A 72089-nucleotide genomic window follows, 5' to 3' on the forward strand; every position below is an offset into this window, starting at 1 on the left:
GATAGTAAATCTTAGGATTACAGACATTACATCTTAAATGCCACCTTTTTTTTTTTAAGATTTTATTTATTTATTTGAGAGAGAGAGAGAGAGACAGAGAGCATGAGGGGGGCCAATGTGGGGCTTGATCCTGGGACTCAAGAATCATGACCTTAGCCAAAGGCAGATGCTTAACCATTTGAGCCACCCAGGTGCCCTTTGAGTTCCACTTTTATGCAGGTTGCTCAAATCTCACTGTTAATGTGGCCACATATTCCAGGGCCCATAACTGAGGTTTGGCTTTCAACTATGAGGAAATGGACTCCTCTACATAGGCTGTGAATCTGATGCTTTCAAGAATTGTATACCCGGCCTCTTCCACGTTCTGAGGATTCAGTCACTTATTCCTCAGCAAGAAGGAGGATTCCAGAGTGCTTCACATCATGCAGTACAAACCACATCTGATTATGTGATACATCATGAATTTGACTCCCTGGGCAAATCAAGATTCCACATAGTATTACAATCATCTTTTTTTATGACTCATAGAAAATTTTCTTCCTTGTAAACTTAAATATAAGTAATTTTTAAAAATCCCTAAGTAAGTCTTGGTGGTCCCCTCCAGATCTTTTTGCTCATTTACTCTCCCATCACTTGTGTGGTTGATTAGGTTCTCCACCAAAGACCAAGAGCTCATTTTTGGAGTGAAGTCATTTTTCCAAATCACTTTATTTGGAAAATGATTTCACTCCAAAAATGATTTCTCTGGGTATCTCTGGTGAGCAACAGAATTTCCCCAGATTGGTATTTTATAATATTTATGATGATTGATAACAAATTATGAATGTGACAGTATCTCCATCTTCACCTGGCTTCAGTGAATTAAAAAAAAAAAAACCCACAACTGTTTGTTTAAATATTCTAGCACCTAACATCTGTATTAAATTGCTTTTGTTAATAGTTTAAGATTCTAACACACTTAGGAGGACCAAAAAGAAAGCCTCTTATAAAGATTTCATAACCATGAATATTGATGAGCTAGGCTTGGGAGAAACAGTTATAATAGTTTTTGAGAAACTACTCTTTAAAAAACATTATATTGGGGTGTTGGGTGGCTCAGTCATTGAGCGTCTGCCTTCAGCTCAGGTCATGGGTCCTGGGATCGAGCCCTGCATTGGGCTCCCTGCTCGGCAGGAAGCCCGTTTCTCCCTCTCCCACTCCCCTTGCTTGTGTTCCTTCTCTTGTTGTCTCTCTCTGTCAAATAAATAAATAAAATCTTTTAAAAAAACCTCATTATATTAAAAAATAAATAAAAATAAAAATAAAAAATTTTTATCTGAATTTTATCTGAAATAATTTTTAATCTTTTAAAATTTATTTTTATTTATTTTTAAGGATTTATTTATTTATTTGACAGAGAGAGAACGAGAGAACACAAGCAGGGGGAGCGACAGAGGGAGAGGGAGAAGCAGACTCCCTGCTAAGCAGGGAGCCCGGCGGGATCCCAGGACCCCGAGATCATGACCTGAGCCAAAGGCAGACCCTTAACTGACTGAGCCACCCAGGTGCCCCAATAATTTCAAATTTTAAAAAATAAAATAGAAATAGTAAAAGGAAACTGTTATCCTTTTACCCAGGTTCACTTCTTGTTATTGTCTTATCTCATTTACTTTATCATTTGTCATCTGCTCTCATTGAGTACCTACTTTTGCTGTGGTCTTTACCTGCTGGCTATTTCTAATCTTCACCCTAACCTTATGCAATATCATCCACATTTTAGATATAAGGGAACTAGGCTTTAAAAAATAAAGTGGACATGTTATTTTTTGCCTCTTTTCCTTAAAAGTATGTCCTAATTTTCCTTTGGATAACTCTTATTCTCCATCCATGTAGTTCAGATGGTTGGCTCCTTCCCTGGCTCTATGGGATTCCTGTTCCAGGCTTAGCTAATGAAGGCAGGGCATCCTTTTTGCTGCAGCACCTGGTTCAGAGATGGGCATATGACCCAACTCAGGGAAGTTATAACCAATTAGCATTAACCTCAGGACATTTTTCTGGAACACATGGGAAAGCAATTCTTTTCCCCCTTGGAGTTGTTAAGCTATAGAATGTGAATTTGGAGCTGTTAAGAATCTTTTTTTTCCTACCTCGAAGACAGATCTTGTGAGACTGAGAATAAAGCCAACAGAGAGGACAGGAGGACCAACAGAGGGAGCCGTAGATTTCTATAATCAATATTTATAGGATAACTCAGCCTTGGAAGCCAACAATTTCCCTTTTTGCTCAAACCAGGTTGATTTGGGATTGTATCATGTGCCACTCAAACCATTCTGACTAATCAAGAAGCTATGCCCTTCTCCAAGATTTTAAGACTATTAAGTGTCAGGAGCTGGGATTTGAACTAAGTCCTATCTTAGGTCAAACTCCTCCCTCTTTCAAGTGGAGAATATGCCTTTCAGTTGCACACATGCAACTTTTTAAGAAATATGATTTCAGTAAACCAGTTTGTTCTTCAAAATGTCTGGCACATATGTCCTTGCAGAATACCATGTTCACTTTAAAATTCACTGAAGAAAGAAGTAGAAATCAGAATAACTTCCTGTGTAATAGTTATAAATTAATGGGGGGAACATAAAAGTCATAAAAAGTAAAACAGGAGAAAAAGATAAATTGAGAAGTTCGATCATTTTAAAATGAATGAAAAATCATTGAAAATTTTCTGTCTGAAGTAAAAAGTTAAAGGCCATATCATAGGGGCGGCTGGGTGGCTCAGTTGGTTAAGTGTCTGCCTTCTGCTCAGGTCATGATCCCAGGGTCCTGGGATCGAGCCCCGCTTTGGGCTCCCTGCTCAGCAGGAAGCCTGCTTCTTCCTCTCCCTCTGCCTCTCCCCCTGCTTGTACTCTCTCTCTGTCAAATAAATAAATAAAATCTTAAAAAAAAAAAAAGACCATATCATACCCTCAAATCATTGCTCATTTCTGGTATTTTCCAACCCTGTCTGAAGAATGGCCTCAGATCCTTTAGGTACATTACACTAGAGTTATCTTAGCTCTCTCTTTCTTGCCTCCATTGAAATGTCCCTAAATAAGTCCCAATGATTCTGTTTCTAGAACATTATTTTGTCTTTAATATCTCCATGGGCCTGGGCATTTAAAATCAAGCCAGGACTGCTGCAATAATATATTTGCTATCCTTCTGCTTTCAGGCAGGGGGACTTTGTCACGTAAGAATGTACTAAGCTAGTGTTTTTTAAGCTATGGACCTCTATCCACAAGTACATCATAGAATTAATTTAGTAGGACATGGCCAGTATTTTTAAATGGAATGGAATATAACAGAATAAAAGAGAACAGAAGAGGAGTGTTGCAAGGATAGGTATAGCAGTTGAACAATTTCAACAGACAGGTATTGAATTAGAGCTAGGTAACAATGTGAATGTGTATACATGCATCCTGAGTTGTCATAGAGAATGTATTTTTCAGTGTGTTATGAATAGAGATGTTTGAAAGCCAATGAACTGGACAGAGAAGTAATCAATCAAATAAATCAAAGAGAATATATTAGCAAAGTTTGTAGCTTGTACAAATATTGCTATAGGAATTGTCATTACAAAATACAAATTTGCTTTTGCACAATTCTCACTAGGAAAATTACAGTTGAATACAAATTTCCATAAGTTCTAAGCACTTTCACATGTGCTTCAAGGTTGGCCACCAGATGATACTTTCTGTGAAATAATCTTTATCTGTCATTACTCTTGAAGCATTGCTCCTCTTCTCTTCTCTGCCAAGCAACACTACTTCCCTTCAGAATCTTGTTCAAAACATATCTTCTTTTTTTTTTAAGATTTTTTTTTAAATTTATTTATTTGAGAGAGAGAATGAGATAGAGATCTTGAGGGTCAGAGGGAGAAGCAGACTCCCCACTGAGCAGGGAGCCCGATGCGGGACTCGATCCCGGGACTCCAGGATCATGACCTGAGCCGAAGGCAGTTGCTTAACCGACTGAGCCACCCAGGTGCCCCAAAACATATCTTCTCCACAAAACAGTGGGGAGCTTTGTCCTTGGAGAAAGTTAGCTTATACCACATTTGATCAAAATACTTTTTACTTATTACTAAAACAGAACATGCTTATTGTAGAAAATTTAGAAAATATAGAGAAAAAAAGTATAAAGAAAGAGAGAAAGGGAAAATCATCCATACTGATCTAGAAGTATCCATTGTTATCATTTTGGGTAGCGAGAAATCGTCTCTAGATGGCCACAGAAAATTTTTCATTTTGAGATGTTGAAAGGGAAATCATAATAATTCCCCTCAGTTTTTCCCATTGAAAGCTTAAATAAAATATAAATAATGTGGGCACAAATCTTTGATAATTAAACAATAATTATCACTTTTGAGACTTAAGTACAAGAAGAATGGGGATTTAACCAAGGTTACCTGTGATTACCTGTGATTAAAGGACATTTATAAGAATCAGTGTAACTTATAATGTTTCATTGATTGTCTGAGTTAATTTCACTTTAATTCAGAAAAGCTGATTTTTAGAGTGTCATATAATGTTTTGGCACAGAAAAAATATGATATACACAGTGGTTAAACCTGGTGATGCATTGAAAAATTTATGAAAACAAAACATGTGGGAAATGCTAGACTAAATCCTTCAGAGAAAACCAGGATTGGACTTGTAATTCTAGTTCAAGTTTCTGTAGTTTTCCCCCTCCTCTCTGCTAACTATCTTTCCAAATAACTTAATGATAAAGCTAGCAAGAATAACAAGAGTTTTTTTTTTTTCTTTAATGTGGATATATTTTCATTTTCTTACTTGAAAATCATGGGAAGGAAGTCTGAGGTTATGAATATTAACTTTCATGGTCTGGTTTACAGTCTCATCTCTGTGTCTTGTCCCCACATTTTGGGCCACATTTGAGCTCCCATTCACATCAAATGGTGCTTTGCCCTGAGGCAGGGAACTGATGGGTTTTTAGGCATAGAATGAGGGTTTGCCCCACTGGGAATAAGTAAAGGAAAAGAAAGTTAGCTTTTGTTGAAGAAAGCAAAAAAGTCTGTCTAGAAGTTGGAATAAAAACATAAAACTTTTCCAGAAATCTTTGTTATTTGATGTAGAAACCAAGGCAATGTTTGAAGTGAACAATTTAGCACTTTTTATTCAATGCCTTCCAGAAACAGTAGTATCTATCTGCAAGCAGCAGTGTCCTGGGGTCTCTGTGGTCTTCTCTAAAAGTCTTTCTTATCACAGGTCATGAAAACTTGTGATGGGAATTTAACAAAACACTCAGTGTTTAAGAAATTAAGATTTCATCTTAAGCTTTCCTGGGGGGGGAAGATTTCAAAAAAAAATTACTGCATACTTCAGCAAATATGACCCTTAGGGAACTGGAAAATCACCAAAGAAGTGGAAAGAAAATCATTTTACTATATCCCTCTAGGAAAGTTCTGTAAAAGATAGGGCAAAGCCAGCTTTTGACTGACTTTTCTACCCGAACTAACAAAAGCAAAACCCAACCACATTAGATGGGCACGGAGGTTAGTATCCTATGCTTACAGTCCACGTTGTTTTCCATGGACTTTGCAGGAGATACATTGCATTTCATTCCAGTAAGTCCCTGCCTGACTAGGAAAGGATGGAAGGCAGAGTCTGTTGAGTTGAACTGTTTGAAATAGCTTGTAATAGGTAGTAGGCACTTTAGATATGTTATTGCTTTACTCCCTACAATTCTGCTTGGAGGTCAGCACTACTATCCACATGAAGCTGATGAGAGAGGAGGTCAGAGGGTAACATAATTTGCCTAAATGAGGGTCACTTGGTTTGTCTGTGTTGGAGTTGGGGTTCAAATAAGGTCTAACTCTGACAATAGTGACAAGTTCATCAGGAAATAAAAGTTATGAAGACATTCCTGAAATATTTCCTCAGAGGTTCAAAATTAAAAGTGATTCACGAGGGGCGCCTGGGTGGCTCAGTTGGTTAAGCGTCTGCCTTTGGCTCAGGTCATGATCCCAGGTCATGATCCCAGGGTCCTGGGATCTAGCCCCACGTTGGGCTCCCTGCTAAGCAGAGAGCCTGCTTCTCCCTCTCCCTCTGCCTGCCTCTCTGCCTACTTGTGCTCCTTTCTGTCAAATAAATAAACAAAATCTTTTCAAAAAAAAGTGATTCACGAAGTGTGTTCAGGTGGGAAGAGGATCTCTTCTTTCTGAAAGAAAGGGGGAAGATGGGGAAAGCTAAATGTAGATGAATGCAATGAAGAATAGAGTCAACTGTGTACATGCCATCTACCTGGGACAAAATAAAAGCAGTGATTTGCCCCTTAATGAAGAATGGCAAGATGTAGTGTATAAATGCAATGGTATCTTGGAATAAAAAAGGAAATTTAGAAACTCAAGGAATACAGACTGTTGATTTTTAAAAAGTCTTGGAACTCTTCATCGTAAACAGCGTTAGAACACTTTAATAGTGTCTAACAAATCAGACCCAAATTATGATTCTAGGACTTTATTTTTGGTTAGCTGTAGGAAACGAATGCATGAAGTGAGTTTTCTGAGTTCATTTACTGGTGTGCAGATGTACTCAGGTCTTACTTTTTTACAACCTCGAATGTTTGCTCTGGTCTCTAAAGGACTTAGAGGAATTCATTCGGCCAGTTGGTTTATTATGGATAGTTCCTTCTCTCTGAGATTTAGACCAAAAACACTGAAGAAACAAATTTTTCTGTCTTTGAGTGAGCTTATTATGTATGTAAATAATCAGCATTCTTTTTTTTTTTAAGAAACATTCACTGAAAGGCAAACCTTCACTATATCTCTGCATAATCAATCCAGACCACTTAGTTGAGTAAAATGTGCTCAGTTAGTGACTCCAGAGGTAGTCTCTTCCACTTGGAACAGTCTAGAAGTGAGGTTAACCAGGATCCTTGTATTACTCATGGGCTCTGCATGTACAGTGACAAAAAGTCACAAAAAACTATTACTTTTTTTTTTTTAAGGGTTCAGTACTTTTTCTTTTAAAATTTGATTTCCTTTAAATCTACACTAGGGATCTAATTTACACAGCCGTGCTTAAACAATACAATGGTTATAAAAGTATCTCTCAAAATATGAAAGAATTATAACGCACTAAATAGCAAATTCTTAAATGTTAATCCAAGTACGATTAAACCATTCTCAATGCCACAAGTGAAAAACTATTAGGGAAAAAAAAGTTAAATCTCAAATATTAATACATTGCCTTTTTGTTGTTTTGTTTGGCATTATTGGTCTTCAATTTAAAAATTCCTTTTCCAGCCACTGTCTGACTTTTTAATCACTTGACTCTTGCCCAGGAAAGGTACCAGCAGCTTGGTTCAGTGAACAGGCTGGATAGGAAAAGAAACTTTGGAACTTAAATCAATCTTAGATTAATTACAATAATGGACAGGACTGGGCTGGGTTACAATAATGGACAGGACTGGGCTGGGATTAGAGTCACTTGCTTTGGAGAAAAATTTAGGGGAGTCATGAAAAAACTCAATAATTAGAATAATGTTTTAAAAATAAAAACACAAAAAATCCATGATGAACAACATTGAAATCTTAAATAAAGATGGGCTATTGTTTGTGTTTTACCATCCTGCATTATTGTATAATAGGAACAGTTATTTCCAACCAGCCTGTAGTTCCCAGGCAGCGAGGCCCTCAAAGCGTCTGCCAGTTGGGGGTATGAGGGTTGACAATGGTGTGGGGACAGTATTTTGATTATAGAACTTCCATTAGCTTTTTCCACTTGGTTTAAACTATGAGAGGATATTTTGATAAATATATATAGATGCTCACATATTTTTTTTCTTTTTTCTTTCTGTTTTTTTTCCCCAAGCATATTTTTTTCTTTTGCCTTTCTTCCAACATGGCTCTGCCCAGCACTGATAATGGAGTGAGTTTCAAGCAGCTGACAATTCAGAATTCATCTATTTACATTTAGGTTTGAAGATGAGCATGTTTAATGTCCTGGGAATTTGCTTCAGACAAGCTAGAGGTTATTTCATGGGAATCCGAAGGCATTAAAACATGAACTAGTTTTCCTATCAACATTTTGGAATGTCAAGGTCCATCTTTGCACTGCTCCAAGCACATAGATATATGCCCAATCCCTAGTATGGTGCTTGACATGAATTAGCTGCCCAATACATGTTAGTTCTCTGAGCTTGCAAATTCCCACAGGTGGAAAGAATACTGGGGTTTTAAATGTTAAGTAATAGTACTAATAAATACTAATCATTAAAATTTATTATGAATGCCTAATAACCTCAAAAATTCTTTTTTTTTGCCAGTCTTTTATATTACCTTTCAAGGCTAGGAAGACCTGGGTCCCATCTCTCAAAACCAAAATTAAATATAACCAAATATCCATTTCCCAGCTCCTTTCCCCTACAGGCAAAAATTAATAAAAGACATGGCATCTAGGTTTCTGTGGGATTCTGCCTTATCTCAATGTGTGAAATTCATTGGGGCCTTGTTCAATGTCTTGAATATCATACATTTTTTTTTGATAAATGCATATTGAATTATGTGCCATGAATCTGAATTGCAGCAATGGCCTGATTACCAATTTTTGGCTTATTTGTTGCCCAGGTTTCAGGGGATGGTGGCTTTCATGTGCCTGGCTAATATCTGTCTGGCCTAGCACAGTGCTTTGTGCGGGGATTATCAAAAGTACCTGGAAAGAGCCAAGGCCCCAGGAAACTCAACCTGCACCAGGTTGTGGACTGGGGGGTTCCCAGGGAGAAGTTCAAAAGATTTCTAGGCAAAGTAACCTTGTTATTTGGTTAGAAGAGTTCGAGGTAGCCTGAATCTCTCACCTACATGGTGAAGATCTATTTGCTGCATACAATATCAGAATTAGAGACAAATGAAAACTCGTGTATTACAGAAAAGCCCAGAAATATAGGGTAAGAGCAAGCTGTAATGCAATTTTTTTGAGTGGAAGGTTAGAGAGGAACTTACCATGCAGGTAGCTTAAAGATCTACCAATAAATTCTAAGTTTCTGGTATTCTCCCCCATTTCTCCCCAGTTTGCAGATCTACCCATGCTGCGAAAAATAATAACATAACCCAAAAGAATAATAGTGATGGTGAGAATTTTAATCTCATTATCAGGCTGGTAGGCCATAGATTAGGGGATAGAAAATTTCAAGGCTCATAAGCAACAACCTTAAGTATGCATAGCCTTAGAAACAAGTCAAGGAATAATAATCTATCTATCTATATATATATATATAATAATCTAGATCAAGTAATGTAGTGTACTTACCTTCCGGTTTTAAGGGCAGCCCAAGGAAATATGTCTAAAGGAACTCCTTGAGGATACACCATGATGGTTATTTGTATACCACCTGTCTCCAGTATGCAACTAGCCTCTGAGAAAACGAAAGTCAACCGTATGATGCTGCTTAAAACCTAATGAGATGTTATGCATAGAGTAGGTATTTAAAACTTTTAAAGTGAGATTTTGATATTGGTTATGCTTATATGCAAACCTCTTATCAGCAGTATGTTACATGGTTTTGAGTTTTGCTCAGTAGAGAAATGTATATATATTTTTCCCAGATCAAAATAATTTTTTCCTTTTACTATATGGTCATTAATAATCCCACTAAATTTAAAACGTATTCATCAATTCACAATGTACAATATAAATGATGAATCTCTTACTGTCATTTTCTTAAGGTATCCAAAATATGAAATGAAATACTATCTTGTCTACTTGCAAAAAAAAAAAAACAAACAAAAAACCGAAAAACAAAACAAAATAGAAACCAAACTATAAACCTTATAAAATAGTGTTAGTTACAGAGGATAAAAATTTGGCCATGTATTATTGATCTTACAGAGGTAATCTTGAAGAATGTAAGGCTGGCTTAGAGTGTCCTAAAGCATAAAGTTATTAGAGGAATTATTTTTGGTGCCTTGAGCACAGATTTGACCTGGATCTTGAAAGCCATGGAGCCTAGTTTAAAAGTGATAGGTAGTGGTAGAGCTGGTATTACTGCTGCTCTAAAGGGAAAAAGAATTTTAGTAGCATTTCACACTTGAAGTCCATTGATTGAAATGAAAGGAGGGTCTGTGAGAGAGACTGTGAAAGCGAAGGATCAGTCGCATTTTCTTTCAATCTGGTTGTCTGGCACAATAATGGGTCCAACACCTAAATGTACAGCATTTGAAAGTAGAAACTTCTAGGACTTCCTGACCCTTTCCATGTATTCACAATAGAGACGTCCATGTTGTGGTTCCATTGGAAGAGAGGCGGTCGGCATACTCGGGCCAGGGCGTTGCTTAATGAGAGGAGAAAAATCTCTGGCTTTCACATGTTTTTAAAGAAGTCCCTGAAAATACTGATGTTCAGTTTGGTTTTCAGCTGGACATTGAGAGGTTGTTAACTTCCCATATCAGTTTGAGTCATGTTAAAAATACTCTGGTCTGTGTGGTTGGTTAACTGCAGGTGTTTGGCTGTGAAAGTTGAGGAAGCACAAACATGCAGCTAGAACATCGTGGTGATGTGACTGGGTCATAATGATTTGAATGGAAGCTCAGAGAAAACATCATTTATTACCAATTTATTTCCTTTTCCGAAGTGTCCCTGTGATGCCAAACATCTGGATAAAAAGCATGAAGGCTCAGAGAATCCTTTGCAAAGATTATTTTCCTCATCCATCCGGTCATTCAGTTATTCAACAAACATTATCAGGTATTTACTGTAGACTCTCCAAAGAGCTTAGCCAGGGAGGAAGTTATACATACATCCTAATATTATTATGGAGCTTAGAAAGAAATTGGAGAGAGCCACAAGAGAGAGGTAAATAAACTATTACACCTGAGCAGACTACTTATATATAGCTGAGAGGCTCAGGGACACCTTCTGGATAAGACAGCATTGAGCTGAACTTTAAACTGAATGTTTTTATTCTAATTGCAGTTAGGCTATATAACAGACACTCTTTCGGCTGCAAAGTGTAGACAACACAACTAAAACATGACTTAAGATCCTGGGGAGGGCAAAATCCATTACAGCAGGATGGTTCTCGTTCAAGCCACATGACTGGAATGCAGTAGGAGCGTTTTCTGTAAGACTGAGAAGGGAAATGGAGTGGTGTGCTGGCTCCAGAATGTGAGGAGAGATTGGCTTTTAAGCTGGTATTTATTAAGCAATAGTCTAAGATGTGATGCTCTTAAGGCAGGTGCAGCTGTAACTGTCAGAAAACAGAAGAAAAAGAAGTAGGGAGTAGGAAGCTATTGCAGTAGGAGAGGCAACAGAAGATAAAAAGGGCTTGGATTTTGATCATGACAATAAAGTTAGAAAGGGTGGGTGTGTATTCTAGATCTGTGTGTGTGTATTTTGTGATTTCAATCTGTCCATTTTCACCTGGTCTTCTTTTTTATGTCTCTGTGGACAATAATTTTAAGGCAAGCTGCTTGTGGACTCTCAAGGAATGAACAAACCCATCACACGAATACACTCTCTTACCCTTCTCCATAAGTAAATCCATAAGACACACCATAATCCACTTTCAAAAAAAACCCAATTTTGGTTAAATGTTTTAATTTTTTTTTTTCTTGAAGCATCTGACCCTTAAAAATTCAGAGAACTAACTCAATGTTTAGGAGATGTTTCTCCTCTAATCAAAAACAAAGGAGCTAAAAAAAAAATACATACTTTAAGGAAAATTTAATTATATATTTTTGGATTACCAAAAATTCCTTATGCACACACATGTTATTTTGTAAAAACTGGAAAGAACTCTTTGAGCCTTTTGTCTTAAGAATAGGAAGTTTTATTTTGCTAAGTATAAGGGAGTGTAGATGCCAAGAGTTTCAAGTTTTACTTAAAATTAAGTTACAACTCATATTTGAGGAAACTTGTCAAAAAACTGGCAAAATGTCATCATTGGAAAACAAAAGCAGCTTATAAATGATGGATTTCTTGGTACCTAACAAAATAATCAAAAGGACAATACAGTAAATGCAGATGGAGACCTGGTCCTTCAAGACTGGCAGCTGAGCCATCGTGAATCTCTGAAAAAAAAATCCTTGCAAATTGGGGGAAATTATTTTTTTAAATATAACATTTCCTCACAACTATATAATCATAACCACATAGCTTAAATTTCTTAAGTGCCAGGTGCTTTGATAAGGGCCTTGTAAACGTAATTCAAGGTATTCCTTTCAACAGCAGAAGGTAGGTGTATTGTTACTTACAGTCATTTCACTGATGAGAACCCTGAGCAAGAGAGATGTTAGGTAACTTCTCCTAGTTTATACAGCCAGCAAGAAGTGGGTCTGGGATTTGAACTTCAGGATCTGATGACAAGGCCAGGCTTTCATCTGGTTATTATGATGTGTACTGCATCATATGCATACTGTATTTGCATTTGCTAGAATACAAATGTCTGTTTTCTACGGAAAGAGCACGAGTACTAATGATCAGCTAACCTCTCTCTGATGAAAAGAATTTTTGGTAGTCCTTTGGTTCAGTGTGGAAAGCTCAGTAGATTAAGTTATGGAAATTTTCTTAATTCTCATCTATTACCTTTATGCCTGTACTACTTAATCTTTTCTACATCCCTGACTGCTTCAACTAAGCAAAAGCTAAGGATATTCTTTCCATTAAAAAAACACATGCACAGAAACCACTGCTTAGAGCTTCCGAAGATTTATGGGTTCCAAGTAACCTAGAAGGTTAAAGCCTCATCTTCCCCTGTAGCATCACCTCCTTAGAAAATTAAATTTTGGTTAATTACCGGGCTGGAGGAGTCCCCTGACCCTGCCACAAACTTCACGTATTTATTAGATGTGTTACTTATTAGATCAATAAAACTGTAATGCTTAATTACTTCTGCTCTTTTCAGGAGATAAAGAGAATTCATTGACTTGAGCAGGTGTTCATGGTAGAGGGTAGATGTTCGAATTGAACTGGGTAATCTCATACGCCACTTGAAAAGTTGACCTGAATTTCAATGATGCATTAGAAATTTCACCGCATAAATGTCCAAGCCTGAGTAACCAGGAGCTCTCAAACTCCGAAGGGCATTAAATGCATGACTTGAAAAAGGTTAGATCTACCTTGTGTCAGTCAGCCCTTGCTTAGTCTAGTTCTGTCCCTGCGAGTTGCCGATGCATTCCAGCGCACCCCAGAATTGAGGAGCTGTCACCTTGACAAGATATTGGTAATTTTCCTTCCTCCGTCACACGGGGGGATAGTTAAGCCCGACTTCTATATAGAATTGTGACTTTCCTACATTGCTACTGTCTTTCTGACATCAGGTCTTTCTGACACGTGAAAAACCCAGCGTTGTTTCTGATTTTTCTCACTGCATCCCAGGAGGATGACCAGCCCCTGCATCTGGCACACTTTCTTTGTTACACCCTCCACTCTTGGTCATCTCCTCATAGACACGTGACCTCTAACTAATAATGGATCCATTCTCCCCATGACTAGGTAATTAACAGTCAGCTCTTCCTCAGTGAGAGTCTGGGGCAGGAGGAACCATTATCTTTGTCTCACCATCTCCCTCACTCCTATTGCTCTATGCCTCAGTTTCATCTTCTACAAAATTAGGACAGTAATCATAGTGGTCCATAGGATTAGTAACGGGGGCCAAAGGAGTTAATGCATATGAAAAACACAGAACAGGGCCTGGCACTATCAGAATGTTGGCAGTGTTCTTATTGCCCTGGCTCGAGCTCAGTCGAGGATGACGTGCGGCCAGTTTCCAGCTACAGTTAATGGTAGACTACGGTTAATAATAGCCAGTTTGAGAGGAAAAACTCAAACATATTTATTCAATAATTTTTGTGATATTCATGATGTGCCAGGCGCTGTGTTATCTGATGACAACTCCCGTGACCTAATAAAGTCAGTGTTCACAAAGATATATCCAGAATGTGATGTAACGTGTGCCTAGAAACTTGGTCAGTGGAGTGAATGGTATTTTCTTGTCTACCACACCTGAAGCAAAGGCCCTTTCCCCAACAGAGCTCCCGCCCTTGTAACCGACAACACTCACTCTTCGTTCTCTTCTCTGCTCTTTCTTGTCTGGGCTTCCCATGAACGACCACAGTGTCTCACTTGTTTGGAGCCATTTAATCATTTCTCAGACACAGTGAACAGTGATGCTTAAATAAGTGACCTTATTTATCACAGTTCTTGACTCTCCTATTGGTTCTATAAGTTGATTCAGTCTAATGGATTTGTTTGGTGTCTAAGTTGTGTTGGGTATTGAGGTAAAAAGGTGAATATTAAGCTGTTTTTTTCCTTTGAGGAGCATTATAATTCCATTTGGAGGAGACAGACCCCAAGGCAGGGCATCTCGCTATGTTATGGGGAGTCTGAGTCCACAGGGTACCATGGCACCCAGCGATGTTACAGCTTTCTCTGCACTGCCCCCCCACCCCCCCTCTGTTTCTCATTACAGCACGTACCACCCATTATGTGAAAACACGGTGTTCCTGACTCACAGTCTGTAGGAGTTGTACTCTGCATTTTATATTCTGTTTTTTCCAGTACTGGTAATGGGGTTGTACTGAATCATTTATTTACACTTTCTTGGCCAGTTTATTTTGACATATGACATGTATTTACTGATGGAGAAAACACATGTAGTTTGTGAGTGTGGCGCAATGTTTTTCCTTTGGAAATAGAAACCAGAGAGACGTCATGTAAGTTTTACCAGCTAAATAGATTCCTTGATGTCCTTCAGTGGGTCCCAAGTAGTTCTGCATTATCTGCATTATCCCTTCTGTGTGTACACATGTGTACACATACATGCTGTGAAGGATGGGAAGAATATGATAACATCTACACAATGTACCTATTTGAATAGTATTCGGGGCAAAGGAAAACAAGTGGCACATTGCTAGTTTGGACCCTTTTCCATGTTTATTGCCACATTTATTTCTCTGGACTAAGCATCTATATTTTCATTAGTCCTTAGTGTTTGCTATAAAATAATTTCTTGTTTCGTGCATTTTTAAATCAATCTGGATCTAGGTTCAGTCAATATTTCATATAGTGCAGGGATTGCTTTCACTTTATGGATTTTGCACTGCTCACCTGGCTCTGGAATAACTTTTATTTCCTTATCCTTACTGTGCCTGCAATTCTGGCTGAGGAAGTAGCACTGCCACCAGGCTGGGGTCTCCTCACAGTGCTCTTGATAGGTCCTTCGCCTTTCCTCAGTGGTAATTTTCCTTCCTCCATCACATGGGGGGATAGTTAAGCCTGACTGTTCACACTGTTTATTCTGTCTGGAATATCCTCTCTTCCCTCTCTGCCTAGAAAACTTCTCATCTTTCAAGGACTATCTCAGATTTCGCTCACTTGAGATGCCTTCTCCACCCTTCCCACACAGTGTGGGGGTTCCTGCCTGTGTTTCCGCTACGCTCTATACCAACCTTGGGTGTGTGCAAACGCCATAACTCAGTACTTTAATGACTCATTTCTGTTTGTTTTCTTTTTTAAATCAACAAAAGTTGAACTCCATTTGGATAGGAAACTTCAAGTCATCCAACATTTTCCTATTACCCAACACAGTGCCTGCCATATACAAGACTCTCAGCTATGAACCAAATGAGTAAACTTTATAGTAATATTTAAAGAAATATCAGGAAGAGTAATATGTGGCTCTTTTCTCATAACCATCCTCAACTGTGTCAATCACTGATTAGTCCTTCTTCGGGCTCCCTCATTCTTCTTTAATATTGATCTCCATCTTTCTTTCATGTATTTGCTTTTAGTACTGCAAAGCATTAGCACTTGATGTGTTTATAGTTGCCTGGCAGTTTGATGTATTAATATTTTAAGCATTTTGGGTTTAATAGCCTCTCTTTCTCTAAACTAGATGCATTAGTGAGATAAAGCTGAATGCCTTCTCAGTGCTCCTGTCTCTAAATTGCTCTAGCTGTTCAATCCTTCTTGGAACTATTTTAAAGGCAGAAGTGCCTTTTTGTTATTCTGTCTATTAATCTAACGGATGACTTTGAATCATGTTTTCCTGCCTTAGTGGTTCCACATCTTCATTTTTTGTGACTAAAATTCATGAATAAAGATCAGGACACTTAATTTTTCTCAATCATCCTAAACTGTCATGATCCTCTTTTTCCAGTCAGAGCAAGACTTTTCTCCCAAGTTGTGATTCTCACTCTACCAACTCCTCCTTCATGATGGAAGAAACTTCTATACATTGAAGGGGCTTCATGTATTCTGTTATTATTTTTATAGATAGATCTCGTCAGACACCTGCTTTTTGTTCACAAAGAAGCTCTGAATGTAATGGGGGTGGAAAATGACCCTTTAAACAAAAACATAAAACAAACTTCTTTTACATATGCTGATAGAGACTGCAGTATCAAAAAAGATTTCCTTTTGTGATAAATCAAACTCTAATTCATTAATTTTTAAAATTATTCCTTCCTGCTGTGGACATGAATTTCTAAAGTGTGTGTGTGTGTGTGTGTGTGTGGACATTAATTATTGACAGAGTGGGGAGTAGAACAAATCATGGCAAAAATTCCTTTTAATAATAATTTATAAACTAGAATTTAAATAAAAATTTGGAAGAAAAATAAAAAATAATTTATAAATCCATGTCTCCTTCCTTTTCCTAATCCTGTTCCCTTGTTATCTTAATGGTTTCTACCTTTACTACTAATGCATGAATGTGCCTTTGCTAAATCATCTTTTCACTTGAAAAATAAAAGCTGTGAAATACAAACACAATTTCAAGTTAATAAGCTAATATTTATTGAACACTTATCATGTAACAGGCACTCTAGTAGGGATTTTCTCATTTTGGTCATGAATTATAATCAAAATGGTAAAACTAAATGAAATACTTAAAAGGAAAGTAGAAGTAATACATTTACAATCCATAGAGATACCCTAATAATTTCTTTTGTCCTTATATAAGCACAACCCTCAGTCTGTATTTGATCTTTGGTCATCACAGACAAATTAATCTCCTTCTCTTTTCTTGCCTTCATTTTAGACACAGAGCATTAAAGAAATATTTAGTACTTCTGGGATACCATGCCAATCAGAGATTCTTAGTGTATCAGTACCCTATATACACTCAGGGAGGTTGTGAATAGTTGAAACAGGGGCTCATTTACTCACCCTACTTGTTAACTATTTTAATCCTGAAAATAGGCAGTATTTTTTTTATTTTGAGTTTTTAAAATTTTCAGTATAGCTAACATAGTTGTATACTAGTTTCAGGTATATAATATAGTGATTCAACAATTACATATATTTCTCAGTGCTCATCATGATAAGTGTACTCTTAATCCCCATTCAACTATTTCACCTATCCTCCCACCCACTTCCCCTCTGGTAACCACCAGTTTGTCCACTATAGTTAAGAGTCTGCTTTTTATTATTATTATTATTATTTGTCTCTTTTTTCCTTGTTCATGTGTTTTGTTTCTTAAATCCCACACATATATGAAATCATACGGTATTTGTCTTTCTCTGACTGACATTACTTAGCATCATACCTTCTAGATCTATCCATGTTGCTGCAAATGGCAAGTTTTTCTTTTTTTATGGCTGAGTAACATTCCATTGCGTATAAATACCACTTCTTTATCTATTCATCTATCGATGGGACACTGGGGTCGCTTCCATGCTTTGGCTATTGTGAATAATGCTGCAATAAACATAGGGGTACTTATATCTTTTTGAATTAGTATTTTTGTATTCTTTGGGTAAATACCAGTAGTGCAATTACTGGATCATAGGGTAATTCTTTTTTAATTTTTTGAGGAAACTCCACACCGTTTTCCATAGTAGCTGCACCAGTTTGCATTCCCACCAACAGTTCATGAGGATTCCTTTTTCTCCAAATCCTCACCAACACTTACTGCTTCTTATGGTCTTTATTTTCGCCATTCTGACAGGTGTGAGGTGATACCTCATTGTAGATTTGATTCGCATTTCCCTGATGATGAGTGATGTTGAGTATCTTTTCATGTGTCAAAACAGGCAGTATTAAATTAGTACTTTGCTATTTCAGTTAGTCTAATGTAGCAAGTTCATTATTTTTAAGTTTTTGGTAGTAAACAATAGCAAAAGAAGGAACAAAGAGAGGCAAAAATGTCTCCTCTCAAGGAATTTGAGAAACGGAAGTGATCTGACACTTCTGAGGCAAAGTGATTTTACAGAGTTGGAAGTGAAACCCAGGAAGAGGCAATATCCTGCCAAAAGTCACAGAACCAGTTAGCAATGGGTGAGGCTGAAACCCACGTCTTCTGTCTCCTGTGCAACTCTCTCTTGACCACATAGAATATCTTTTTCTAGAATTTCTCCTTTTCCTTTTGATTTCCTTATGCCAATTATTTTATTTTATTTTATTTTATTTTTGTAAGAACATGATACATTTTATTATTTTTTTCTTCTACTTCAAGTTTGTCTTGTTGGTTTCTCTATACCCACTTGCCTTTTTCCTTCTCTTGGTTTATAAAAGGTTTTATTTTCCCTTCAGAATTTCTTGGCTTTTACTATTTTACTGACTTTGAATTACCTCATTTTTTCTATTTTCACTCAGAGACTCTGAGAAGGGGTTAGAAATTTTGAGATGTTGAATGTCAGTTGTCCAAATCAAATTCAGCCAAAATAACAACAACCAAAAAAGCCAATAATGAAGAAAAATGCTGTTTAGCCAAGTATGTTCATCTTAGGTTTGTATTTGCTATTCTTTTTTAGTGGTACAGCTGTTGCAGCTGAATCCTGTATGTTGAAATTTGGATGGTTTTCATTTTGGAAGATAGTGATAAATCTGAGAGTAGAGTAGTTATTCCAATAAAAATGTTTTTTTTTTAAGATTTTATTTATTTATTTGAGAGAGAGAGAATGAGAGAGAGCACATGAGAGGGGGGAGGGTCAGAGGGAGAAGCAGACCCCCTGCCAAGCAGGGAGCCCGATGCGGGACTCGATCCAGGGACTCCAGGATCATGACCTGAGCCGAAGGCAGTCGCTTAAGCAACTGAGCCACCCAGGCGCCCCCCAATAAAAATGTTTTTAAAGAGTATTATTTACATAGGAGAGAAAATAAATATAATATTATTGGTTACTTATTGCTTTTAATTCACAATTTAGCAGTTAATTACCACACAATCTTGTATTTATTCCCTGGCTATTTTATGTTGGTTCTGTGTTTTGTAAGTAGAGTGTCATAAGACACTGTTGTGCCCAGTTTATATGTCAATTTTAAGTTTTAAATGTACTGGTATTGTGTATGTGCTTTAAAAAAAAAAAAAAGACATGCATCTGCTCAAACGAACTCCATTTTCTGTCTTGTCTCAATCACTTGTCAGGATCAAGTTCAAATACGAGGGCAGAGGCTGACCCATATGCCCCCTTGACTGAAGAAGTAGAAAGTGTTTCTACACACAAGAGGTGAGAAATGGTAAGATTCCCTTTATCTTTCTCTGATTTCCCCATGGTGATCTCTTCTGACCTTCACCCGTGAGGTCCACGATGTAACACAGAAAGGTAGAGACAGGAGAAGGATAAGGGGAGGTTTGGGGGAGACTTGTTATGAGCGCGGGCACCTCGGCGTTTTAGTACCTATCCCCATCACCGTTAAAATGCAATGGTTTCTTCAAGCTGCCTTGGGAAAATTTCAAAAACACAAAAACATTTAAAAGGCAATTAAAAGCTCTTCAGCTGTGTATGCATGCATGTGTATTGAGTTATTTTGTTTGGCCCAAAGAAGATTAAAGAAACCAAGGGAATGTTCACTCATCCTATTCAACTTTGCCATTTTGCAGCAAAGTGTCATTTCTTTTTTTTTTTTAAAGATTTTATTTATTTGAGACAGAGAGAATGAGAGAGAGAGAGCACATGAGAGGGGGGAGGGTCAGAGGCAGAAGCAGGCTCCCTGCCGAGCAGGGAGCCCGATGCGGGACTCGATCCAGGGACTCCAGGATCATGACCTGAGCTGAAGGCAGTCGCTTAACCAACTGAGCCACCCAGGCGCCCCCAAAGTGTCATTTCTGATCATGTTTAGTTAAACATGTGCACAGAGCACATAATTGTTGTCCAGGTTGATCTGAACAACAATTCCCCAAATTTCTGGCAGGAGTTATGAGCAGAACACAACATCCATGAGAAATTAGACTTGGCCCACAACATGTTCAGTGCACAAAGGAATCCAGGCAGTGGGTTTAGTAAAAATGAGGAAGTGGCTCTAAAAGAAATGTCACACATTCACCTCTCTTTTGTATTCCTTTCAATGGCAATGTTTACAGGATTTTTTTTTTTGTTTCCTATCCACCTGCCTTTAATAATGCCTTCTCCCCTCTTAATTGTTTATTCAAAACTGAGTTAAAGTTTGTATTTAACTGAGTTAAGGAATGAGTATTGAAGCATCCATAGGACCTAGCTGGGAAAATGGATTTTAAAATGATTAAGTAAATAAAGAACAGTACATTGCCTACTACTCCAGTCCACATTGGTTTCTCCTTTCCTTGTCCTCTGTAATATTTTAATCTGTCCCACTATATCAGTCCTGATTGTCTGCTCTATTGTATTTATGCCAGCTCAAAAGAGAGAATAGTATATAATCCAGTAATGTAGTGTTCATGGTTATGCTTTGTAAATTATCGAGTATCGTGTATTGTATTTAAACTTATTTCATATGTTACTTCCGGTTCTCAATTTATGTCATAATTACTTTAAAAATTCTCTCTTATCTAGCACTATGCTGGACAAAAGGAGGGTCTATATTATTGACTCAATAATCATTAATTATAATTTTTGAAAATTATTCTCAACCATTGAAAAGCATACTGACTGAAGGCCAATATTCTTCAAAGATGACTCCATTGAAGCCAGCTATCGCTTCTGAAACATTCAATTTGAAAGGTAAGAGGTCAGTTTCCTTTATTGTTCAATACACGTTTCTTTTCCTCTTTGAATAAATCAGTTAGATTTTATTCCATTTGAAAATGATGATTATTTCTACATTGGTACATAGGTTCTAGAGGTACCAAAAGACTTTAATTAAAAAAAGCAATTAAAAAATTGATTCTAATGACTAATAATAATCCCTGAACAGTGATCTCCTTGAAGACAGAGACTCTTGGATATTATTTTTGAATAGTTTTTAGCACATAGCAAATGATGTTATAGAGGCTTAATTAAGGTATGCTGAATAAATGAATAGAGGTCTGATAGTAGGGGAGTACATCTGTGACCAGCAGACATTGGCTGTAACTATTGCTACCGGAGGAGAATTAACAGCATGAAAGGTATCTCAACATCAAATGAAAAATAGCATGAAAATGTCTTTTAATTTAGGTGTCAGATGCCTGGGCTAATCACTGAGCATGAATTTGTCTATAATAAAATGACATTTCCTATGAAAATGATTTGTTAACATTCACTTCATGATGGAGGTTTTATTGCACGATACCTAGGTTTGTTCTGATAAGGATATCCATTTGGAATTGCTACCTTATCTATATGTTACCTTAATAATGGAAATGCGTCTAAATTAATTGGGAAGGATAAAGCACATACAAAATAGAGAATGAAGAAACATCAGTGATGGCAGGAAAAATCTGTAACCCGAGATAAAGGATTTCTTGATATTAAATCCAATAAAAAAGACTTAAAAGGAAACACACTAGTGTGCAACACTCCATCAGTTATCTTTCTGTCTCCTCTGCTAAATCCAGCTCCTCTTCCTCCTCTGTAATTGTCTCCCAAGGTTTCTACTCCTCCCTCAATGTACTCTATTTAACCCATTTCTCACTGAAGCTGCCATGGGAGTTTGAGTGCAAGGCCGTGTTTGCAGCTCTACGCAGGAGGTTTCTGTTTTAACATCCTATTTTCATCTCAAATTTAAGAACAGAAAATCTGAACCCACTCACTTTAAAATAACTCTTTTACCTAACTTCCTTATTTTCTTCTTCATTTAGTCACCTATTAGGGGAACTTGATCTTGCTCTTCTTCTTTTATTTGCTATAGCCAAATTCTCTCTGAAACAGGTATTTTTTTGAACATGTATGGGAAATTTGTAGGCAAGGGCACATTTACAGGAGTTCTCCTCCCTCATACCAGTAAAGCTAACCAAAAGAACTAAAAAAAAAAAAAAATGAGGAACAAAAATGATCTATATTGACCTTTATAAAGGTCTTAACCTCATACTACAAATCCAACAATTATTATCAAGCCACAAGTTCAATCTAATGTATAGTTTCACAACACAGTGCAGCAAGTGTTGCAGAAATTAAGGTGTTACAGAAATAAGCCAACAAACAAATATGAAAGCCCCCAATAATATCCTCCAGCTAGAGAGGAGAAGAAACTGTGGAAATGAACAGAATTATTTTGTCTTGAGCCAATTCATCAATTGCAGCTCAGCCAGAATTGAAGAAAAATCCCTAAGCTAAGCAGCTTCTTACTTGGGTGGACTAAGATTTAGAAGCAGGTCTGTTGTGAAACAAACTTCAGACAACAAAGGACCAAATACTCCAGTACCTGAAGTCAGAAGCATAGAGTGTCAGTCTGGTTGACTTTTCATCACACTGGTTGACTGAACACACTGAAGCAGGAGAACAAACCATTTCCCAGCAACACTGTATGTGCTGTTGTGGTACCATTTGGGCCCTCCACCAGGCTAACTGGATGTGGAGCCTGGTTCCAACAATTTCGAAAGAAACAGCAGCTTCTGTCTGAGTCCAGCAGGAGAAATCTCTTCTGCCCAAGTCCCTACCTCCCTTCCTTTAGTCCTCAGGAAAATGAATGAACATAGGCCAATGACACTCAGACTTCCATGTTGTTCATGAAGAGGAGGGTCTGAAGGGAGTCAAGGAGATGTCTCCCACACTATTTGAGGGAAGAGAGCAGAACGTGTAGATCTTACCCTAGTCAAAGGTAAGGAAATTGTATGAGAGAAAGAATCAGGTTGGTTTTGTTCATTATTCTTGGTCAATACCTCTAGCAGTACCTGCTATAGAAGGGGCTCAATTAGGATTTGAGGAAAAAATTATTATTGCAGAAGGTAGGAGTCTGGGCATTGAAGTCAGAGAGGGTTAAGAGTCTGGGATTGGCAACTTTTTAGCTTTGTGTCTCTGAACAAGTTATATAATGCTTTGTATCCTTATAGATAAAATTCAGGTAAGAGGAACACCTATATCACTGTGGGGATTAAAAGACGTAATATATTTAAGGTGTTGGGCACATGACTCTGCTGCATATTCTCCCTTTGGTCCCCCAGTGTGGTTCTCTAGTAACACTATTTTCTCCTCTTACCTCTTCAGGCCTATGGAGTGGTAAGATTTCCCCACTGTTGCTGGTCTCTGTCAGGTCTACTTACATGAACATTTCTTCAATCTTCTGAATTGGATTTAATATCCTGATAGTATTTTGAGGGCTACAGGGCCTAGAAAAGAGCAATAATGAGAAAGGATGAACTTCAGGTGGTGGTGTTGGAAGAAGTAGTCTTGGCAATGGTCATGGCAGTGGTAAGCAGAGTAGTATAGCAATATGTATAGTGGTAATTGGTACTGTTACTGCTGACGGCAGAGAGACTGAAAGTATGACAGGAAATCTGTTAGAGCAAAAAAAAAAAAAAAAGCGCCTAAAATCAATATAGTATTCCCTAAGATGAGAGACATTTTTAGACAGTAACAGTTTTGTATTATCAAGAAAATTAAAAGGGTGCCTGGGTGGCTCAGTCAGTTAAGCGTCTGACTCTTGATTTCAGCTCCAGTCATGATCTCAGGGTCATGGGATCGAGCCCCATTTTGGGCTCCACACTGGGCATGGAGCCTGCTGAAGATTCTCTCTCCCTCTCCTGCTGCCCCTCCCCCATCTCTCTTAAAAAAAAGAAAGAAAATTAAAGAAAATGTGGAATTTTTTGATACAAACTATAAAAAACTTTGATATAAAGTGATTAATTGATATATTAACAAAAATAACAGTACTAAGAATGCAGAAAATCAATGTTGCTACAAAATATGAGAATAAATTTTAAACCAGAATGCATACTAGCAATCTAAAACATAGAATCAGTAACAAACCTGAGAACTTAATCTTAAAACTTCCAAGGAAAAATTTTTTTAATGAGAATTGGAAAAGAGATACTAGAATTGGAGCGTCTGCGTGGCTCAGTCAGTTAAGCGTCTGACTCTTGACATCTGCTTGGGTCATGATCTCAGACCCAAGAGATCTAGCCTCTTGTCAGGCTCCCCGCTCAGTGGAGAGTCTGCTTCTCTCCCTCTCCCTCTGTCCCTCCCCCTGCTCACTCTGTCTCTCTCTAAAATAAATAAATAAATATTTAAAAATATTTTTTAAAGATACCAGAATCCAATGTATGGATAGTTGATTTTCTGAAAAACAGAACAGAAAAAAGTATTTAAAGAAATAGTAGAATAAAAATACTTTAATGAAATGGCATGATCCTATAATTCAGAAAGTCTCATTGCCCATGAAAGAGAGAGAGAGAAAGAGAAGAGACAGCGGCAGTGACAAAAAGGGAGATAGAAAAAGAGGGAGAGGTTATCCTGGTAAATTATTGATCTTCGTTATTTAAAAAGATTATTCATTATGCAGGTAAACAAATAAGTTTACATCAGACTTCTCGTTAGCAATTTTAGATAAAAGAAAGCAACAGAACATTGTTATTAACAAGTATTGAATATAAAATTGTGAACCAAGAATTAAATATTTAATCAAGTTTTTCATATGTCAAAGCTTAGGAAAATAGACTCAAATAATAATTCAAAAAGCCCATATGTTTCTGGTCTAAAAAAATTCATTTGAAGGTGTATTCTAGCCACACACACACAAAATGCATTAAAATAAGGAATTCACAAATGGGCAAGCTAAGGGACCACGCAAATGATTACTGGTGAGTGCAAGGTAATAAAATTGCTTTAATTTCTTTATCTTTCATGGTAAAAACCAATAAATGTATCATTACTCTCAAGTTTATAAATGGAGAGATGTACTTAAGTTTGTAAAGGCAACCGCTAACGGAAAATGTTAGAGCCTGTATCTTGCAGATGACTAGGGTAATGTGTGTGGATTTGGGGTAGTAGTTGAGGATGTCAATGACACAGTCACAGGGGTATAGAAAAACAAAACACAGATTCCATAGCAAACTACAGAAAACAAAAGAAACAAAAGTAAGATGATGGAAAACCAAATAGGACTGTTTAGTAATAATTACAAATGAAATAGTCTTTAAAGAGATAATGATTCTTATTCAAAGAATAAAAATGACATGCAATCCACAAAGAAGTTACTGAAAATAAGTGTTTTAGAAAGTTTGAAAATAAAAAAATCGTCCAAAGAAAATTAAACAAGAAACTAGTAGGTAGAATGCTAAATTCAACAACTTGCTTATGGTGTGCCTTGACCTAGTTTTCTTCATGGTTCTTCTTCCTGGGGTCCACTGAGCTTCTTGAATCTTGGGTTTGTGGTTTTCATCAAATTTGGAACTATTTTGGCCATTATTTTCATCAAATATTTTATTCTGTTCCCCCCCTTTTTATCCCCAGGACTAAAACTATGCATGTGTTAGGCTATATACACAGTTAACTGAAGTTCTAACTTTTGTTGTCTTTTTTTCCCTCCATTTCTTTTTTTTTTTTAAAGATTTTATTTATTTATTTGAGAGAGAGAGAGAATGAGAGACAGAGAGCATGAGAGGGAGGAGGGTCAGAGGGAGAAGCAGACTCCCTGCCGAGCAGGGAGCCCGATGTGGGACTCGATCCCGGGACTCCGGGATCATGACCTGAGCCGAAGGCAGTCGCTTAACCAACTGAGCCACCCAGGCGCCCCTTCCCTCCATTTCATTCTGGTAGTTTCTATCACCTTGCCTGCAGATTCCCCCATCTTTCCTCCACAGTAGCATCTAATCTAGAATTACAGTATCATTTTTCATCTCTAGAATTTTGATTTGGATTTTTTTTTACATCCTTCATTCTTGTCATTGGGTTCATGTTGTCCTCTACCTTCCTGAACACATGGGAAATTTAAAAACATATGTTTTAATGCTTTTATTTATTTTTATTATCTATGTTATTTTAGGATCTGTTCTATTGACTTTCCCCCTCCTAATTATGGAGCATGTTTTCTTGCCTCTTTGCATTCATCTTAAGTTTTGACTGGATACTGGATATTGTTTCCTTTTTGTCTCCTGTGCTGAATCTCTCTCTTTTTTGGGGAGTGGGAACTTTTTTTCTGGGACTCAGTAAGTTACTTGGAAACCATGGATCCTTTCATATCCTGCTTTTAAGGTTTGTCAGAGCAGGTCCTGGACAGCCTTTAGTCTAGGACTAATTTGGCCCCACCACTGAGGCAATGCTTTCATGAGGACTGACAAATGCTCTATGTATTAGGAGGCCTTTCCACTTGGCTGGTGGGAGCACAGACTATATTTGGCCCTGTTTGAGCTCTGGGGATTGTTCTGCTTGTTCCTTTCCAGTGGTTCTTTCCTAAGTCTTGGGCTGTTTTCTTATGCCCAGGTGCATATCAACACAGAGCCAAACACTTGAGGGGACCCTTCGGCAAATCTCCCAGACTCTTTCTGTGCATCTTTCTCCTTCCTGAATATATGTTGTGAAAATCCTCTTCATCCCGGATTTCATAAACTGCAAACTCTGTTTTCTCAACTCAGCAAGACTGCTGGGCTCTGGGTTTGTCTTCTTTCTGGTACTGTCCAGAAACTTGCTATAAGCTGGAGCGCTCATAGGTCTAAATTCACTTGTTTTCCTTCTCTTACAAATCACTATCCTGTGTTGTTTGTTGTTCAGTGTCTGGAAACTATTGCTTCACATAGTTTTGTATGGTTTTCTATTTGAACAATGTGGGAGATCAGTCCTCATCCATGTTATTCCATTATGTACAGAAGAGGATGTCCTCATGCTAAATTCAGACAAACTTGAATTCAAGACAAAAGGCATTAAAATGGACAGAGTTATTTTTATTATCATTATAATCTATATGAAAGTATATTTGTCTTATGCTTTTTGCACAGAATTAATTCTTTCAGGGCACCTGGGTGGCTCAGCCAGTTAAGCTTCTGCTTTCGGCTCAGGTCATGATCCCAGGGTCCTGGGATTGAGCCCCGCATCAGGCTCCCTGCTTCTCCCTTTCCCTCTGCCACTTTCTCTCTCTCTCTCTCTCTCTCAAATAAATAAATAAAATCTTTTTAAAAAAAGAATTAATTCTTTCATCCATTCCACAAATTTTGACTATCTACCACGTGCCAACACTTTTCTGTTGCTGGGCAATTTAAAAAGAGAGCCAATGTTCCTGCTCTCAAAAAGCTTCTAATGGAATGCAGAAAGATATTAATAAATAAACACCCCCCAGATAAAATGATCAATATTGAGTGTTGTAGAGAGAAGTAAAATAGGGTAATACAATATCAAGTATCTATCAACTCAGAGATTTCTGAGACATTGCTAATTTCAGCTAAGATCTGAATAGCAAGAAGGAAAGTGCCATGCACAAAACAGGACAAGGAACATTCTGGAAAGTGGAATAGTTAGTACACACACTCCAATATGTGAGTGAACTTGTCTTGTCTAAGGAAGAGACAGAAGGCCATTACGGCTGGAGGGTGCTGGGACGGGTCACGGAGAGAAAGTCTCAGGCCAAATCTATATACTTTGTGAGCAGAGTCAAAATGTGGATTGACTTTAAGTGGAATTTGGATGGAAAGCTGGTGGGAGGTTTTAAGCAGAGGAACAAGGAATTTCATTCTGACTTCCATGTGAGATTCAAGAATGGAATCAGATTACCTGAGGGCTGATTTTAGTAAACCATGCAGGTGATAACTGGCTTGGACTAAAATAGTGTTAGAGACAGTGGGAAGTGGATGGATTTGAAATTTGTATGGAGGTAGACTTAGTAAGACGTACTGTTGAATTGGATGAGAAAACTTTTAATTTTTGGTTTGAGTAACTAGGTAAAGAGGAGAATGGAAGAAAATCTAATTGGGGGATATAAAATAAAAAATAAGAACATAAAAAATGAGAAACACAGATACACACCAAAAGAAGAACTTTAAAACACTTCAGTTTTTCACTGATCAAGGGAAAAAAAAGTAAAAATATAAAAAACACCAGGTTCTGAGTAATATAAATACGTATTTAACTTTATACCATTTCAAAAGAGAATATATCTTCTTTTCAAAGGCTCGTGAGACATTTACATAAATTATCTATATATTAGTTAGGAAAGGAAATGTCAACAAATTCTAACATATAGACATAGTAGAGATCAATTTTATTATAGTACAATAAAATTTGAAATAAACCAAGAAATTAAAATGAATACTCAAACACTTGGAAATTTAAGAAGTATTTTCTTTTTTTTTTTCTTTTTTTTTTTTTAAAGATTTTATTTATTTATTTGAGAGAGAGAGAATGAGAGACAGAGAGCATGAGAGGGAGGAGGGTCAGAGGGAGAAGCAGACCCCCTGCTGAGCAGGGAGCCCGATGCGGGACTCGATCCCGGGACTCCAGGATCATGACCCGAGCCGAAGGCAGTCGCTTAACCAACTGAGCCACCCAGGCGCCCTAAGAAGTATTTTCTAAATAATTCTTGGGTCAAAAAGGAGTACAAAACCACAGTGTAAAAAAAAAAATATTGTTAAAATCTAAAATAATGCATATAATGAATCCAAAGATGTGCTCGGGAAAACCCATAGCCTTAAACTTTTCATTATTAAATAAGAAAAAATAAATCAGTACTCAGCCCCAAAATAGAAAATGGTCAACAAAATAGATACAAGAAAAACAGGGAAGTAACCATACCAAAAAGGAGGTCTAAAAATGAAAATGATAAATCCAAGAGTAGTTTATTAGAAATGCTAAAAAATACATAAATTATGAGCTAAAATAAAAATAAGAAAAAGTCATATCGTATTAGAAAAGATATTAACAAATGAAAACATACCCTATACCCAACATTATAATAAGTGAGAAAAGCTGATCTAAACATACAAATTTCTAAGATACGAAACTTGAGTTAAGAAAAAAAAAGAAAAGGAGGAAGTTATAGAATAACTTTCCTTAACATCTCCAAACCACAGATAACTTCTAGGTGATTTAAACTGTTCCAGCGCATAAGGAAAGAAAGCAATCTCCATAATGTTTTAAATGAATTCGGCAAAACTCAAAAACAGTATTTTTCTTTTTTTTTTTTTATTTTTTTTTTTTTATTTTTTTTTTTTTAAAGATTTTATTTATTTATTTGAGAGAGAGAGAATGAGAGAGAGCACATGAGAGGGGGAGGGTCAGAGGGAGAAGCAGACTCCCCGCTGAGCAGGGAGCCCGATGCGGGACTCGATCCCAGGACTCCAGGATCATGACCTGAGCCGAAGGCAGTCGCTTAACCAACTGAGCCACACAGGCGCCCCAAAAACAGTATTTTTCAATGAGAACAAAAAAGAATACAATTTCAGTCCAGCCCCACTTATAAATATTCATGTAAGTATCCTAAATAAAATGTTAGCAATGAGAATCCAGGAAAACATGGAAAGTCTCATAAATTCATGATCATAAAGATTCCTTCCAAGAATGCTAGGCGATTTATTATTAGACAATGTATTGCTATAAAAGACCATGATTATAATGAGCACAGGGGGAAATATTATTGTTCCCAGTGATTCCCCAAGGAGTGTTTGGTAAAACTCACTACTTATTTCTGATTTTTTTTAAAAAGGATTATATGAGTCGTACGTCACACCACACACTCATGGTGTATATTTTATACATAAAACTAAAAGTCATGAAATAAACGCATGAATAAGCCCATCTGTATGAGAATTTAGTGTGATAAATAGGACATCTGATGTCAGGTGCAGGTAGGGAAGGATTAATTATGCAAAAAAGATGGTGAAATGGTAACTGAGGAGCCAGTTAGAAAAATAAAACATCCTCAACAAATTCTAGGCTGATCAAACGTTTGTAGAAAATTAAATCCAAAATTATTAGATAATGCATAAGTCAAAAATTGTGTATTTGTTGAGGAAGTTCCTTCCAAGCTTCCAAGCATATTGCGTGCATTTGAGCATGAGGGATAGAGTGAGGGAGACAGAGAGAGAGACAGAGAGACAGAGAGACAGAGACAGAAAAAAAGAAAAAGAAGAAAAATATAAAAGCAAGGATGAATAGATCTTGACAAAATAAGAATAAGGAACTTCTGACCTGCAGAAATACATGAGTTTGAAAATAACCTCAGGAGCCAGGAAAAATATTTGCAACATATATGAAGAGTTATTTTCTCTAATTTTAATAAATAGATTAACAATAAATTTAAGAATACACACACCATGATAGGAAAAAGGGAAAAGGAACTGATAGGCATTCAGAAAGGAAAAGTGTAAATGACCAATGAACATTTGAAAGGATATTCCACCTTATCAGTAATCAAAGAAATGAAACTAGCAATGAGAATTTTGAAGAGTAAAACACATAACAAAACTCAGTATTTTGGAAACCTGGTGACATTTTCAGTTGAAATACACATTTGAGCAACTTTTCTAACAGCATTTAAAATATTTCTCAAACGTAAAACCCATCTTTTTTAGTCTGGCGATCCAACCACTATATGTAAAACCAAGAAAGGAATCCTGCAGGTACATCAATACTCATAAAAGGGGAGGGCGTGTGGTTTTTACTTTGGTGTGCTCTGTCAGTTTTGACATCAGTGTCCTGATATCTTCAACCAAAGAATTCCGATTTCCTTCTTCCTTTATGTTCTGAAACATTTCAGTAAAAAGTAGAAACAACTGAAATATTTTATCAAGAAAAGCCAATGAAATAGGTGCAGGACTATAAATGGAATGGGTGAAGTCAGTGAAGGGGAGTAAAAAAAAAAGCAGGTTAGAAAAACAGTATGTACAGAACATTTACATAAAATTATGAGTGTATATCTATGAAAAGGAAAATGTCAGGGAACAGGTTCATCTAATAGTTTGTGGGGTTTTTGCCCTGAACTGTGGAATTTGGAGTGATTTTCATTTTTTCTTTGAATTATTTGATTTTTTTTTTTACAAATACTATGTATTAGTTTTATAATTACTAACATTGTGAAATATTTAAATATTTAAATTTAGGGGAAAAGAGGTGTGTCCATATAACTTAATTTTAAAGTGGAACAGAAAGAAAATAATTGTGGAAAAGGCCTTCATATCGAGAAATTAGCAGGTCATCAAAGCCTACAATCATTTCAGAATGGAGAGAAGCTAGATTTCAGGATTTTTTTTAAGATTGTATTAATTTATTTGAGAGAGAGAGAGCATGAGCAGGGGGAGGGGCAGAAGGAGAGGGAGAGGCAGAATGAGACTCCCCGCTGAGTGGAGAGTCAGGACATGGGGCTTGATCCCAGAACCCTGGGATTGTGACCTGAGCCGAAGGCAGACGCTTAACCTGGGATCATGACCTGAGCCAAAGGCAGACGCTTAACTGACTGAGCTACCCAGGCGCCCCGATAGATTATAGGATTTTCAGAAAATAAGAGGAGATAGAAGAGATGAATTTGGAACTTAGACTATTTTTACTTTCCTATTTCATTACCTCTTTTGTATTGCTCCAGTCTTCTCATCTCTTCCCTGCATTTCAATATTAATCTCTCTCCATCCTTACCTTAGAGATGGCACCTTGTGGTATGACGTCTAGCTCCCTATTTCCTTGCTCACACTGCACTAAATGATCTGTAGCACTCCTTCACAAAGAGAAGTGCAAGCACAGGAAGTGTTCATGTAGGTTAACAGTGCACAAACTGGGGCACCTGGGTGACTCAGTCATTTAAGCACCTGACTCTTGATTTCATCTCAGGTCAGGATCTCAGGGTCACAAGATCAGGCTACAGGTCTGGCTCTGCATTGGGTGTGGAGCCTGCTTAAGATTCTCTCTCTCCCGGGGCGCCTGGGTGGCTCAGTCGGTTAAGCAACTGCCTTTAGCTCAGGTCATGATCCCAGGGTCCTGGGATCGAGCCCCGCATTGGGCTCCCTGCTAGGCGGGAAGCCTGCTTCTCCCTCTGCCCCTCACCCTGCTTGTGTTCCCTCTCTCGCTGTGTCTCTCTCTGCCAAATAAATAAATAAAATCTTTAAAAAAAAAAAAAAGATTCTCTCTCTCCCTCTCTAAAAAACAGTGACAAAAAACAATGCACAAATAGGATCTTGGATAGAAATACCATGCAGTGGAGCATGAAATATACTGATTTAAATGCTACTTTGGGTGCCTGGGTGGCTCAGTCTTTAAGCGTCTGCCTTCGGCTCGGGTCATGATCCCAGGGTCCTGGGATCAAGCCCCACATCGGGCTCCCTGCTCTACAGGAAGCCTGCTTCTCCCTCTCCCACTCCCCCTGCTTGTGTTCCCTCTCTCACTGTCTCTCTCTCTGTCAAATAAATAAATAAAATCTTTAAAAAAAATGCTACTTTGCTGTTTTTTTAATTCAAAACAGATCTCTACATTTTAAACACTTTATGTTATCCTTATTTGTTTTTGTCTGATTCCCCAGCTGCTTGTTATTTTTTCTATGGCCTGAAGACTTTCATCCAGCTCTTACACTGAATCCAGCTCTTCTCATTCTTTCTATCACTGTTTCCTTCCTTTTGGCACCTATGTGACATAATAAAACTGGAGGTCTAGAGTTCTTCTTCTGAGTATAAAGGGTATTAGGTAAAATACAGTAATTAATTTTTATTTATAGTAAACACAGCACATCAAAAAAGAACAACAAAGGGTGAATTAAAGAAACAAGACCACACAGAGTCAATACCACTTCATAAACAAATAGCATACACTGGAAATTTAACCAAGTAATGAATGAGTTGTGCTTATACTTTCGTCTTTCTTTAACAATACAGATGTGAGAATTACCATTTTGTGGGGAGGGGAAGGAGTCTGTATTATATAGTAGTATAGTTAACCTTTAAACAATGGGGTGCGGGTTAGGAAAGTTGGCCTCTCTCTTCTCCTGCAGTCAAAAATCCTTGGGTAACTTTTGAGTCTCCCAAAACTTAACTACTAAGAGCTCTTGTTGACTGGAAGCCTTACTGATTACATAAACATTCATTAACACATATTTGTATGTTACATGTATTATATACTGTATCCCTTCAATGAAGTAAGCTAGAGAAAAGAAAATGTTATTAAGAAAATCATAAGAGAAGGTGCCTGGGTGGCTCAGTCAGTTAAGCGTCTGCCTTCGGCTCAGGTCATGATCCTGGGATTGAGTCCCACATTGGGCTCCCTGCTCAACGGGGAGCCTGCTTCTCCCTCTGCGTCTGCCCCTCCCCACCGCCCGTGCTCTCTCTCTCTCTCGCTCTACTCTCCCTCTCTCAAATAAATAAATAAAAATCTTAAAAAAAAATCATAAGGGAGAGAAAATACATTTACATAACTGTGCAGTACTTATCAAAAAAAATCCCCCCCAAAACTGTGTGTAAGTGGATGTGAACAGTTCAAACCCACGATGTTCAGGGGTCCACTGCAATTAGTTCTTGTTTGTAGGAAATCTTCATACATTGTCTCCTCCCTCCCTTATTTCCTCCAAGTCCTGTTGATTCTCTCCCTCCAGGTGATGCTTTGAATCATTTCACTTTGTTCCATCTCCCATCACCACTCACTGGGTCTACAGCAGAAGCCTCCCAACAGCCCTTCCCATCCTTAATCTGGATCCTCTTTAAAAGCCTTTCTACACACAGTGGCCAGTTACTTTTAAAAATATTTATGTAATCATAGTAATCTTCACCTTAAAACCCTTAAATGACTTCCAGTGTTACTGAGAAAAAAATTAAAGTCATTAAATTTAAAATTTAAATTGTTAACACTGTTCACATGAGGTCCTGCATGACCTGGCCTGGGCCAGCTACCCTGGCTTCCTCTCAACACCATGCACTTCACTCACAGACCTCTAAACTCACTGGCCTTCTTTTAAGATTTCGATGTGCCAACTACTTTCTGCCTCAGGGCCCACATGTCAGCTGATCTCTCTCTGTGTGATTCTTTTCTTCCCACTCTTCACCTGGCCAACACTCTTCCCTCAAGTCTTTGTTTCCTTGGGAAGGCCTTCCCTTACACCTGTGCCAGATAGGATGGTTCTCTCCTTCATGACCCCTCCCAACCTCTTTTGGTACAGCCTCCTGACTGCATTACTTATATTGCTTTGCTGTCTGAAATCTCACTGTGATTTATGTTTCCCAAATAGAAGTGCTCATGGAAGGCTTGAATTCAGAACTGACTTAACAATAGAGAAAAGCAGGGTTTGAGGTGTCCATTTTTATGGAGCAGCTCTTAGCCCAGGGAATGTGGTTCTGGAGTCAGCAGCAAGAATAACAGCTCTCAGATTCTGGCAGAAATAGTCTCCTCTCATGGTCCCCATCTGTGGTGTGGCTTTGGGGACCATTCTTGGCAGCTCATTCTGGAGTCTGTAGCTGAACCACTCATTCTGAAAGCTATTTCATACACTGCCATGAATACCTTTGTGTTTAAGCTAGCAACACATTCTGCTATCTATGGCTGAACCTTGACTGATACATGGTCCTTCCTCAATCTAAATCAGACCTCTCTGTTGTACTCTTTTATTATATTTGACATTTCTTTCAGAGTACTTGTCCTAAGTGGTAATTACATATTTACTCATGTGTTGGTCTGTCTCAATTGTTAGATCTCCAGCTTCATGAGAATATAGTAGGAGCTTAACACATAATTGTTGAAGAAATTAACAAAGCAAAAACATATTAAGATTCTTCTTTGCTTACTGCTTGATTACCTGCTTTCCTTACATTCTAGAACTGTAGATATATTAGTTGTTTGGATGTAACTACTATTGGTGATTGTCCTTATTATTCATTCTGCATCCATCCAAAGTAATCTTGTATTATTTTACTTTGGCAATCAGACTCCACTAGCAGTTCCTTCTTGTATCTGACCTCATTACAATGACTAGGGTTAAACTAAGTTTCCCCAACACCCACTCGTGGATATAAAAGAATGTATGTTGCAGAGAAAGTGTGTAAGTAGTTGGGCACAAGAAATGTGATATGAAATTTGGACAATTAGACGAATGTGTTCCTGCTATACTTTGGGTTGTTGATATCCAACTAGAAGAAAAAAAGGTTAGCGACAGGAAAGAGCAGAATTATTATTGAAACGTGTTTTCCTCAGGTGTATCATATGTCTTTCCTATTAGACAACTTTGTATAGATATTTTATGTTAAAGGATGAAACATATTTAGATTTAGAAAATCATCCATTATGCTATATCTCATAGGAAGACGATCAGGGGGTAGATACTGCAAGATGAAACAAAAGGAAATAAGGCAGCTAAATCACGCAAAGAATGAGCTAGCAGACTCAGAAGGTTTACCTTTTATGACTGGCATTTACAAGTGTTCTCACATGCAGATCTCAGTCATCTTCTGGTGACCTTTGAAGAGAGCAAGGCTGCTCCTCTTCCTGGAATCCTTATATCAGCGAATGAAATTATTCACCTGGGAACCCAGACATTAACCTCGATTCTTCCTCTTTCTCGTGGATTCATCTGCTTCATCCAATTTGATCAATAACCACATTCTTAAAATTTCCCTTTTCTTAATCTTTTTCTTGTTCTACTTTTATCAGTATTATTAAAACAGCCTCCTAATTGGTTTTCCATCACTTCAATTTAGAATGATATGTCTAAAATCCAAATATTATCCCATTACTCCCTGCTTAAAATCCTTCAGTGGCCTCCCTTTTCAGTCAGACAAGACACTTTATGATCCTTTCTCATGCCTTACCACTCCCCCATCCATGCCCTCTTCCTACTATCCTCACTGAAATATTTTAAATTCCCAGAATGCACTGGATCCTCTCCTTACTTCCCATCCCCCAGGTTTTTGCACACACTGCTCTGCATCCCTGATACCCGTTTTCCATACTCTTTGCTTGGCTGACTCCAACTCATTTTACAGGATTCAGTTTATTTATTTATTTTTTAAAGATTTATTTATTTATTTGAGAGACAGAGAAAAACAGAGAGTGTGTGTGGTGGTGGTGGGGGAGCAGAGGGAGAGGGAGAAAGAGAATCTCAAGTAGATTCCCCCAGAGTGCAGAGCCCCAAGCAGGGCTCCTTGTCATGACCCTGAGATATGACCTGAGCCAAAATCAAGAGTCAGACGCTCAACCAAATGAGCCACCAGGTGCCCTGAGGACTCAGTTTAGCCATTACTTCTCTAAGAAACCTTTCCCAAACCCTAGTGCCTGGGGGCATATGTGAACCTCATAGTTCTCTAAAAATTCTATCCCCATTATAATTTATTATCCTCCTGAATTTGCCTCTTTACTTGTCTACTTATCCATTAGGATTAAGTTTGGTCTAATATCAAAAAATAGTAACAGTGACTTAAACAAGTTGGAGGCTTATTTTTATTTATGTAAAGGAAATCCATAAATGGGCAGTCCTGGGCTGGTGTGGCAACTTCAAGGTCATCAGGTTTCTGGGATCCTTCTATCTTTCTGAACTGACATAGCCATTTTTTCTATCCCTAAGTTGCCACATGTCCCGGAGAACTCCAGAAATTACATCTGCCTAGCAGACAGCAGGAAAGAAGAGAAAGCAATGGATAAAAGATGGACTTAGATTGCCTAGTTTCCTTCTATAGCACTTTCCTGGAAGTCTCACACAATAGCTTAACTTAATTTTTATTGGCTACCCCTAGTTACAGGGGTTAACTGGGAAATGTTAACATTTACTTGGGCACATTGATGCTTGCCTTAACATTGTGAGGAAGAAGGGAAGGAAGGATATTGGGTAGACAGCCAGCAATCATTGCTACCATGGGTTATTTCCTCTTCAAGGACAGGGACTGTTTCTTTGTATCATCTTCAGGCCTGAACACCACACCATACACTGAGTAGATGTTCAATAAGTATTCACTGAGCCAAATACATAAATGGTTTAAAAATAAATAGTGTAACATTGGACATGCTAACAAACTAGATTGTAGTTCCTCATATATGAAATAGGGAATCTCCAAAATTTGTTTTTCAAGCTGTGTAATTACTTTTTATTTTCTAAATAAAATTATATCTAGAATCCATTATGAAGCAATAAAAGTGGAATGCATGGGTTGGAGCCAAGCAGCCTGCATCCTGACTTGCCCTCCCCTTCTAGATTCCCCAGGAAGGGCCCTGCACTATCTTTTTGGTACTTCAGAGCTCCACAAATCACAATTTGAAAGCAACTGGACTCAGCACAAGAATCTCTGAATTAAGGTACTATCGTATCATCAGGAAATAATCAACCCAGATTGTTATCAATAAAAATTAAGGCAACTCTTTTGTCCCTGATGATGATGTCACCCATTCTTGGAACACTGAACTGCTGTATCAAAATGCGGAAGTAAGGGAACAAGAAATTATAACAGCAAATGCAAAACAGAACTTGGTGGTCTATATGGAACACTGAAAAGTAAACATACAGTTCTTTTTCATTTCAGTTTTGCCTGTCCTCAAGATGTAGCTCATATCCTAGCCGATCTGTAAAATTTTCACAGATATTCCCTGACAACCCACTTCTAAACTAGATGTAGTGATTGGGTGACACTTGCCCATTAGATGCAGATCATGGAGCCAAGGAGAGATATAGAACACTGAAGAGTAAAGCTGGGATGAAAAAATCAAGCAGACAAGGGAGCCCAGTTATTCTTCAGATGGTCAGAGAGTTAAAAATAAGTATGAGGCAAAAAGCTAAATACTAGCACAGAGCCAATGGATTTGAAAGGTAAGAGAGAACACAAAGCCCCTGGAATATAGGGACTTTTTAGGGGCTACTTGTGACCACCATTGTAATAACTACAATTTATTTTAACTCTAATATGTGCTAGTACTTTGATATGAATTTTACATAAGCTATTCTTAGTCCTCGTACCAACCTTAAAAGAATGCTATTATTCCCATTTTTATCAACAAAGAAATGGTGGCTTAATAAAGATAAATAAATTCTTCATATCTTTGGTGGGAAAGAAAGAGCTATGAAATTGTTGTTCAGCATGTCTTATTCCAGTGCTACTCTATGTTCTTTCCAACACCAAGATGTTGCTGTGATTGCTGAATTATAGTGCTTTCAGATAGGATCCTCCTCTTTCGTCAGTTTGGCTAATGGCTCTTCAGAGAGGTGCTTAAACTGCTTCTGTAAATACAGCCTTTAGGGTGAGGACTGCAAAGCTTGGTATTTAATGGTAATTATTTCTATTTACTCTTACCTTATGAACTCAGAAGTCTGCACAAACATTGACTCACAAATTGTGAGGTAATGGGTGCTAAACAATATTGCCATTTATTATTTTCATAGTACAGTCTAGCTCCTTCCTTGATCATCTCCAAAATATGCCATCACATTCCTATTGGGAGAATCTCCTTTCATTGCTCAGAAAGGGTCCTGTCTCAGTGGGCAAAAAGGACTTTCTACTGGGACCGCCTATTGGAGATTAAATTATGAATTTAAATTGTAGTTAATCAAGGAAACAAGATGATACAGTAGTCCTTTTCCCCCTTGACCCATACAGTTACTTCTTTCTCATCTTACCTTTTCCTGTTTCCTCACTGCCTAGATCTCCACTCCCACCCATCACTGGAAACCAGGTTGAACTCAGCAGTGACTAAATGTCTGAACCATCTCATTCCAACTAATTCATTGGTTGCTGATTGACAGAAAGGCCAGCTTCTCCCTTTTAGACTACTTCTGTAAAGTTTACCAGTGAATCATGCATCATCAAATGACCATTGGGTCTCCTTAACAAAGAGATAAGTGTTACTAACATAGAAGCAGTTGTGCTGGAGAAGTCATTCTCCATTTTCCTGGAGAAGTCATTAGAAAGTTGTACAAAGCTTTCCAGAGCCATACAGGACTGCTACTGGAGTAGTTCAGGGCTCTAGTTTATCAATTCTCTGATATATTCTTCTGGTTTGACCTCCTTCCCAGAAGAGGAATGCCTTGGGCTCCTCCCCACCAGCATCTCTTTCCTTCCTCCCCGCTGAGCATGTTTCCCAGCCTTCTGGACTCAGACCGTCAAGAGCAAGATGGCATGGGAACTAAGAAATGACTATCTCAAGATTTTAAAATTAAATAATTAGATCAATTAATCATGTAATTTAAAGTGAATAATTTACTTTCATCTGAATTATTCAAATGTTTTAAATTTGGTAGTTTTGTTGTTGTTGTTGTTTGTAACTTCAATTATATGAATCATTGGTTCAAGTTATTCTGGGTGAGTAGAGATTGCCTACATTTTTAAATCTAATAGTTTGAACATGTAAGAATTTGATTTTGAAATCCTATACTAAGTGAATTTCAAGCCCCTCTCAGGAAAAATGAAGCAAGGAGAAAAAAGGGCTCACTGTGATTTTGAATAGTTCAGCCAGTCCTCACTGGATTGTTAGCATTTTTTTTTTTTTGCATATGATTAGCTAATATTTTTCCACGCCTGTAATGATTTATGTTTTTAGATGCGATCATTTCTTTGGTTATCCTCACACTCAGCATAGTGTTGGGCACATCCATGGTACTCAGTAAAAATATACTTTGAAATTGATTTTTGAAAATAAAATATTCTAGTGGGTGGATTAAATAAATAACAACTTCTCTTACTGACCACTAGTGATAATAGTATGATACATTCTCATGGGACACTTAGAGTAGGATTTTGTTTCACGATGGACATTCTTAAATATAAGCAAATAATGGGCTATTTCCAAAGCTTCAAACACTTATGTTAAGTACATCTGTTTCTTAATTGCCTTGAAAATCCCTCTCAGTCAGGGTGTTGTTAAGTGGGGCTTCCCTAAAAATAAGTAAGAGTTCAAAATTGGCCACAAATAAGCGCAAACAGAATAAATTTAAAATGTGGCTCCCTGCCATCTTGCGATGTTCTTACAGTAAATGGGAAGTGCTGTGCCCCCACTCTTAACTCTTCTTTAGCTGATGGCTTTTCTTGGGAATATATTTTCCCAGAGAAATCCTAAGAATGGTTGTTTTCTTTAAAGGATGTGTATTTTTGCTGGTAAATATTGATATAGGGAAGATAAAAGAAAGGTGAAGGACTAGAACAGCCCCACAGTTAGTATAGGGGAAGGCAGCAGGCAAAGATCCGTGTTTGCTGAGTCCCTATTTTGGCTAAGTGCTAACATCAAACATAATTTTTACTCTGTTAGATGATATTATTGCCCATTTTATCGATGAGGGAATCACTGAAAATTAATTAAATTGCCTAAATTCACTTTTCTTTTAGAAAAAAAGAAACAACTTGAAGTTAATAGATTGAAACAGAACAGTAAGTCTATTAAGAAGGACCTCTGCTGCTTCTCTTCATCAGCCTCCTAGCCCATCTACCCAGGGCTGGATCTCAGTGGGGCAGGCATGGCCCTACACTCCAGCTTCATCTCCTTAACCGATGTCTAATTAACAGAGAATTATGTCTTTAGTACCATAATCAGAGAGGAAAGTTCACCCTGAAGAAAGGCAGCACATAGCTTTCAATTAACACTCAAATGTTAATAACAATTACACTACTACATTTATCAAGCCCACGTCAGGGCGCCTGGGTGACTCAGTCGTTAAGCATCTGCCTTCAGCTCAGATCATGATCCCTGGATTTAAATTGTAGTTTTTTAAATTTAAATTGTAGATCCCAGGGTCCTGGGATCAAGCCCCGCATCGGGCTCCCTACTCAGCGGGAAGCCTGCTTCTCCCTCTCCCACTCCCCTGTTTGTGTTCCTTCTCTCGCTGTCTCTCTCTCTGTGTCAAATAAATAAATAAAATCTTTAAAAAAATACATTAATCCCATGTCAAACACTTTACATATAATTTCTATTTGATTCATAATAACCTTAAAAGTGTTATTATTTCCATTTTAAATATGAAGCAATTATAAATTAGAGTAAATAATTATCACATGGAATAGAAGGGTCAGTATTTGATATCAAGTCTGTATTCTTAAATGTAGTAGTAATCATGTTTCGGTGTCACATGTGAAATTAAAAATAATTATTATCTGGACAATTTATTGTTTGTTTTTGTTTTTGTTTTTGTTTTGCCACATGAACCCAAAGGGGTAATGTTTTTCGGTAACGTTACCCTGATTTCCCTACTCTCAGCCCAAGTGCCTTCCAGTGGTTGACTCCATTTTCAGAAATAGAAGCTGGCCCAGATTAGTCTACAACTGGTCAGCGTGCCTCATCTTCTTGGCCATAGCTATGCATTCAAGAAAGGCGTGTATGAAAATGAGAACCAATGAAACACAGAGTTAATATTCAGGCTTTTGGGAAAGAGAAATTTTCTCTTACCTGCAGATTTGGTAGTATGAGTTTGAGGTCTGGAGCTGCATTTATTTTGTGATGATTAGGCTGAGTCCAAAGCTGCTAGTGCCCATCACCTGGAGTATGAGAATGAAGAATGGTGCCCCCTCTTGTAAGCCAGAACAGAGAGATGAATCTTGATGGTCACTTGTCCCTGAATCAAGCTGTACCAGAAGATATCATTACTGAAAGACTTTGCAATTATATGAGACAATGCTTTCCTTTTTTGGTTTATGGCAATTTAAGTTGAGTTTTCTATTGTTTGGAAGTGAACAAATCCTGATATCTTAATTTTACTCAAGAGCACTCAACATAAAAGCAATAATTAGACTAGTTAACTATACTACACTAAAATTAAACACTGCTGTATGTGAAAAGTCATCATAATTTGGAAAACAAAGTCTCACACAGTAACAAATATATATATAACACATAAAATTGAAGGATTAGTATCCAGACTATGTAAAGAATCTTACAAATCAAAATATGACAGAAAAAATACATTTATTTTCATAATAAATTGGCATATATACACAAAAAAATGTTTTAAAGGATTTAAATGAAAAGTGACTTCCTATTAACATTCCACCTCCATTCTCGTTACCCGAAGATATACATTTTTAATCCTTTTCTCTTTGTATTATTCTGGTGGTTAAATCAAAATTATATACTAACAGTATATAACAGTTTGTATCATTAAAACTGTGTCATTGTATGAGTATGCAAATGAGGCAGGACCCCTCAGCTTAGGGGTTCCATACACAGTACATGGCCTTTAACATGTTGACTTAGAGATTATGGGCTTTCCCTCAGCTGCAGGACTTCTGAGTGCCCTGAGAGTAGTCTCTGTTTTCTCAATTCAGTCTTCAGCCTTTCAGTATGATCTCCAGAATATTGTCAAAATGATCAGTGCACTAATTTCACCCCTTCCAATTTTCAGTGTTGCTATGGATTCAATGTCAATGGTACACCTTTATTTTTATTTCCATGGGATCTAGGGAAGAGAGGTAAACATACTTCCTCAGTCTCTAATTTGGAAGCTGTGGTAGGCAGAATTCTCAGATGGCCCCCAAATTCCCATCCCCTGGTATACACGCTCCTCCTGGTTATCAATCAATGCGAATCAAGGTGGTGTTGGAAGTAATTTTGCAGATGTAAAGTCCCAAATCAGCTCACTTAAGATTGTCTGGATGGGCCTCATCTAATCACGTCTGCTCTTAAAATTTGAGTCTAGAGGTCAGGGATGGAGGAGGCCAGAGATTTGAAGCACAGGAAGGAGTCTATGCACCATCGCTGGCTTGAAAATGGAGGGGGCCATGTGGCGAGGAGTACAGGTGATCTCCAGGAGTTGAGAGTGGTACCCAGCTGACAGTCAACAGGGATACAGAGCCCCCAGTCCTACAATCACAAGGAACGGAATTCTGCAAACAACCTGAATGAACTCGGAAAGAGATTCTTCCTCAGAGCTTCCAGAGGGCAAGTCAGCCCAGCTGATCTTAATTTCGGTTTTTAAGCCATCAGCAGAAAACCTAGCCACATCATGCCTGGACTTCAGAACTGTAAAGCTAATAAATGGGTGTTGTTTTAAGTCACCGAGTTTGTGGCAGTTTTTACACAGCATAGAAAATGAATAAAAAGTCCAACTTCAAATACCAATCTCAAAACTTCTGTACTTTTAAAAAGTTCCACTGGTATTTCCAATACCTCTGAGGTTTAAGTGCTGGAATTGTACTTTACTGCCTTCTGTTTATGTTTATTTCCTGAAAGCAACTCTCTTGTGGTAGCTTGGTTCATGGGGAAGCACCATGGGGACTGGATCAGGGTCATGATCTTTTCTCACAAGTGGAAATTTCTCAGTGGTCTTAGAAGCCTTGAAGGCTGAGAAAAGCAGAGAGTCTGCCTGTATGGTGAACTTTATGTCAGGTTAAGTTTTAAACATTCATTCATTCAATAAGCATTTGTGAGCATCGACAACATGCCAGGCACAATATTGGATAAAACTTGTGCAAACAAATATCACAGTACCATGCAGTAAATGCCATAATACCTTGCTCTTTGAAGAGTGATATACTTGGGAGTATCTTAGAAGTATTGAATCTTAGATCTCACACCAGACCTACTGAATGAGAATCTGCATTAATAAGACACCCAGAAGGTTTGTAAGCACATTTATGTTTGAGGAATACTTCCATAAAACTCTAATGCTGAAAATAAAAGAGCTGAGGTGGATAGTGAGGATAACTAACTCCACCTGTAAGGGCTAGTCTTATCCCTACAGAGGCACAGGGACAGAAGTTGCTTTTGGAAATTCACACTGAATGGGAATTTGGGGCAACAATATTCCAAGCCTAGATTGCTCTGAGAAATAGCAGAATTCAAATTAGACAAAATAAGACAAACATCCCAAGCAGTTGCTATAATAAACCAAAAATGTATTTAAAAGATTAAAGTCAGCTTCAGTCTTTTTTTTTTTTTAAAGATTTTATTTATTTATTTGAGAGAGACAGTGAGAGAGAGAAAGAGCACAAGAGGGGGGAGCGGGAGAGGGAGAAGCAGACTCCCTACTGAGCAGGTAGCCCGATGCAGGACTTGATCCCGGGACTCCAGGATCATGACCTGAGCCGAGGGCAGTCGTTTAACCAACTGAGCCACCCAGGCGCCCAGCTTCAGTCTTATAAAGATAATATTAAGCACAGTCCAAGGAAGAGATATTCTCTCTCTCTTAGAAATTAAAGTGATGTTATCGATATTATTGATTACTAATATCAGAATAATCATTACCTTTAGCCAGTGGGTTAACTCTGAACATTATCCACAATAAAAAAAAATGTTTCTCTTGACATCTCTGTTGTCCTGTCCAGCCTGCAGCACACTTCATCTATTACATTCTTCATACAGTTCAGCTTATCTTCAGACTAAGAAATTATTTTGATTTATCCTTAAAAAAAGAATAGAGGGAATTTTGTGAAGTGAAGAGCTGGAAGGGGAAGATAGGATATAGGTGAGCAGTAATGGGATAGATCTTCAGAAAGGTAAGGCGAGTAAGACTAAGGGCATTATTACAATATGTTAGATGGATTGGAGTAATTTATACACCACTTCTATACCAAATTTACTTGAAGTTATTGAGATCAAAACCTGGTGGGATAAACACTTGCTGAATCTGAACTATTAAATTAAGTGAACTCTCATTAATTGCTTCCCCCTATGGTAACTAACTCAGCCTTTCCAGGTGCACTTCTCGGATCAAACATAATTATAGACACATGAACAGATAATTAATTTAGAATACCACTAACCTGAAAGATTACTGTTCCACATCTGAGTTGATCACAAATTTCTTGTGGATAGATGCTGATATTTCTTTTGTACTCCAAATAACTATGTACCATACAAAAGGCATGCTTCCAATAAATGCTTATTGATTAATGAGTAAATAACAAAATAATATGGAAAAGATATGAAGATGATAATTTTAGCCTCTTAATAGGCGCTTTGGGCCTAAGTCTTTACATCTTGACTTGCCCTTGACTCACATCTGCCAACCTATGAAATTAAGCCTTGGATTTCCAATGGTTTATGGTAATTATTTGAAACTCACCTCTTTTTTCCCAATTATTCCCACATTGATGAAGCTAATTCTCAGAGGTTTCAGAAATGTGCTGCTGGATTTTTGGATAGTTTTGATCAGAACACTCTCTTTCAGGTGGTCCCCAGAAACTGAACTTTTTGTCCTGGCTTGCCAGTTGATACCTAATTCAACCTGCTAATTTCATATGTGGGAGGAGGATTGTTTGACTTTGACGAACTCTTTTCAAGTATTTTAGCTTTGATGTGCTTATCAATGTTTATTTTATTTTTTTAAATTTATTTATTTTAAAAGATTTATTTATTTGACAGAAAGAGAAAAAGAGAGGGGGAGAGAGAGAACACAAGCAGGGGGAGCTGCAGGCAGAGGCAGAAGGAGAAGCAGGCTCCCCACTCAGCAGGGAGCCCAATGCGGTACTCGATCCCGGAACCCCGGGATTATGACCTGAGCCAAAGGCAGATGCTTAACCAACTGAGCCACCCAGGCCCCTCAATGTTGATTTTAAAGAAACATTATTATTAAAAGTCAATAGCTTTGGAGGAAAAAGTCATGGGTAAATCTTTCCCCTTCTACATTCATCCATATACATGGATATTGTTAGAAGCTAGAAAAAAAAATTGCCTTTGCTAGTCTTGTAATATCTTGATTTCATTGCCTATAGAATTTAAAATGGATAGGCCTTACTTACCCTATCATTTTTTTTCTCAGTAGCTGACATACTAAACTCCATAGCTTCTTTTATTTTGTTTTGTGGAAAGGTAATACAGTAGAAACATGTCAACTAAAGGCTTCTTTTGGATAGATGGAAATGATTTCTACCAAGCATACAGACATTTGATCTACTATGGTGATTTTCTGCCATTTGTAACTCCATAGCCTCTGTACCTCACTGAATTTGGTTTGAGTCAAACCAAAGAGTGTAGTGACATTGAGTTAAACTATCTCTAAGGAAGAATATTGTGTTTCATGATGTTCTTTGCACATTGGAATTAACTGTTGCTCAGATTAGTAAAGCAGATAATCATACAACAACTTCTTTAGAGTATAATATTGATCCCTCCCTATCTCTGCCACCAAGTTTTAATATGAGACACACTTAACTTTGAATCATACCTAGCACAATTAAAAAGTCATTTTGTATTTTATTGCAATATAAGCAAAAGATTCCAATGTATCATAAATTCAACTTAAATCTTATACTAATATAGCTGAGTTTTGTGCCTTCTCTTTTACATATTGGCTCCCCTCAGTCTGAAAGAAATGGTTTTGTTGTGGGATAATAATGAAGGCAATGACATAATGACTTCATGACTTCCTGGCAGAAACCTTAGTATAGGAGCTTGCTGTAATGAAAATCGGATTTTTATGTAACTTAATTAACTGTTATCTCCCCTTCTCTCCATGTAGTAAAATTAAATGAAGTTTTTTCCTTAAATGATGGAAATACAGTCTCTGTAATGGATAAGTTTGGGACATCCCCTTAATAAATGTAAAACCACATACTAATTTCTTACACTTTATCAACATTTAAAAAGTGTTTATTAGGACCATTTTAGGGTTATCCAGAAAGATGCATTCAATTTAGAAAGAAAAAAGTCTGCCTTTAGATAAATAATTTGCTAGTTCATAAAAAATATGGACTATGTGTTTTTCTCCTTAAAAATTGATCTTTCAAACTATATTATCCTCACTTTAGAGTCCAATTGTTTTGTATATTGAATGAATTTATAAAAGAGATGCAAGTTTTCACTAAAAGAATCTTTGACATACCTTAGCTCAAGAAAAAAAGCAACTTAGGGCGCCTGGGTGGCTCAGATGGTTAAGCGTCTGCCTTCGGCTCAGGTCATGATCCCGGGGTCCTGGGATCGAGTCCCGCATCGGGCTCTCTGCTCCTTGGGAAACTGCTTCTCCCTCTGCCTCTCTCTCTCTGTCTCTCATGAATAAATAAATAAAATCTTAAAAAAAAAAAGAAAAAAAGCAACTTAAAGAGCATTATTTTAGGTAATTGTAATGATTAATAATTGTTTAGGTAAAGGATTCATTTCTCAAATCCTACTCTGCTGGTTTAATTAAACATAAAGAAATTCAGAAGACATAATATGTTTTAAATAATATGTTTGACCATCACATATTTTAGGGGTATACTGATAAGCATAATAAGGTAGGGAATTAAATAACTAGTATAAATATCTGAAAAGAAATGGAATTTTCTTATTTTGCAAATTAGATCATATTATAATTATAAATCTGAAGGAATCTAGTAAAACTAACTTAACAGAATGATAAAGACTACATACATTTCTGCATACCAGTTGACTGTATACAATGATTGATAGTTTTTGTGTATACTAGTAATAAATTTAAGGGGGATTAGGAAAAAAAAAACCTTTTGTGTTTAGTTTCTTGGACTTCATAATGTTTCCAAACCTCAACCATGTTGTAGCATGTATCAAGTTCATTCTTTTTGAGTAAAATTCCACTGTATGACTAGTCCTATAGATACCTTGTTCATCTATAATATTTTGATGGATACTTAGGTTGTTTCTAGAATTCATTCCTTTTTATGGCTTAATATTTCACTGTATGGATATACCACATTTTGTTTATCTATTTTTCAGTTGGGCATTTGGGTTGTTTTTACTTTTTGGATATTATGAATAATGCTGTTATGTACATCTGTAAGCACTTTTTATGAACATGTTTTCAGCTTTCTTAGGTATATTCCTAGGAGTGGAATTTCTGGGTCATATGGTAAACTCTGTTTAACTTTTTGAAGAACTGCTAAACTTTTCTATAGTGGCTACACCATTCTACATCGCCAGCAGCAATGTATGACAGTTCTAATTTCTCCATACCCTCACTGATACTAGTTCCCCCCCCTTTTTTTTTTACTATAGCCAACCTAATGGGTATTAAGTGGTATCTCATTGTGGTTTTGATTTGCATTTTCCTGATGATTAATGATATTGAACATATTTTCCATGTGCTTATAGGCCATTTGCATATATTCTTTGGAAAAATGTCTATTCAAATTCTTTGTCTTTCTTCAAGTTGTGTTCTCTGACTTTTTATTTTTGAGCTCTATGTGTTCTTTATATATTCTAGATACTAGACCCTTATCAGATACATTATTTACAAATATTTTCTCCCATTGTGGAGGTTGTCTTTTTACGTTCTTGACAGTATCTTTTAATGCATAAATATTTTTAATTTTGATGATGTTTAATCAACGATTTATTTTTAAAGAAATAAGATAATGAGGAAAAAGCATTTTATATTTACCCACCTATTAAACATTCTAGTCCTCTTTCATTTCTATGAGTAGAATTCAATTTCTGCCTGTTAACATTTTCCTCCAGCTCTAAGATCTTCCTAATATTTTTTATTTTATAATTCTGCTAGTGACAAGGTCCTTCAGGTTTTATTTATCTGATAATATAATGGAGAGAGATGAGATAATTAGCCTTGCTATTCAAAATCTCTGTACTGTAATACTTTATTTTTTATAACAAGCCTGTTTTAGTAGTATCAAAGTTTATTTATTTATTTTTATTATGTTATGTTAGTCACCATACAATACATCATTAGTTTTTGATGTAGTGTTCCATGATTCATTGTTTGTGTGTAACACTCAGTGCTCCATGCAGTACTTGCCCTCCACCGGGCTAACCCATGCCCCCACTCCCTTCCCCTCTAAAACCCTCAGTTTGTTTCTTGGAGTCCATAGTCTCTCATCGTTCGTCTCCCCCTCTGATTTCCCCCCCCTTCATTTTTCCCTTCCTTCTCCTAATGTCCTCCATGATATTCCTTATGTCCCACAAATAAGTGACACCATATGAAAAAGAATTTAAAAAGAGGAAACCATTTTCAATTTCAGCAAGGGTTGAATTTATTCTTTACGGTGATCTTGCTCTTACATTAGCATGTTCCTTACTACAAAGAAAAGAGATAAAATTTTATGTTTGATCTTTTAATTTTTTCCAGATTAGAGTTTTTTGTCTTTCTATGCACTAAATGTTAGCTACTCTTCGGGAACCCACTTACTGAGTATATTCTAAAGAAGAAATCCACTGAGGCATTTCTGAGAGGGTCAGATAAAGTCAAAACAGAGGAAAAAAGATTTTAAGAAAATTAGGTCAACCAGTTCTATTATTATGACTACCTGTGTAGAAAGGCTTCAGAACAGAACCTATTTTCTAACTTTTCTTTATTGTTAAATTTTCTTACATATATTCAATGATAATTGTAAAAGTATGGAATAATGTTGATAATATAAAGTTACTTTTCATTCACAAATGTATAACTTTAAAGAGTAAGAGAAGGTCTACAGATAAAAATGTTGAAAGCAATATAAAAATATTATAGGCTCCGCAGATACTTGAGAATTATTCATAATGCTACTTTTCATGATGCTATCATGATGTTAATTATTCATGATGCTATCATAGACATTCTTTGTATCCAGTCTGGAGGAAGAAGTAGAAAAGTTATTCGGTATTTATTATTGGAGCTATTTATAATTTTAGGTGACGAACTGTATTTCACAAAGTGAGCTGTGTTTTGACAACTTGAGGTTCTTTATACTGGTGATGAAAAAGATAATTAATTTTTAAAAGTGAATTCAATCCATACAGTCAACTCATTCATACATTGTAATTTAGAAGAGGAATGGTAATGTGAGGTGAAAGATTTGTTATTTCTATCCTCTGTAACAATTAGATGATTTATTTTGTGAGTGTGTGTGTTTTACCTATAGCATAGCAGCACTGAATGTGAAATTAGAATACCGAATTTTGAGTCTTGGATTTGTCATTAACGAGTGGGATAATCATGAATAAGTCATTTAAACATTTCTAAACCTGAGATTACTCACACCTAAAATGGGAACACAGTTATGACTCTACCTATCACATAAGATTAATGAGAGATTAAAATAAGATAATGTTTATATTAGCAGTTTATAAACTATAAAGTTCTGTACAAATGTATCATTATCCCCTCAGTCATCATTGTACCATTCTCCATCTATGGACTTATTTTTTAATGACTATAATCCTTGTGATTTTTTCTGAATATAAAAGTCATATTCTCTGTAAGCAAACATAGAAATAATTAAATCCTTCCACAAAATAGTAAATGTTTTGTTATGTTTCCATCTAATTATTACTGGTAATTATAGATAGTTTTTAAAAATTGCTTATTATTAAATATATGATCTTCATAGCATTTTATTATGTTTTATTTGGCATTACACTATGAATATTTTCCCATGTCATTAACTATACTTTAAGCAATTTAATGCCTGTCTAGTTATGTCATCATGTAGTATACAATTTCTTTAATTGGTTCTCTTTGGTTAAATATTTATATTTTAAGATTTTTGTGACATACTCCCAAATTATTCTAATTTATTATTTTACCATCAACATTTCACAACAATAAAAGAGATTCGTTTCCTAATGGAGGCTCCACCCAGACTGGGTATTATATAATTTTTTCCTACTATATTGTAATTTTAATTGATTTTAATAATTTATGTGAACTGTTGCATTAGCTTCATAAATTATCTTTCTACACTTACTGTCAATAAAATAACAATAACTTTCAAATTTTAAACTATGAGATATCCTAACAGATTTTAATTTAGATATAACTTAAATATAAAAGTTGCAATTTAAAGTATATAATTCAATGGTTTTTAGCATATTCACAAGACTGTGTGATCATTATCACTATCTAATTCAAGAAAATTTTCATCAAAAGTGCTTCATACCTATTAGCAGTCACTCCCAATTCCTTTTTCTTCCATTCTGTTGTCAGAAAATTAGACTAATCTAATTTCCATCTCTATGGCTTTGCCTGTTCTGGACATTTCATATAAATGGAATCATAGAGAATGTGGCTATGCAGGGAAAAGCACATCAGGCTTAGGTTACTCAAACTGTGCACATGACCAAGAAAGGTCTATTTTCAGAACGGGCTCTTGGCCACCTCCTTGGTCCTGAGTTCTGAGCCCTTAAAATGTTCAACCTGATAACTGTTTTTGTACGCCAAAGGCCTTGGATCTGTATCAATTTGCCCATATGCTTTATGTTAACAATGTGATTAATGTGATTAATGTGAACACCTATTTTTTGCTCTGCAGGTCTGGAGTCTGAGTAGCTGAATGTGAGTAGCTGAGTAGCTGAATCTGGGTAGTCTGTGTGACTGACTCCCAGTAAAAACCCTGGATACCAATCATGTCAGCTTCCCTGACTGACAACACTTGGCTTCTGTTGACACCCATTGTTGCTGTGAGAATTAAGTGCATTCCATGTGATTTCATCTAGAAAGTACACCTGGAAACTTACCCCTAATTTCTTCCAGACTTCCTCACATGCACTTATTCCTTCTGCTTTCAGTCAGCATCCTTTTGCTGTGGTAAATCATAACCATAAATATAACAGCATCTGGTTCCTATGAGTTTTTCTAGGAATCATCAAGTCTGAGGATGGTCTTGGAAATCATCAAAACAGGGACTTGAGTGTTTGGCTTCTTTCATTAGCATAATGTTTTCAAGGTTTATCCATACAATAGCATGTATCAGTACTTCATTTCTTTTTCATTGCTGAATAATATGCCATTGTACAGATAGTCCACATTTTGTTTACGAATTTATCTGTTAATGGACATTTGGGTTATTTCTACTCTGGTGATATTATGAACAAATACTGCTATGAAAATTCATGCACAAGTTTTTTCTGTGAACTTATATTTTCAATTTTCTTTTGTATATAACTAGGAGTAGAGTTGCTGGGTCATCTGGTAACACTATATTTAACTTTTTGGGGAACTAACAAATTGTTTTTCAGAGTGATGCATCATTTTACACCCCTACCAGTACAAGAGTTCCAATTTCTCTACATCCTCACCAACAGTCATTTTCCATTTTTTATTATAGCCATCTTAGGGGGGTGTGAAAAAGTATCTTGTGGTTTTGATTTGCATTTCTCTAAAACACGCTGAGCATCTTTTCATGTGATTATTGGTCACTGTATATCTTCTTTGGAGAAATGTCTACTCAAATCTGTTGCCCATCATTTAATTGGGTTATTTGTCTTTTTATATATTTAATATAGTAAATATATATATTATAAATCATATATGTATATATATGATTTACAAATATTTTCTCCCATTGCATGACTTGTCTTTTCACTTACTTGATGGTGTCCTTAGAAGCACATTTTTAATTTTGATGGAGTTTAAAATGTTTATTTTTTCTTTTGTTTCTTGTGCTTTTGATGTCATATGCAAACTATAGTAAACATTCAGAAAAATCCCCCAAAATAATATGGCATACAACTATGTACAAACAACAGAGATTTAACATATTTACTTATTCTGCAATATTTGTGTATTTTTTAGAAAGTAATATGTGACTTAACATCTGTCTTTTCTTGCTTTTCTTTTCAGTCAGAGTAAACACAAATCCTGAGTCTGGTATGTACCATTTCCACATAAATTATTTTAAATAATTTTATGATACAGATAAAAATCTTCAGTTAATTATAGCATTATTTTATTATTTAAAACATTTACATAAATGGTGTCACCTACCTAGTTTTTTATGTTTTTCTCTACGGTAATGTTTTAAAAATTTATTCATGTTCTTGGGACACCTGGGTGGCTCAGTCGGTTAAACATCTGCCTTCGGCTCAGGTCATGATCCCAGAGTCCTGGGATCGAGTCCCACATCGGGCTCCTTGCTCAGCAGGGGGCCTGCTTCTTCATCTATCTCCTGCTCCCCCTGGTTGTGCTTTCTCTCTCTCTGACAAATAAATTAATAAAATCTTAAAAAAAAATTTATTCATGTTCTCATGTAGATCTAATTATTCTCACCTCTGTATCATGTTCAATTATGTAAATAAGTTAATTTATTTTTTCATTTTCTACAAATGTAAGATTAGGTTGTTTGCAATTTATGTTTTTGCTTTTATAAATAATGTTTTGATGTGGATCTTTGTACATGTCATTTAGTGCACAAGGGGAAACTTTTTTAATGTTATCTACCTAGAAGTAAAATTATTAGATTAAGAAATATACTTATGATAATTTTACTATATATTGCCAATTGCTCTGTTGTAATAACTGATATCCAACCAGCAAAGTATAAGTCAAGATATTTCTACTTGTTCATCGACATTTGTTAGACTTGTAAATTTTTGCCAATGAGATAAGTGTAATTTGGTATCTCATCAAATTATAATTTGAATTAATCTGTTTATTAGTAATATTAGTCTTCATATGTACTGGCTATTGGATTTCCTTTCTTGTAAAATTTCTATTCATATTATTTGACATTCTACTATTGTTTTTCCTCCTGACAGCTTCTTATAGATTTGTTACAGTTTTTAATATATTCTGGATATTAATGCATTACCAGTTGCATGCATTGTTCATACCTGCATTTTTATTTTTATGCCATCCTTTATAAAGAGAAGTTTTAAATTTTAGTTTAATTTATTAGTCTTTTCCTTATGTTTTCTGTGTCATATTTTGAAACCCTTCCCTACCCCACTTTCATGAAAATATTATCTTCTATTTCTCTGAAACTTTGAAAGATTTCATTTTATTTTGGGTTATTAATCCATCTTGATTTGAATTTTACATACAGTATGCATCAGGAAATTAATTTTATTTTTCCATAGAGATAGTAAAGTATTCCGCCACTATTAATAAAGTAGTTTATCATTATACGACTCTGCTGATATGTTATTTCATTTATATAAGAAATTCTCACATATAAATTATCTGTTTTTCCATTAAGTTATTGAGTAACTTATACTAAATCTGTCTTTGGATTATCTATTTTATTGCCCTTGTGAATGGCATCTTATGGCATTCTATTTTACTTTTAATGGGATTTCCTGTTTATAATTTTGTGCTTAATTTGCATTAAAGAAGCAATTAAAAATTTCTTCCTGAAAGTATATCCTTTAATAATACTGACAGTGAGGGTCTATGAGTGGCAAACTCTCTTAATCTTTGACTGAAAATGCCCAATTTCATCCTTATCCTTGCAGTATATTTTATCTGTGTATAGAAATCTTGGTTGATAGATTTTTACCTTCAGCACTGTCAGGATATCATTCTGCAATCTTTTGGGCTTTTTGGGGGGCTATTGAAAGGCTGTTGCCAATCAATTTTTTTTGTTGTTGGTTATTTGACTTTTCTTTCTGGTAGCATTTATGTTTTTCTCTTTACCCTTTATCTTCTTGATATATATTTTTTCACTAAAATATGGTCAAAGTGAAATTTCTTTTTATTACTATACTCAGGACTTTTTAGCTCCTTTAATTTTAGGATTCATATCTTTTATTAATTGTGGAAAATTCTCTGCCATTATTTTGAAAATTATGATTTTCACCCATTCTGTCATTCTCTCCTTCTGATATTTCTATTTTAGTATGTTAGGTCTTTTCATCCTTTCTTCAATGTTTTTTAATCCCTCTTTCATATTTTTCATCTCATCAACTTCCTATATTCCATTTATGATTAATTTCCTCAGATATTTCTTCTAAAGCATTATCTCTCCAGCTGTGTCTAGTCTTCTTTTAAACCAATCCACTGACAGTGTTAAGTTTTTTTTATTTCTGCAACTACTTTTTGGATTTCTGGAAATACTTTATATTTTCTCAAAATCTGTTGACTATTTTAAAAATGTACACTATTTATTTATACCATTTATTTATTATTTGTAGTTTATGTTACTTTATTTATCTTCAGTTATTTTAAACATTCTTCCTTTCAAGGCTCTCAGAATATTGTTTTATGTTCTCAAGTTCAAGGGATGCTAACCCTTCTATTTGTTGTTTCTGCTGACTCTTGCTCATGGGGAATTTTTCTCATTTTTTATTGCATGCTAATCCTCAGTAGAGACAGTTTTTCCTTTAGCAAACCTATAACATTTGAACTGTAAATTTCTCTCCAGAGAATATTTTGCATTTACTTTACTGGGAAATAAACTGAGAAGAGTTTATATATTGATTTCTTGGCTTGAGGACGCCTCAACATTCAGCTGATAGAAATTTCAACTCCACACCCACTCGTGGTGCAATGATTTTTACTTTCTATTCTTTACTTTCTATTCTACCTAGAACCCTGTAGTTTCCATGTTTCAGTAGTTGGAGATTTAAAAAAAATTACCCTTTTGCTGAAAAGTCTTTAGAAAAAATCTCAACATTACCACTTTCCCATTTGGGAACCCAAGGCCATATCTCTTATTCCTACTGGACATCGAAACTCCAGACTCTGGCATTAGGTCTTATGTCCATGTCCAGGTTTCTCCTAAGTCTGCTCTGATGACAACTCCTGAGCTTATGTTACTGATTTTCAGTTCACTTGACTTCTATCACTTGAGGATATTCCTTTCTTTTCTTTGGACTGTTCCACACATTTCAAGTTTTTATTTGTTTAGTTCAGTATTTTAAAGATTTTATTTATTTATTTGTCAGAGAGAGAGAAAGAGAGAGCGCACAAGCAGGGTGAGTGGCAGGCAGAGAAGCAGGCTCCCCACTGAGGAAGGAACCCAATATGGGACTCGATCCCAGGGCCCTGGGATCATGACCTGAGCTGAAGGCAGATGCTTAACCGACTGAGCCACCCAGTATTTCTATGTGTTGTTATCAGAGAGGTTCTGTATTAAGTCAGTGTTAATGCATTTTGTTCTAAACAGAATAGTACTCGGAGCAAAGCATGTGTAATTTCTCTATTTATAAAACTATTAACTGCTTCATTGTGGACTACTATGGTCAAGGTTTGTAAATGATACATGGACCATTTAAAACAAAGAGATCTGTGTACGTTAATATTAGTTTATTTAACTAAGTAAGGTATGCTTCCCCAATTCAATTTTATAACTTTACATTTGATTTGCTAGGCTGAGAATTCTGTGAAATTCCCTTAGCAATATTACTATATCTGTGTTTATTTCTCCTTGTATTTTCAACAGCTTTTGTTTTATACTTTATTAGTATATTTTATTGAATGTTTTCTTAGTAAAAAGTTACCCTATATGTGCCATTTATACTTAAAACCTTAAATTCAAACTTGACTCATTCTTATACTCTGAGGCCTTCTTTCTTTGTGCTTGCACTTGTTTGGTCGATATTTAAATACCTTTAAAGATCCCAAGTCAAAACTGTGTCTCCTATGCACATAAAATGGTTCCATCTGTTTTTCAGACCCTAACTGATACGAACATACATTATTTGTGTGTTTGTCATTGTTATGGCAGATGCTTGGGGTCTTTTTTCATCTTATTTTATGCTTAACAGGTTGACTTCTAAAATTTTTCACTGCTATTTCCTTTGATAAATAATTGTTATTTTAATTTCTTCACTCTGATAATTTAGAAGAAATATATACTATTTTTATATATTTCAGTAATGTGTATACCCATATTTCTGAATTAGTAAATTAAAAAACCCAAACAATATATAATGTCTCCCTGTACGTCTTCGTAGAGGTTATAGTTTAACAACTTTTATATATCCGTGGCTATTTTTCTAGTCAGATACAATTCTTTTTGAGTTAATGCTGGTAATTTATATTTTCCCCCAAGTTAAATAATTTCTTAATATTTCCTTCTGTATTTTATGTATTTGTAGGGTTTTTTTTCTTGATTAGACTTGGATAGGGGTCTATTATACTGCCTTTACTATTGTTTTACCATAAAACTCTCCTAGATTTATTATTTAAGTCTACAGCTTTTCCTTTAAAAATATATTATATTATATTCTCCTTTTATTTATGTTGTTTTATCCCTCTTGCTTTCCTTACATTTGTATGCTTGTTTTTTTAGTTTCTTCAGTTCTATGCATATTTCATTAAAGGCTATAAATGCACTTCAGAACAGCTTTGCACTCAATCTCCTGAGTTTTAATACATATTGATCTTATTATTGGCACTGATATTTACAGTTTAAAATTTCCTCTTTGGCCAAAGAGTTATCAGAAAATAATACCTTTACCTTTGATTTAATTTGCTTATTAAAAACATCTTCTTGTTAATTACTAGTTTATTGTGTATAGTTAGAATGTACAATCTGCTCACAATTTCTGTTTTGTGGAATACATAAAAGTTTGTCAACATTTTAAGATCACCTGAAAACGTTGTCTATTCTGTCAGTCGTTTTTCTTTCTAACGATCTACATTAACCAAGATTGTGTAAGTGCTTAAAAAAATCAATAATGGTAGTGGATTAACTGCAATAATAAAGTTTATTGCTTGTTCCTACAACAGTCTAGTGTGGCTCCGATTGGTCTGTTAATCTGCTCTAATGATTCAGGGATCCAACTTCCTTTCACCTCCTTAGGGCATTACTACCCAAAGTGTAGCAATCTGTAAATTATTATCTGTCAGCAACAAAATAAGGAGCTTGTAGCAGAATATAAATCAACTGCATTACCTATCACAGTGTTTAATTCAGTTGACATATTGTTCACAACCAGACTTTCTCAATGAAGGAAGCAGTGCCTGTTTTAGGACCTCAGACTGCTCTACTGTGTTTTCTATATCTTACTGGTAGATCAGGAAAAGGGACAGCACAGAGAATTGTTAGGAGACTGCTTTTAGTAGTAGCCATGCCTAGAAGTGGCATTTATCATTCTGTCCACATTTCACTAACCACAATTCACATGACCTCATGCAACTATAAGAGAAGCTGGAAAAATATGGGAAAGCTGAATGCCCAAGAAAAAAAATGATTTTGTGAACATAGTAGTCTCTGCCACAACTTTTTCTATATTTTCCTTTTCCTGTGCTCATCATAGGAATATCTGTAGCACTTTTTGTTCTCAGTTCATTATTAGCACACTACATATATATGCATTTCTTCATTCTCAAGACATAAGGAGGGCTTTCAATTAATATTTATTTTAAGACACAATATTGGGCTTTGTTCTTCTGTTTTCTTCATTTGACCCTGTTTTCTCAATTTATGCGTACTTTTAAAAAGACATCATTAGGTTGGTTCTCTGCCAACAGTAAATAACAGGACTAGCTGTGTCCACCCTGCCTTGAAGACTTTTTCCAGTTCTGATCATATGTCACACTGTTGCTGTTGGTACATTTTAGAAGCAGACATGAATCAGATGCTTAGCCAGTATTATTTTCTAAAGTCTTCAACTTGTCAGAGGCTTCTGAATGGTGCAAATAAAAATTTTAAATGCTAATTTCACCCTGATTTGTATCATTAGTCCCACTTTACACAAAATTGTGTAGTTTCCTCTAGATTTTTAGAGTTTTGGGGTTACAAAAGATTTCTTGATTTTTTCTTACAGGGCTAACAATTTTCTGGAACAGAGAATTTCTTTCACTCATTCAGACACATGGTTTAATTTTTTCCCCTTTTAATGGCCCAACATGAATCTTCCACAGCAACTTGAGTACTTTTTCAAATTCCTGATTTTAAAGAGTCACCCCAAGAATCTCCAGGCACAAAAACAAACCCATTCTATAGAATCTCTGTGATAACTCAGCTTAAAGCCAGAAGTATAAACATAAAAACTGGTGGGCCATAAAGATATGAGGAAGCATGTTTATTACAGTCAGCCTTGCAGGAGTAATTTATCTCAGTTCATTTCAAGCAATTGTATGCTTACCTTATGCTTGGTAGCCTATTTTGAAAAATAATTGCAATAATTAGTCTAACTTGCTTTGCTGCAGTGTAGTGTGTTTTAAATTGGCTTGCTTTGTTTGAGTGGCTTTGCAAATAATGCAAACTTCTGATCTGTGGCAGAATGTACCCAGACTTGGCTCCAGAGAAGATGCAGTGAAGTTCATATACCTACTTATTTGGAAAAAAAAAACATAAAAAAGACAAAGTAATTACTCTATGGCATCTGAAAGGTTGATATCTGTGTGCTGTATATTGCACATTTTCAAAGATGTGGATCATTTCTTTTACTTGTTTTCTATAAAACTTGACTAGGGTATCTATAGTTGGGTGCCAATCACTGGTTCTTTGCTGGCATTACTATTAATCTTTTTGTGTGTGTGTGTGTTCTTTTTTCTTTTTTTTTTTTAAGTGTCACGTTAGACCTATCTAATAATATGTGGGTTTTTTTAAGTACTTGGGACTATTCATAGCTATTACAAGGACTCAGTTTTCATTGGATTATCACTGTGTCTCTCTTATATGATCAATGTATGTCTTACTACTTTGTATTTATTTTATTGCCCATTTCACTTTTTAGATGTGGCAATGATAGATTGATTACTCAATGTCATGGGACTTGAGTTCATTTTCTTCAGCAAGAACTGTCCAACCTTTTAGCCCTCTTCTTTAAAAATCAACACTTTCATTCCCATAAATACCAATCTTTGGTAGCCATGTCTTTTCATGCTCACCACAGAAACTAGATTGGAATGCAATTCCTTATAGTTGGTCAAATTTCTGGATCACCAAGGAATAAACAGAACTTAGTCCTGTACTTCTATGGTATAGACTATGATGACAATACATTGGTATCCACATTTAATCTCAGAAATGTTTTCATCTTTTTGTTTACATTTGGTATTAGTACATGGGCAAATGTTTTATTTTTTGGTGGCTTTCTCTTTAGACATTCATAAATCTATGTTTGAAAAGAGTTGAGAAAAACTGCAAGACAACTTTGATACTAAAAAACAATGGAGCATTGTAGTATTTTGTCATTGTCATTCCTAATTTGTTTCATTAATCCTATAGCAAGACCTAGTTAGATTTTATTTTACGATGGCTTATTTTCTCTATTTATAGCATCCTATAGCAACTAGCATAGCATTTATTATGTTTCTAAACTCATTTGTGGGGGAAGGATAGTCTTATTTTAGGCAGCAGGCAGTAAGTTTTGATGCCTTCATACTGACAACAGAATTTCTATACTGCATAAGGAATGCTTAAGAATGCTAGTAGATAGCCTCAAGGGCTCTGGGGTGTGTGTGTGTGTGTGTGTGTGGGATCTGTACATCTCAGTGACATAGTGACCACAGGGTATAACAGAAACAATGTTGAGTCAGGACTGGGTGGCAATGCTGGGATTCTGTCTCAATCCCTTGAGCTTGGTGTTCAACTATGACCTGGGGAGGCAGGCCTAGATTTTCACCGAGAGCACTTTCTACCTCTACAATCATTCAGTTTATGATGGGCTCCTGAAATGTGTCATTTCTGAAGCTGGATATTTCTCAGTCCAATTCTAAATTATGACAAATGCTCTAAATTAAAGTATTTAATTAACAAATTACTGGGTGATCCATGTATTCATTATTAAATATCTGATCTACTCATAATCACTGAGTATTCTCTGGTGAAGACAGTCAGCCTTTCTAAACTGCCTCACTCATGAAGGTTGATGATATTTCCTTCCCTGTGTAGCAGGTGACATCTTTGGGTACTTTTGATTTTCTATTCTGATTTACTGCATCCTAATATTTCTGTGATACTGATGAACAGTCTGGATTTCTATCTCCTTAGAGAGCTACATTGGATATAAGATGCATTTTTCCTGAGACTTGTAGCTTGTTCTTTTATTAAGGCTAATCTTTGGGGTATAAATATGTACATACATACATCCTTCTGATCTGTCTCTGTAATTTCCATTCCTCCTTTCTCCCATTGTTGTCCTCATTCTGATCCATTTCCTGCCTTTCAGAAACTTAAAGTCATGCAGCCATTTGCTCGGTGACTATCCTATTCTTAAAATACAACTCTGGGGGCGCCTGGGTGGCTCAGTCAGTTAAGTGACTGCCTTCAGCTCAGGTCATGATCCCAGGGTCCTGGGATGGAGCCCCACATTGGGCTCCCTGCTCAACGGGGAGCTTGCTTCTCCCTCTCCCTCTGTTGCTCCCCCTGCTTGTGCTCTCTTTCTCTCTCTCTCTGTCTGTCAAATAAATAAATAAAATCTTTAGAAAAACAAAAAAACATAACTGAAATATTTGCCAGTTATACCAAAAAAGGAGACTTAAATTCATTTCACTGAAAATTTCTATCGCCTTTTCTTCCTTCCTTTCTTACCCTAGAGACATCTCTACCCTCTGACTTTTCTTCATCCCAACCACCTGAGAGATGCCCCCTTCAACTTCCCCTCCCCCTTCACTGCACATAAGCTTTCAGGTACTCAATGTACCCGAACCAATGCAAAGAACTCTCATGTGTTAACTGACAACTGTGATTAATTTATAGTGACCAACCATCAGAAGTGTATGGCAAAAAATGAGAAGCTGCATTCAGGCTCCTCAGAAAGGGGATCTAAGGTCAATAGTTGAAGTATGCTGTAGGCATGGGATGGCTAAATGAAGGGAAAGAGGTGTGCATTCAGAGTCTTCTTATTCTGCTTGAGGATCACTCATTATGGACAGTCTAGTCTGAGTGCCTTAGAAGGAATGAAGTGTTATGTGGTGTAATATATTATTTTCATTATCATTTTACCTCCTTTGTAATAGGTAAGGCCTATTTCTCGGTGAACTGAAAGATTTTAGTGATGGTATTTAGTGGTATAGATATTGTAGCTTTCATCTTGTTTTCAATTATATAAACAACACAACCAGTAACTTGAATAGAATCTGTCCACTTGTCAGGGGGATGCATCTAACTAATGAATGAGTCAATTACTCTGAAGATATTTCCTCATATTGAGATACTATGACCCTAGGACAAATGTAGAGATATATTTCAGCCATTATCCAAAAAGGCAGTGCTTGCTTGCAGATCAGGGGTCTGCAGACATTCTTTTGCACAGGGGCTGATAGTAAATATTTTCGGCTTTGTGAGCCACTTAAGAGATCCTGGTTGCATATTATTCTCTTTTTTTAAGCATCCTTTAAAAATGGAAAAGGTATTAGCACATGGTCCTTACAAGGTTTACCAACTTCTGCATTAGATTGCAAACATCATAGAAACTACCATATGTAGATCTTTATGAGCTTGCTCCCTTAGATAACAATATTCTCACTAAAATGGACTAAACTTAAATATTACAATTATGAAATTAAAATATAATCCCAAGACAATGTGATGGAAAGTACAGTTATCTTATGGTTTATAAAGCTTTGGTTTTTGTCCTCATTGTAAGTAAGATAAGGAAAATATATGAAAATGAAAAATGAAAAAAAAAGCCATTTAAAAATATTCTTTTCTGGATAAGTTCCTGAAGACTAAGAGTTTTAAATCACGATGGAAAAATGATTATCTTCAACCTAACCCAATTTACTCTTTACTTGGAACTCATTGTTGTATTCATACCTACACCATCTTACCACATACATCCATTTGCAACAAAAAACAATTTATTAAAAATTCCACTCTGAGCATAAAGAACACCTAGCACATATCTAATCAAGATTCAAAATGCTGATGGTCAGTGGTAGGAATCAGATCTATAAAGAAGTACTCCCTTTGTAGATATCAGGGAGAGTCTTTTTATCTAGGGAAGAGAAAACAACAGATGCTTTCAGAAACACTACAATTAGTTGGTAGAGCCCAGGTATTCATCATATATGACCTAAAAAGATAGAAATAGGTTGATTTGTAGCCTATTCTGTCATGATGTTCAATCATTCATAATTGTGAATAAAAAGATGCACTACTTGTAAACTGAAGTTTTACATTAACTGAACACAGGTGACCAACTGGAGAATAACCCACTCCTTGCCTTTTCTGAAACTCTTCCTCTTCATATGTGGTGCTGGTATACTGGTAAATAATTTAGTGATTCTGACACCAAAAAGAATTATTGGTTTAAGTCTTCTCCATTCTAAGAAGGAAGGTCTTTTTTACATTAACAGAATGTTCATAGTAGGAGAGAAATATAATTTTGCTGTGTAGTGTAAGTAAGGCTAAGAAACATTTATCACTGAATTTCTCAAACCATTTGGTGTTGGAAAGCCTCATCAATCATTTGTGTATATGGTTTATTATTTTTGTTTTACTTCTTTTTTCCACATATAAAAAATAAACAACTTATAAGTAACCCGAGTGAAGCTTCAACATGAGTCACAAATACACATTCAGAACAGAAAGTGTGCCATATCATTTAAAAACTCCTGGACAGAAAGTTTCTATTACCTTTTTGTGCTCCCAAGGAAACCTGATGTGCTCATATCTCAAAAGTCTTTTGGTGAAAACTTGTGATTTAAGCAAGTGGAGCAAAATCGATTTCATATTCTCTTTTCGAAGGAAGCTTTTGTTTACTTAATGCTTTCAATATTATTAATTTCTCCTCAATTATGAATGGCTCTATTTGTGAGAAATTAATCTGGGCCAAATACTAAAGCAAGTGTTTAATATGGAAAGGCAAATAAATGGGTTTCAGTCTCATTAATTTTGTTTTCTTTTACTTGGCAAGATGTATTTCCATTCAATGAATTTTAATTACTCATCAATTGCATGTGAAGTCCTATGTTATAATAGGTATATTATGGGATACCAAGATGGATCAAGGATGGCCCTTGTTCTGAAAGTCCTCAGTTCTAGTGAGTATGACAATCAAGATATCCAAAACAGTATTACAATAGGCAGACCTATCATTTGAAATATCACAAACAAAATAAAACTGTTTGTATCCTGATTGTTCATGCTGGATATCTTGGTCTTGCTGTACAATGATTGAGCAGCTGTTGTCTAAATATGTCCTTCATAGCTTTCTTGTTACATATGTGATAATAAGAAAGCATACTCTTAAAATTAGTTGCTTATATAAAAGAAGAGGCAGGCACACTGACATATACAAAGCAAGAAAGTTGAAAACTATAGATTGTCAAGCAACTCTGAAGCCAATTACGAAAATGGAAACTTAATAGAAATGCTTTGCAAATACACTAAATTTCTAAGGTAAACCATTCAATCTTTATAAAGATTTGCTAAGGCAATAGTGCATTTATACAACTTATTTACATAAAGAAATCTGTGATTCTCTTTTATTTAGAAATGATTTTCTATTCTGTAGAATGTGTAAGGTATGATTATACATTTGGGGAGCAATTAAAGCTCTACCTCATCATTACAGTGAATCCTTCCAGACAGAACCATAAACAAACAGCCTGGTCCTCTGTTGGAGACAAGGATGTACACATTTGATTAATGGTTGGCAATGATGACACCTGGAATCCAAACAGTTGGAGTCATACCTCAGGAAATGCTTCAAGGACACAAGGAAGCGCCATCTGAAGCAACACAGATGCTGATAACAGAGAAATAGTTATATCCAGGATGAAAACTGTGAATAAAGGAAGCAACTGAATTTAAATAGAAACCAGAGGGCAGAATGCAAAGCAGGAAAAGGGCTAAGAAAGAACAAAAGCAGTGGGCGTGGCAAGCGGCACCTGCTCTCATGAATCATATGCCTCTTTACCCTCCTTTAGGGTCTCTCTTGAGCTGGCTCCTCTTCAGTCTCCCCTCCTCCAAGTGGGGTCTCCCAATGATTCTCTCCTTTAACCTCTGCTCTTCCCTTATTTTTTAATTTAAATTCAATGAGCCAACATACAGTACAACATTAGTTTCAGATGTAGCTCTTCCCTTATTTGAACTTCAAGTCTTGCTCATTTAAACTTTTGTTTTTCCTGCTTGCTTTTTTTTTGAATTCTTTTTTTTCCCTGAAGGATAGGACTCATATTTCTATGATTAAAAAATTATGGATTCGTTTTAAAAACTGGATATTTATTTCTGGATAGTGGTATTTATACTGATGACATTTTAGTGAGTCAAGACTCGTTTATGAAAAGGATGTATAACTCCAAGTCCCACGTGGTCACAGTGGTCACGGTAGGATTTCCAAGGACATAGAGGTCACAGTTGTTCATCAAGCCTATGTTCAAGCACCCTTATGCCGCTCAGCTTATTTGTATCTAAAGTGGAGCTGATATTGCATTTTTGAGGGTGGAAATTTATCTCGCTGAGAGCTGAGATTCTGAAATGACTATTTATGAAGAAATTGCTTTATATCTATTTTTCTTAAAAAAGTTTTTGTTCTTTTGATATATTTTCAAAATTATGCTCTGGTGTAGCTTGGACATGTATTTCCCAGTCCTCGAAGAAGATTTGTATCAAAAGAAAGAAAAGCACATGACCCTACTAATGATGGCTACTGAGAAAACAGACAATATACTTATTTTATATGACTCTCAGCTGAGCTAGTGATTTGACGGTAGGAGAAAAAGCTTGAAACAATTTCCTTCAGAATATAAAGACAGAGAAAAGTCCAGATGGATATAAACTCGACTCTTAGTGAAAGATACACAACTACAAATATTCATGTTGCTGGTGAGTGGATACACAATATAGATGTGCTCTCTTGTCAGCCTCATGAGTAAAAAAAAATGCAGCTTCTCTTTACAATAAAGTTAGGGAGAGACTAAGTGTTACTAAAGTGAAAAAGCCTTTGCCAATGAAAGGCTTTTTGGTAAGAGAGTTAAAGCTCAGAGTAAATGGAGAATTCTGGAACCAACGAGGTGGACAAGCTTCAGGAAGACCCTAGTCACTTAGCTTACTCAAGATTAGAGTCACTCTGTTATTGTATTGATAATAGCAAAGGATTTATGGCTTTTACAACTACTTTTTACAAAGTTATGTTATCTATATTTTAATACATAAATCACTGAATTTAAGTCATGGTTCATTTTCTTAGTTGACCATCAGAGGTCATGTTCACTGAGTGAATTATTACTCCTGGTGACAACACACTTTAACTATAGTTACTGTACCAAGGGGAAAAAGACTCACCTTCTAACTCCCCAGGCATTGGCTGTGCAAAACACAATTTATTTGTTCAGTCTGTTATTAACTTAACAAAAATTTGAGTTTATGCCCTAGGCACTGGGGATGCAATAATAAGCAAAAGGACACAGTTTCTTCCCTTACAGAAAGGGAGAGAGAAAATTAAATTACAGTTGAGCCTAAGAAGGATAACTCACAAAGAATACATAATTCTGTTTAGGATGGCCAGAAAAGGGGTTGGTGTTTTGGCAAAGGGTTGTAATAAGATGTAATTAAAATATTTAAAAAACAAGGGAGAAGAGTGGTCAGATTTGCAATTTAGAAAGACTAATACAATAGAGAATGACAAGAGTGAAAGCAACAATATCTTTTGTAGTTTTTTAGGCCAATAACCTGGCCTAGGGTGGTGATAGTAGGTAAGGAGAGAAAAGAAGAGATTCAAGAACATTTGTGAATAAATCAAGAAGCTTTGATAATTTGTTAGATGTGAGGGGTAAGGGAAAGGAGAGGACTCGAGAATGACATTCAGATCTTGAGCACCTGAGTAGATGATCAATCAAGGATATTCAATAAATAGTTGGATCTATAAACTGAAAGCACAAATACAGACAATGGAGTCACCAGCATAGAGATGGTGCTATGTAGTCTGTCTGTGATGGGGATTAATAGCCTAGATAGAAGCACAAGTGCTTTTAATGATGGGTAATGGGAAGAACATGGCAAATTAATAATTCCCCAGGCTTTAAATCTAGCTTTTCACTTTTGTTGGTTTTCAAGAAAATCCTTCATAAAAGAATTAGTTTTATGAATTAATTTAAAAAGTAATTAAGAATAATTACAAAATTATACAAACTATTAACTTGATTGTATGTATACCCTAAAGGGGAATATCAATCATATTTTAAAAGCACATTTTTTATTTTTTTATTTATTTTTTAAAGATTTTTAATTTATTTATTTGACAGAGAGAGAGAGACAGCGAGAGAGGGAAGAGAAGCAGGGGGAGTGGGAAAGGGAGGAGCAGGATCCCCGCTGAGCAGGGAGCCCGATGCAGGACTCGATCCCAGGACTTTGAGATCATGACCTGAGCTGAAGGTTGACGTTAACGACTGAGCCACCCAGGCGCCCCTAAAAAGCACATTTTTTAAATAATTTTTTCATTTTTAAGTTATTTAAACACAACATTTTAAAACAATGTATATTATCAATCTTAGATAATTTGCCTATAACAGGAATTCTAAATAGGAAATCACCAAGTATTCATACAAAAACCACTTGTAGCCTCTACTAATTTAGGTTCAAGCGGTGGGAGGGAGGAGGATTCCATAGAAACCAACTAAGCAGTTCACTTGGTTCACTGAAGACAGCCATGACATAGTTACTTTAACTTGCCTGATGGAAAAGTTTCCTGGGCTATTGATGAGCAAGCTATAGTCACAATGAACTTTCAGATAAGATGACGTAATTAATTTTAGTTTCTGTTATTTATAATAAACCTTTTCTTAACATTTTATTCTAACTCATCATCAGTTTGCTCATGATTCCCTAATGTTTATCTTTGACCCATATTTATCTTTTGAACTCCAGACAAATTGGGTAAAATAATATTTTGAGATATGATTTAAGATTTTCTCCTCAACATTTCCTTATAATTTTTGCTCTGCCACCAATTCAGGCATAGTAATTCATTACCTCAGGGGAGGGATAATGCAACAGAAAGCAGAAGTAAATTTGGGGGCTTTTCAATTTCAACAGCCTATCTCTCAAGAGAATGTAGGGAAGAACTCAGAACATAAAAAATGGATTTGGAAGGATATATGATTAGCCAAAGGGCCCAGGTTTTCCATTCTGGAGACTGGACTGTCTCTTGGCTGGGAAAGAAAATGAATCAGAGGAGAAGCAAAGAAAGCTGAGATATTGATGGATCCCTGAGAAAGGTCTTTGTGCTTGCCTCTCTCCCATTCACCCCACTGCACCGAACCCAGGACCAGGTCCCAAGGCAGTGCCCGAAATCCTAGCAGAGACAGAACTTGTTCACCAAACCCTTTCCAGACTTACACTATTGTACATCAAGACTTACTAAAAAGCAACAGTAATTAAAACAACGAAATACTGACTAGTTACAACAACGATATAGAATAGGGAGACAAAAGCACCAGTGCATACACAGACACTCGATACAGGACAATACTGGCACTGTAAACCAATGGCGAAAAGATAGTCTCTGCAATAAAGCTGCTGGGTCAAGAGCAATTGCATTACTGGGTATTTACCCCAAAGATACAAATGTAGGTATCCGAAGGGGCACGTGCACCCCAATGTTTATAGCAGCAATGTCCACAATAGCCAAACTATGGAAAGAGCTGAGATGTCCACTGACAGACGAATGGATAAAGAAGATGTGGATAAAGAAGATTCCATCATATATATATTGGAATATATATATATTCCATTATATATATATTGGAATATTATGCAGCCATCAAAAAATGAAATCTTGCCATTTGCAACAACGTGGATGGAACTAGAGGGTATTATGCTAAGCAAAATAAGTCAATCAGAGAAAGACAATTATCATATGATCTCACTGATATGTGGATTTGAGAAACAAGACAGGGGATCATAGGGGAAGGGAGGGAAAAATGAAACAAGATGAAACCAGAGAGGGAGACAAACCATAAGAGACTCTTAATCTCACGAAACAAACTGAGGGTTGCTGGAGTGGAGGGGGGTGGGAGGGATGGGGTGGCTGGGTGATGGACATTGGGGAGGGTATATGCTATGGTGAGTGCTGTGAATTGTGTAAGACGGATGAATCACAGACCTGTACCCCTGAAATAAATAATACATTATACGTTAATAAACTGGGCTTAGTTGAATTTAAAAAAAAAACAACAAACTGCTGGGCCAATGAAAATTTCCATATTGGGATAATTGGGACCTTACTCCTACCTCAAACTAAAATATCAAGTCCAGATGGATTATTTTTTGAGATGTGAAAGTTAAAACAATAAAGTTTTTAGAAGACAATATAGTAGACTATCTACACAATCTGAAACTTAGAACAAGGAAAGATTTCTTAAACAACATATAAAAAGCACTAAAAATAAAGTAAAATGGTACAGTCCCAGTCTGGAAGTGGCCTTGGCACGCTCAACAAAGATCCTTTAGCTTCCTCACAGGCTTTTTCAATGCCCTGGGCACACCAATGGCAGTCACTGTGGGTAAGACATCTTCCAGAAACAACACTGCAGCAGTTATTGATATAGATTCTTTGAAGATCTCATCTCACCATTCTCTGTAGTGAAGGCTGACTTTGCAGGTTCAGGGACAAAGGTAACTATTTCAAATCTTTAAGGGAAAAATCTTAAAGTCACATCAGAAGAGCATTTGGAAAATGGAAGTCTAATTTTCTGAGATCCAGAAATCTTGTGTTCTATGCTGCCTCTGCTGCTAATTTAGAAAATGTCAGTGTTGGGGTGCCTGGCTGGCTCAGTCGTTAAGCGTCTGCCTTCGACTCAGGTCATGATCCCAGGGTCCTGAAATAGAGCCCGACATCGGGCTCGCTGCTCCGCGGGAAGCCTGCTTCTCCCTTCCAACTCCCCCTGCTTGTGTTCCTGCTCTCACTATCTCTCTCTCTCTGTCAAATAAAATAACTAAAATCTTAAAAAAAAAAAAAAAAGAAAATGTCAGTGTTTCTGGGCTTTATACTCATTCCCAAGTGGAGGATAATAATGCCAACTTATGCTTGACTATTCAAGGGTGTGATAAAGATAAATGCAGTATTAAGGCTCTGTGAATTCTTCATAGAAAATAAATGCAATGTAAATCCAGCAGTGCCATGATTAAAACATGCTTTATCTTCTCTACATTTCTAGACACAAAGGTTATTTACATAATCCTTCCACTACCTAGAAGAGTTTATGCCCACATCATATCACTTAAATTGATTGCTCTACAGAACTCCCAGATACCTGTACTAGGTTTTCTTGAGTAACAGAACCAGAGCTCAATTATAATTTTTTGAGAAGGAAAGTTTAAAAACAGTGTCTTTCTTAAGTGGGCGAAATTTAAATTTCAGTGAATGAAATTTGACAAAAATCCATTAAGTCAGGATTATTCAATGTTGTACTGGAAGACCTCATCAGTATGATAAAGTAAGAAAAGAAATAAAGATAAAATGTTCAGAATTTCAGATGGTGGGATATTATCTATAGAAAATCCAAACAAATCTATAACTAAATTATTAAAACTGATGAGTGGGTTTTACATGGTTGGTAGATACAAAGTCAATATTGGCAAAAATTAATTGTATTTTTAATACTAGCAGCAAACAGTTAAATCCAAAAAACAGTGTTTTCATAAGAGCATAAAAACATGAATATTTAGAAATAAATCTCACAAACGATGTCCAAGACCGCTATCCAGAAAACTACAATCATTACTGAAGTACATTAACAAAGGTCAAAGTAAATAAAGTAATAAGGAAATTAAATCACTGTCTCAAAAAAATATCTGCACCCCCATGTTCACTGCAGCATTATTTACAATAACCAAGACATGGATACAACCCGAGTCCAAGGAGAGATAAATGGATAAAGAAGTTGTGGTACATACACACACACACACACACACACACTGGAATATTATTATTCATCCATAAAAAAGAGGGAAGTCCTTCCCATTTGTGGCAACACAGATAAAACTTGAGGGTATTATAGCAAGTGAAATAAGTGAAACAGAGAAAGACAAACACTGTATGATCCCACTTATATGCGGAATCTAAAGAAATCAAACACATAGAAATGGAGACTACATTGGTGGTTGTCAGGGCTGGAGTGGGGGAGTAGGAGAGATGGCTGAAGGTGGAGAAAGAGTTCAAACTTCCATTTATAAGATGAATCAGTTCTGGGACTATATGATGACTATAGTTGACAATACTGTATTATATACTTGAAAGTTGCTAAGAGAGTAGATAAAAGTTCTCACCAGACACAAACACACACACACACAGACACACACACACACAAGGTAACTATGAGCTGATGGATGTGTTAACTAACCTTATTTTGGTAATGATTCCGCAATGTAAATGTGTATCAAAATGTCACCTTGTACACTTTAAACTTAAACAATGTTATATGTTAAATTATATCTCAATAATCCTAGGGAAAAAAATTTGTCCCTTAAGACTTTGAAATAGTTACTTCTGTCCCTGAAACTTCAAAGTCAAACCTTCATTACAGGGAATAATTAGATCCAGAGGTTTTCCAAGAGTTGGTATCATAGCAGCTACAGTGTTGTTTACCACAAGATGTCCTTCCCCACAGATCGCTACATGTGTGCACAGTGGGATGGAAAAGTCTGAGAATCAGCTAAAGGCCCTTTGTAGAGGGTGTCGAGGCCATTTGAGGATTTGTGGCTGTATCATCAGTTGCTAGACATGTTTGAATCTCTATCACACTCACATTTCCTCCAGCAAGTTCTTCTTTAAGCATTTCCTCCAGAAAGTTCTCCATTGCTGACTGATTCCAAGCACATTTAGCTGTCGGTGTAATGCTGTTCTTTCATTTTTTTTCTGCTCGTTTTGTGAGGCTGCTTCAAGATTGCTCTACAATGTTTTTTTAACCCTCTATCCCTGCTCTTGGTACTTGATACTCAGAGTCTGTTGTGAAATTTTAAAAAATTTGTTATGTGTAAGTTCTAAGGAAGTGTATGGCAGGGATTAAACTGACAGTTCCAAATGTGAATTTTGAGTCTCATTCGAATTATAAATTTGACATTTTGCTGTTTTTTCAAAACTTCCTTTCTTTGGGTTTTATATTTTCAGTTTACTTTTTTTTTTTTTTAATCAAAGCAAGTGAGTGCTGTGGTGATGTCTTCCCAGGAAGGAGATTGCCCACAGAATGCATACTACAACAACATCAAGCCTGGCATGTGAAACCACAGAAGCTAGGGATACTATTAACAGCCTGGGTGGGAGGTCTGGCTCGAAGAAGCAACAAAGTCTTCTACTCTCTCTTACGGTTTTATATATCAGCATAAGCCAAGAGCCAAGATGATTTGGGTTTCTATTTTCAGTGTATAATTGGTTCCTTGAGATGATATTGAACTATTTATATAACAAACATACAGACATTGAATCAATACAACTTTTCTGTGGTTGTTATTGCTGTGTTGGAAAAAAAATTGTACATTGGAATTTTCAAAAATGTAGATCTATGCCAACACCCAAGTAATGACATCAAACCGTATTTCTCCATCTCCTATTTTTATCATTGTGTTATATCAGGATATAGCATGATGTAAACACAAAAGGCTTTCCCTCTGCAGTTTATGCCTGACAGAGATTTCTAGGGAGCCCAGCAGGATGGTGGCTCAGTCCATTAAGGGTCCAATTCTTGGTTTTGGCTTAGGTCATTATCTCAGG

This window comes from Neomonachus schauinslandi, chromosome 1 (assembly GCF_002201575.2).
Source record: "Neomonachus schauinslandi chromosome 1, ASM220157v2, whole genome shotgun sequence".
NCBI lineage: Eukaryota > Metazoa > Chordata > Mammalia > Carnivora > Phocidae > Neomonachus > Neomonachus schauinslandi.